Source organism: Empidonax traillii, unplaced genomic scaffold (genome assembly GCF_003031625.1).
Source record: "Empidonax traillii isolate 1590-97213 ecotype Southwest subspecies unplaced genomic scaffold, ASM303162v1 scaffold536:size430271, whole genome shotgun sequence".
NCBI classification, from domain to species: domain Eukaryota; kingdom Metazoa; phylum Chordata; class Aves; order Passeriformes; family Tyrannidae; genus Empidonax; species Empidonax traillii.
In genome coordinates this window covers 369,090-430,271 of record NW_020955729.1, presented here as the reverse complement: position 1 = coordinate 430,271, position 61,182 = coordinate 369,090, and the positions used below count along the sequence as shown (strand labels likewise).

At 38.1% G+C, this 61,182-nt stretch overlaps 1 long non-coding RNA gene across 1 annotated transcript; it reads right to left on the bottom strand.

Annotated features, from left to right (window-relative positions):
- Window positions 1-651: 651 nt before the first annotated feature.
- On the bottom strand, window positions 652-12,537 carry LOC114064359. Its single transcript, XR_003572741.1, has 3 exons — window positions 12,398-12,537; window positions 8,959-8,962; window positions 652-662 (listed from the first exon to the last, which is right to left on the bottom strand). It is a non-coding gene; the product is annotated as an uncharacterized LOC114064359 (long non-coding RNA).
- Window positions 12,538-61,182: the final 48,645 nt, after the last annotated feature.

Sequence of the window (61,182 nt, the reverse complement as noted above, 5' to 3'; positions counted from 1 at the left end):
TCACACACGAGATAATAATTATGTTTTATAAAATGCAATCAAGAGGAAGAAAGAAGCTTTTCAGTATAGATACGCTATGCGTTTAAAAAAACCCTCTGCCTAGAAAACAACATGAGTCATTAAGCAGCTTTAATTATCATTTCTTTCAAACAAGTCATCATATAAGTAAACATTAAGGTATGTCAACAATTGAAGTGATTTTTTCCTCTTCCCAAACTGCTATGATTTTTTGCTTCTCTCACCACAAACTACTAGTATAAACTATTTTCAAATCTATTTGGATTTTAAAGGCAGTGCAATGAAACCACAGTTATCACTTCACATGAGGTATTTTAGTCAGCAGATCTCATAATTACAGGGAAGGGAGGTATGGGATCTTCATTTATGCTTTCACTCTTCTTTACAGGAAACAGTATTTAAAAATAGACCAACCAATTTAATACACTTAACAACTACAGATTATTACAGGTATAATAGGGAATATGCAAAAAACCCTGTATCATGTATGGATTGTTGAGCAAACATTGCTATCCTTCCAAACCTTGTATCAGATAGAAAAGGCTCAAGGAACTGTCACTTGACAGTTCACCACCTCTGACTTTGGGTTTATTAGGTGGCCCCAGACATGAAACATAAGAGAGAAAACAGCTGCTTTGTGCCACCTAAATTCCCATCTGGCAGGAATCTCAGTACCTCAGAGAAGCGTGATGAAAAATAGATGTTGGCAAAAAACAGTGACAGAGGGGGAGAGACAAGGGACAGATGATACCAAAAAAATTAATATACTTCCTAAAAGGAAAAGAAGGCAAGATAAAACAATGGCAATGATATGCATCCTCTTCACACCAGAGAACTTCACATGTAGGACACGCACAATCAAAGTCTCTGCTTTGGTTCCAAGATGAAAATCCTGAAAAAACTAAACTAACACTCCAACACCAACCTCCCTTTAAGGGGTCTTGCTCTTCTACACAGAGAACAGCAGGGTCCCACAGAAACTCATTTTTTGTGTTTGAAGTTAGTCTTTGGAAATGCACTTCCAAAGCAGCACTCAGAAACTGTCCAGGGACTTGGTGTCTTGTGGGAAATGATTTGATCTGGAAAACAGCAATGACTGTTCCTACCCAGTGAGGCAACAGTATTAGTAGTTCAGAGTCCCTGACCCCAGCCTTGGAAAAAAGATCCCTGTCTGTCCAGGTGTGGTCCCAAGCACCTCTCCAGGAACATGCTGCATCCTGAACATGACATTTCTCACATACAGATCATTAATGTCAATACATAACTGTATTTCCCCAAGTTGTTCCACATTCTGCTGCCAAACAATATACATTTTCCAAACTCCGATGACTGAAATAAACCCACTTTTTAAAATTTGACCACAACTACTTATTCAAGCTCAATTAAAACACAAGACAAAAAGAGAGATGATGAGACAGAAGTCATTTGGCCACTTAAAACCTACAGCACAAACAGCCACTTTGCAGCTGCCTGAAGAGCTCTCTGCTTTGGAAAGAAATAGTCAAAGGGAAATTTATCTAGAAAATCAGAATATTTATGTCAGTTTCAATAACTACTTGAGCTACTACAGATTCTTCAAATGCAAATCAAAATAAAATACAGCACCACAGAAGTTAGTGCAGCTTGATATTAAAAGTTATTTTGGTGTTTTTCTGTGTGTTTTTTTTTTAATTTATTTAAAGAGCCAGAACATTAAAGAAAGAGTACTTCAAAATTCCTAATCTTACAGCCACAAAAAAGCACAACATAGTTTATACTTTGCAGCTTTCTTAGTTGCTGATCAGAATCAAAAGAAAATGTATGACAGACAACAATAGAGCTTTGGACAGTATTTCTTCCCTGTTTCTCCTGCCCAGTCTCACATTTGATTTCAGAAGATTCCAAGGCTGCTCTAGGACAAACAGTCTTAGTCATCATTACATCACTAGGGATCACTGAGCTACAGTTTCTTACAGCCCCCATCCTAACATCATGGTATTTATCATATCTCAACACAGAATGTCTGCATTTAGCCAATTTTTTCCCATAAAGAGTACTGCTGAGGTTAAGAGAATGAAATCACAAGAAGTGCATTTCTGCTCAAGTATAAAGACTATAATAAGTCCCATTAAATAAATAAAAGTTAGTATAAGCACTGATGGAACAATTTCTAAATAGAGATGCCTCTTTGAATTACCTTATATCTAATTTCAAGCAATACTGCTTAATCTGCATTTGGGATTAATCTGAAAATAATAAATGGTGTATCAGATTTAGTTATTGTGATACAGTTTCAATGCAAGAATTTTTCACTTCATCACTGTCAGTAAAATCAAAAGGTCCCAAACAAATTGGATTCTTAGAATTAAAGGTTCGTGGACTATTTAATTTACAATTTAAAGTAATATAGCATTGAAAGAACGATACTGATCAATTAAAATATGTAAGTAATTTATAGCCCTTATAGTTCATTAATTATAAAACAGTCATGAATGACCCCTGAATTAATCACATGTTCGGGTACTTAGTAAAAGATAGGCTGTCCCCTATCAGTGGAATTCATTCATATGAATAAAGATATCCTCAGTAATGAAGAACAATCAATTCTGGCAGAAAAGACCAGACATCCTACCACGCACAGTGTAAATACATACTATTCTGAAGCTCATCACATCTTTCAGGAAGACATCTTATACCTGGGGTTTAATTCCTACATTTAACATACTACAAATGTTTACTTCAGTCATCCAGCACCTACGGACTTATGTAAAATATCAAAAAATTGCCAACCATCTACTACTCTTTATCGATCATTGCCACCGTGTATATCCTGTGAAAGGGTGACTGGTTGGGTAAATATCAGAGTGAACATTAAAAATTTCTAGTGAAAAGAAGAAAACGTCTAGTGAAAAGAAGAAGAATCTGAAGAAAATATCAAAATTCCTCCCATTTGCACCATTCCAGGAGACATTGTATGAAAGGACCAGATATAAGGACATGCAAGACTTAATATGCACCAAGAAAAAAAAAAAAAGAAAAAATTATTGAGTGACTTGAGGCAAAGAAGTCACTTAAGCTTTCCACATTCCATCTTTCTAGTTGCAATAATGATTCTGCCCCTATCACAAGCAGAAACTGAGAGAACTAATTAAGTTTGTAAAGCACTTGGGCTTTTTTAAGTGAAATGTTATGAAGATATAGATTATAATTTGTAGACCCAAAGCCTGCTGGAAGGTAGTGCAACAATCTCATTGTTACAGAGAATAAGACTTAGCACTTGCATTTGGCTGAGAGATGTACGAAGAAAAAAACATATACAGTCAAGTGACTACTGATTCAACAGCTGAACTGCTGAGAGTGCAAGCCTGTTGTTAATTTTCACTGGAAAAATCCTATCTCGATATGAGGTTTTATTACCATTTATAAGCATGTTATTTTCTATCATGCTTTGGTACCATGGCAATTGAGAACTACACAAGTCATCTGCAGATTCTGGCATCCCTGGAATTTGACATTTGCTACTTATAAGATACAGTTTGGGAATGGTCTGGAGTACTACAAGCAGCTTTGTTCAAAATAAAAATGCAGCTATCTGGAGATTCATTTTCTTTGCAGAACAAAGCGGTAGGGAGGCTCTTTCTTGTTGCAAACACAGGTCTTGCCTGCTTCTTCTTGGCCCAGTTGGTAGCACTCTCTGTCATCCCCAGGGCAGGGTCACCCTGCTTCACCCACAGGCAGAAAAATGAACAGGTTGAGGAGAGAGCTCAGTTGGTGAGAAAGCTACAATGCAGGAAAAGATCTATGAAGAAAAAGAGATGAGATAAGGGAGCAAATAAAATTGTGAGAGGGGAAGTAGAGCATGTAATGCTACACGACATCATCAGCCAGCTCATACCAGAGCTACCAGTGCAATCAGACCCAAATTTGAAAGAGGTCCTTGAACACACTCACCCTTCCCTGTAATCACCTACACCAGCCCTTTGGTTGAATATTTGACGGGCACAGCCAAAACAAGCAGGAAGAGAACTTGAGTAAGATAGGGGGGAAAAAAAAGAGGGGATGAAAGGAAGAAGCAAGGAAAGAAAAGGTTGTACAATAAGACATTTCTTTTCCTATCCTGATGGCCCATCGTTTCTCTCTGGTAACCTCCAGTGGTAACAGGCTCAACTGTGCCCCAGAACTATAATTCATATTCTCACATAATATTTAACTTTATTTGGATGAAGAGATTGCTAGCAATGCTAGTTATGAAGTAGCAAATGTAACTGAAAACAGAGCTCAGAGACTGAAAATGGTGTCCAGGGATATGGTATGCTCTTTGCTGTACCTAGCACAAACTTACTCATACATCTCCCACAGCCCATCTCAAAGGCACGCTCCCAAAATGGCCATTTTATTTCTGAAGCCGAAGCTGATGTTAAACCAACTGCCTTTGTCATGTGGAAGAAGGCAAATATAAAAAGGTCACTGAAGTGCCAGATGGAAGAATTTTTGAACTAGAAGCTCTGACATTAATTCTGTGTGTTTGTCTGAAACACTGAACTCAATGAGCAGATTAAACGTCTGTGCTGAATTGTCAAATGAGAAACAACTCACTCTCACAGAAAGGCCAACTGATCAGGCCTGTGGTAGGAATCACAAGATCATACAAATCTAAAATGAAGTTCAAACACTTGAAAAAAGTTTTATACTAGAAGTTATTATGTGCAATGTTTACACAGCTCTTTCCTGTCACCACCACTAACCCACCAAGAGCTGCAATACAGCACATATTTATTCTGTTAACTTGATACCTAAATATTAGCATAATTACTGAATCAAGCACAATCCTGAGGTTAGAAATTATTGTACATGATTTTATGTCCCTTCAACACGGTAAAGTAGAGCTGACCACTTCTAAAACTTGTTTTTTTCCTGTTCATAGCACAGCCTAACTCCAGAAACATGAGTTTTCAGTCCATTAAAGCTGATATTCCTCTCCTCACAGGGAAAAAAGGTCCGATTTTGAAGAGAACCTGGATTAGATTTTAGGTCTATAAAAGCCTACTTATGTCCTCAAACCAAAACCCTGTTCGGTGACAACAGACGTCAGGAGGAGTCACCTAAGGACAGGGTCTGAGAAAAAGGTCACACCGAGGTCCTGACAGCCTGTAATGTTCATGAAAAGAGACAGAAATTCAACGGAGCTGATCTAAAGGGGCGTTTTGCTCTATTTCTGTACTGATGCCCCAAAAGGCAATAACTGTGTTAGAATAAAGCCTGGCAAATAAATTCTTTCTTTTACTTGAGCGATGCTCACATTTGCTACAGTGACATGTAATGTAATATGCTATGCAAGCTTTTCCTGAAATTGCAACCAGGCTGCTGCTTCCATTAAACTGGTTCCAGACTCGCTATGTTCAAAAGCAGGAGGGTCACTCGTCCAGTAAACCAAACAGGAGGGCACAGTAGGAGATCAGCAGAGGTGTCAGCGTGGGAGAGGCAACTTCCAGTGCCAGGCAAGAGCCAAGGATGCCTTGGTAACCAGCAGAGCGGTGAAGAAAGTGTCTGAATATAAACATTCCCCCATGAAATTGTGACAGGTGGTTTCTATACTCTTTTACTTAGTTACCCATTTGTAGTTGTTGTCTATCCTCCTCTGTAACCATATGAACAGCATTTAAAAATAAAGATTAAAAAAATATTTCAGTCCCTTTTCCATATCAGCCTCCTGCTCCGACAGATGGCTACATGTGCCAGTGCAAGTTTATACAGTTTTCTTTCCATAAGTGCAGTATTAGTACTTTTTTGCAAACAGTATATTAAGTCTTTCTGAGTTTACAGGTTTATAATTTTATTCTATCACTCCCCCGATCATGAAGTTATCGAAGTTGTATCCATAAATGCAGTAAGTCTTCCCACTGCCACGTTAAGTGTGAGAAATCTTGAGAGACTTGACAACAAAATGCCTATTCTTGCTAGATTCTGAGGCTGTCAGCAAGGTTTTTAAGAAAATAAATCGTAAACAATTCCATGCCTTGAAAATCAGTTCTACCTAGTTGTTTTAGACTCCTTTACCTATCCCTAGAAAGCCTCTTTGTTCTTCCACAATTATTGCCAAATACTTCTGATTCAAATTAAAACAAAAATTGTCCTCTAACAAGCAGGGAACAAAAATACTGCTGTTGGTCAGATCTGGTCATGGAACTGACAGTATAAGACTTGAGCTTAACTACTCAAGGTCTTTCACAGTACACTCTTCAAGTATATGCTGAAGAGTACTTTTCTAATACAAAGAAAGGAGGAAGGAGACAGATCATGTAATCATTTCTGTGAAATATATTCATTTGCTGATGGAGAGGTTTTACAACCATCTTCTGTCTGGTGTGATGACAACCCTCATTGCACTGAAGCAGCATGCTCTATGGTCCTTTACAAATCAACGGCAGACTCACATATCTTCAGCAGATGCTCTGAAAGTGCATTGCAAGAAATAATTCAACTAGAATGGTAAATTAGTTTGGCTCTTCTTCCTTCAGACCATTTCCTTCATTTAAAAAAAAATACACAAAAATCTACTTACTTCATTCCCTTTCCTGTTTTCTACATTTTTCTTCTTTCCTTGCTTTTTGGTTTTGTTTTTTTTTTTTTATTATCTTGAGAAAAAGCCAGAGGAAAAACTAGGTAATGAAAGTTGTTTGTTTCATTCTGCTAATGCATTTCAAAGTTTCATTCTAGCACCAAGAAAGAAATCTCTCCTGCTCTCAGGTGCTTCATCCCTGAGGTTAACAACCCTACAGCTTCAGAAATGCAGCTTCCAATGCAGATCAATGTCACAAGGAAAGACAAGCTCTCTTAAGTGTTTCTAGATCTGCTCCCCTACATATCACCTTCCAAACCACTGAATTTGACAAAGTATCCTCTGTCAAATCAGCACAGTGTAAAGGAGTAGGCAGAAAAATAGCTTCAAGTTTTCATTATTCACTTGTGCAAGTAATCTCCAGAGATGTGAATAATCCATATTCCAATGCAGTCTCCCAGAAATTTTAATAACAGTCATCCATGACTCTTCTTCCATTGCTTTCTTCCATGGAAGTCTGAGAGTTCAGAAGAGGATGACAAGCCCAGTTTCACAAACAATTAAATGAAAAGTCCTCCTCTGTATTTGGATCTCATGCACATCTGACTTTTTTTTTTTTTAAACTTGTTCTTTCTCTTTTTTTCCCCCTTCAGATAAATGACCTGGTTACAGAATTCTATAAAACTTGAATGAAAAGTCTCAAAGGAATTTTCTAGCAGCTCCTGCAAGTTTGTCAGACTTGCAGAAGCACAATCACTTTCAAAGCAAAAAGGTGTATAGAAGCATAATGACACTTGTTTCTCAGTGCATATGTGCTATGCTCAGAAACATACCATGTCCCACAATTCAGAATTGAATCAGCTGGCATAATGAAAATTACAGCATCTAAAGTTATTCAGAATATGAGGAACACTCCAGTATATCTTTTCGTACAATGACATCTAAAACTTAGAATGGAGACGTTTCAAACTGATAGTAAGAAGAGCTCATCATAAGAAGGACTGCAATTTTATAAGAAGAATTCTATGAATAGCACAGAGATAATGCTCAATTTTTTAAAAAACTACCTATTTCAACAGTGAAAATCACCGCTGCTGCTTTGATGTGTTCAAGCCAAAACATGTGCTGGAGTAGACTTATGACTATGCTCAATTCTAAAGTAAAAGCTGTAACAGTACAAAGCAGCCAAGTCTTCTGCAGTTGATGGCAATTTGCACCTCCAAGCTGTGAGTTCATCATGAATCACTTTCAACAAGCAACAAATCCTAAGAATCAAATTGGTCAAAAATCACAGCCATCATTAGAACATCAGTGAGAAGTCCTCCATCCTTACAGTACATTAGGCTTCTCATGAAAAAACTTTCACAAAACTCAGTCAGACTGCAGACATTTTGCCTGGCTTTGCCTGCATAGCTGCCTACCAGCAGTATAATCACATTTTATGATTATATAATTTTATGTATATGGACTGCTTTGCCAGATACAGGGAATTCCTTGCCAACTTGAAAGTTAGGGGGGTGGTTCCACCACTTTCTCAGGCAGCAGCAAAACCAACCACTCCATCATTAAACTGCAGAACTTTTCAAGACAACCCTTCTGTATGACATTAATATAACATTTCTATAGCCAACATTTATCAACAGAACCAATTTGTTCATTAAAATTCCCACTATTTACAGGGAAGTTTGGGCCAACATATTTTACATGTATTCTCTAATGGTTTAAATACATTTTCTTTGCACTTACACGAAGATTTAATAAAATGGAAGAGGACATATTCAAATGCACTAAACCTGTAGACTGAAAAGTATCAGAAATGAATTAAGTGAAGCTGAGCTTTCACAATGTATAAATAGACATTATGCCTTTTTCTAGTGGTTTCATTTCCTCACTGCTCTCTTGGCAACATTCAGTATCTTCCTTTTCAGGTAAGTTGTATACAATTTAATATAAATTACAAACATCAAACAGAGCAAAACTGAAATATAACTGACATAAATTCTATTCAATTTGCAGGACAGAATGATAAAGACTGGGTCAAAAGCTTGCTGATATGATGTTTGGTACAAGCTTAGATTATTTTATATTTATTTATTGTCTAGTTGAAGTTTATCAAGTTATTTTTCAGTCAGAAGCTGCAACAGATCTTCCAGTTGGCAGGATAAGATAGCAAGTTCTACTCTAACATTAACTTACTCAAATTCCAACAATAAATTCTAAATATTTTTGCAAAATAAAACAAGAATCTCCACCCAAACTTTTCACACCATTTCTGACTAGCACATCAACACAGAGTAAGACAATTAACTGATAAAACTGTGTGCCTCCACATCCTCTGCAGGCCAGTCCAGAACTGATACAGGAACTTCAGAGAAGTCCATCCACCCAGGAATATGATAAACATATCTCTTACCAGCAATAAAGAGAAAACTTGGAAGTTACTTCTACAGAGGCAAAATTATGTGTTTATGGGGTTGATTCAAAAATCTTATACTGCAAAATCACCGCCCTGAATTCAACAATCAGTACTACGTTAAATTACTTTTTCATTAGTTGCTTTTTGCTGAACTATTAAATCCAGAAACCAAGAAAAATAAATGCCTTAAGGTTCTATTTCTTAACTAACCATCAGTACATTCAAGTATCTTCCAAAGTACTACAAGAAAAATCTAATCAGAGATCACAGAAGCCAGTATGGACCTACCTAAGTGAACTCAAGTTCAGAAAATAGTAATTAATTTGTTCTTCCCAAGCTAAGAACACCAGTTACATTTTTCTCTAGTTCAGAAATAGGCATTGGAGAACTGGTATAGTACAGACTCTGTTGTTTCAGTTAATATTTGCTAGGATACTCCTCTTCATTTCAACAGGGTTTGTAAGCTGTAATTATCATTTTATCAGTACCTGAAACACTCAGGAACATTTTACCACTAGTATTATCCAAAACCCAATTCACAAACTGTGTATAGCACTGCCTCACAGCTGGCTATTTTTGCCTTGCTGGGACTTTAAAGACAAATAACGCCACAGAGTTGTCTGGATCTGCTCAGCAGCTCCTTTGACCCTTAAAGGGGTACGTCTACACTCACATTTATACAGGAGTCACTGAACATGACAGCCCAAAACCTCACCTGCCCCAGGCTGAGCGCTCCCACACATTCTCACCCCAGCAAACTTCTGCTGACCCCAAAGACCTGTCCAGGATAGCTACTGAAACCTGCAGGGGCAAATGCCCAGTGGCAGCAGGCACTGTGCAAGGATCTAACTCAAAGAACAAGTAATCCTTTATCCCTTCCCTCTGCAGCTGGAGCCCAGCAGAGCTGCCCATGCCAGCTACCTCGTAGGACTAGCCAGGCACACTTACTCTGCAGCCTGATCACAGTCACCTCCAATGGCTCTATCCATGTTCTCATCCGTGATGGCTCTGGAAGAAACAAGAACTGCTTACCCAAGACAGACAGAGCACCTGCTCAGAGGCCAGCTCTATAAACTGCCCACTTATGCTTACAGTGTGAGGGGAAAATGTCAAAAACTGCAGGGGCAGGTTTGGTTTTAGAGATTTCAGGGATATGGTTTATTTAAGATTTGCACAACAAAATAGCTAAAATAAAAAAGATAGTTAGATGATCCTTTTTGCTATAGGACTTCAATGGCTGGCCAACCTCCTTGCACTAAGATGCAACATTGATGATTTTTAGCCTGCTCAGCTACAACTTCTTGAAGTTCTTTCTGTCCAAACTCAGGGACATGAAGGAGACTATGGCAAACACTCATTCCTCAGATAAGCCCTTATCTCCTGCTGTGACAGACCCCAGCCTCACTAGAAAACTGATCCACACAAAGAAGATCTTCATCTTCATAGAGCACTTGGCACTAACCACCTATTAAACCATATATTTTTTTCCCTTTCCCATCTGTGTTCTTAACTTTTGGACACATTTTCCACACTATAAGTTAATTTCCACCCCCTAGTTAACTTGGGATCTGTGTTTAGCTAAATATTACCACAGGGAATATTATTTATCAATAAAATATGTTCAAAACATTACTCATTTCTTAAGATCAGAAAACTAAAATGGGAGAACTCTAGAGACTGTAGTAACACAGCAAACTGAAATGATGGCTTTAGATTTGGGGAGAAAAAACACTTGGAGGAAGAAAGCTGATGGAAGCAACAAATTTAACATATGAAGTAGATGAAAACATTACACTAGGAGAAAAATGTAATTTAAAATTGGCTTTAAAAAAATTCCACATGCCTGGGTTTTCATTCCTTCTATAACACGGGAGCAAACACAAGTGGTTGAATTACTTCTATGATTTAAACAATGGTTTACAATTTATTAATAGACATGACAGTATAAGTAAAGGAAAACTTCCATAAAAACAATAGAAGAAATAATACAATTGAAATAATTATTGTAATAAAAACATTCCAGGTAATTCTTGAAAAACAAAAAAAAAAGGCAACTCTACTTTCTGAGACAAAACTATGTAAATTAGGTTTGTATACAGTGTGAAAGAGATCACCTCACATCACTTGTATTGCAGTACATACAGTGTTTTTTAAAGAAGGAACTCCAGCAAAATAATAATGAAACCTTCAGAAAATAATTACTATAACACTGAATCTTCACTCTTTAATCATATTCTGTGACAGAGAAGAAAAACTCTTTAATTGGCAAGTACAGAAAAAACAAACATGAATCGCTGTCAAACTAGTTATTTGATCCCACACTGATATACAACTGATCTCTTCCTGGAGTATAATTCACATGCTGCATAATGATAAGCATACTCCCCTAGAAAAGAGTCCCTCTGCTTTTACTCTTAACTAGTAATAGCAAAAACCTTATCTCTTCACTCTACCATTACTACCACAGTTCAATTCCTTTAAATACTAGAACACATGGTGAAATATATTTTTTTGTTCAGTCCACTGGATTTCTGTTGAGAGTAATCTAGGACTTGATCTACAACCGAAACACACTAGCTGTCAGTTCAGTCATCAAAAATAATTCAAATAATTTCATACTATGGCCACATTTTAATCTGTCTTGTACTAAGTGCTGCTCTTTTTCTCCTCTCTTTCCCTGAACATGCTGCTGCTCTAAGCTTTAATACATTGAAATATTCCACCTAAGATCCAAACCTCTGTCAACACACTGCTATATAAGCATTCAAGAATGACTACTTAAAAAGACTACTTCACGTTTTGTTATATTAAATAAAGACAAGAGAAATAAAATCATGGCAGGGGTTAACAAGGCAAAAAGATATTCTGGCGTCCATGATATAGCATGTATTTATAAAGGATCATTTTAATTTTATCTTCCACCACCAAGCAAATCTGTAACTGTTAAAAACATTTATTCAGATCTAGCAAGATGCAAAGACTTGTTAGCAGAGATGAAAAAGTGGCTGATCACGTCCTTCACTCACTCGTCCCAGAGGGCGTTCAGCCAAGCATGTATCGGAAAAAACTGCCCATACTACCCTCTTAATACAATTATAAATTAAGCTGCCAGAGAGAAATACAAAGCTGATCCAAGAAAAGCATCACTTTTAAGCCTTTCCCTACCTTTTCCCTGGTATTTACAAACCGCAGGCAGTACTGCTGGGGAATCTCACCAGGGTGGCTGCCGAGAGGTCTCATGTGGCGTTCCCAGCTTCCCACCGCCTCCCTCTGCCTGGATGTTAAGCATTCCCGAGAAAACCCACCCTGACATGCACAGAATGAATCCTGCTCAAGTTGGAAGCATGTGATAACTAGGCTTCAGATTGAAACAGGAAACCCCAGTATCCAATTAGTCCCAGAGATTTAAACAAGCCCCATCTTACCGTTTTGCTGTTGCCCGGATCAGGTCAGATTCACCTGCAACTCTTTGGCATCTCTCTAGCAATGTTAGTGTTTGCAGTCAGTCTGGGCTCATTCAGCAACTGAATTCACAACATCTTTCTGCACTAGCAAGCTGAAATGGTACGGCTGTACTACAGCTAAGAAAGGGGGAAATCTAAAGCAGCAAACAAAGAAATCCCTCAAGACAGGGTAATCCCTGTGGAGTAAAATATTAAAGGTACAGATGAGCACTGAGGGTACAATATTTCTCTGTCTAAATTTCATCAGCAATACTATGCTCTTTCTAAAAAGATTTTTTTTTTTTTTTTAATATGATGGACTTGCCTGTGGAGTTCCCAGAAAGGCAGAGTATCCAGGCTCTGCAGCAGCATTGCAGCCAAAGTAACCATGCATATGCTATCTAGGCAATTTACAGCAGTCTTTTTGAAAAGATATTGATTTACAATGTAACACTGCCTCAACCCAACACAGAACTGTAGTCAAAATAGCTAATGGTGATTGCACAGGAATTAAGGGAAAAAACTCAACATTCAATCAAAAGGATGCAACTAATCATTCCCAATTCAATTCCACCCCAGTCCTGAAAAAAATCAGCAAGTTCTTGAGTAAAAAATAGTAATACTATAGCAATAATTTATGGGCATCTGGAAACAATCACTATTAGTATCATCATCCACTTTTACAGAAACAATAAATACTAAAAATAATTAAAAATTTATTGAGTCAAAATATCAACTCCGAAGTTAGTTTCAGCATTGTAAGGATGAAACTTAGTATTTAATTTATGAACATACAAAATACACAAAGCTGTGAGTAAGCAACAGACACCTACTCCGTGCTGGGAATCCACTACTGAGCCCAAGTGAGCTTGGGTGCGGTAGGAGGGAAAAGAGAGCAGCAGGACCAAACCCTCAGGGAGGGCTTCTACAAAAGGGATGCAGTGAATCTTCTCCATCTCCTACTCCTACAGCAACCCCTGCTGGCCTGTGCTTCAGATGACTCCTGGCTCCCCAGAAACCTCCCAGGGTTAGGGGAGCACTGGGCAGACTATACTAGGGAAGGGAACAGTAATGTACACATAAGCAAAACCTTCAGGAGGGAAAGCACACAGCTCAGCTTACATGACATCCTCAACACCCTGAAATGTTTTTTCATTTTCATGTAATGAAGAGGTGCAGTGAACTAGCAGGCAAAGTACAGCCCTGGCTCATGCCCCAGGTAGCTCCAGTGAGCCTCATCACAAAACCATTGGAAATGGGTTCCCCTATAGAGTCTCACTTTGAAGAAAGCAGAGTGAGCGTAAACTCACCACATTTGCTCGTCTCACCACAGTCAACAAGACTTACACACATGCTGAAATACTTCTCAACTCCAGGCTGACAGCCAAACCTAGCACCAGTGGCTTCCATGACAATAAATCTTGAATAGCATGAGCAAATTCCCTAAGATGCTCCCAAAATTACATAGTACTTTTCCCCTCTCTATTTCACAACCTTAGTCCCAGAGGTATATTCCAGAAGACTTCTCAGTTTCTCTACTTGGTTTCTAAGCAGATAGAAGGCTTCACATCTCCTGAAAAAAAAAAAAATGACCTCCCCTCTCTAGGGCGAAATTTTCTTCTAGGGGGTCTCAAGTGCGGGTCTCAAAAGAAAACATGAAAAAAAGAGCTCCCAGCTGAAATTATGAGAAAATACATTTGAAACATTTACATTTCTTGACCTTATTCTATCAACATCAAATTTGTCTGAGGCTGAGGGAGAATAGGACAGAAGGATGCTCAGGAGAAAAAAGCACATGCAGAGACCAGTATGTATCAAAAGATGGGCACCATGTTAAGGGAAAAGTAATGGACAGCCATGGGAAAAGAAAATAAAAAAGGCAAGCCAGAGAAACATGGAACTGCATTCCAGAAGCAGGCAAAGAGTTGGGCCAAGGCACAGAGACATAAAGCAAGTCAAACAGCCTACAAAGTCATAGAACCATAGAATATTCTGAGTTTGAAGGGACTCATCTGGATCATCAAGTCCAACTCCCGTCCCTACACAAGACCGTCCCAAGAACCTGACAGTGTTGTTCAAACACTTCTTGAACTCAGACAGGCTTGGTGCTGTGTTCACTTCCCTGGGCAGGCTGTTCCAGTGCCCAGCTACCTCTGGGTGAAAAACCTTTTCCTAATATCCAATCCAAATCTCCCCTGACATAGCTACATGCCATTCCCTCAGGTCATGCCATTGGTTACCAGAGACAAAAAAACCATGACTGCCCTTCCACTTCCCTTTGTGAGGAAGCTGTAAACTGTAATGAGGTCTCCCTTCTGTCTCCTCTTCTCCAGGCTGAACAAACCAAGTGATCTCAGCTGCACCTTGTACGGCTTTCCCTCTAGACCCTTCACCATCTCTGTTGCCCTCCGCTGGACACTCTCTATATCTTTCCTGTATTGTGGTGCTCAAAAGTGCCACAATATTCAAGGTGAGGCTGCTCCAGCACAGAGCAGAGCGGGACAATCCCCTCCCTCGACCAGCTGGCGATGCTTTGCCTGATGCCCCCCAGGACAGGGTTGGCCCTCCTGGCTGCCAGGGCACTGCTGACTCATATTCAACTTGCCATCAGCCAGGACACCCAGGTACCTTTTTGCAGTGCTATTGTCCAGCCTCTCATTCCCCAGTCTGTATGTACACCCAGGGTTGCCTTGTTCTAGGTGCAAAATCTCGCACTCAACCTTAATAAGTTTCATAGGGCTTATGATTGTCCAGCCCTCTGATATGTCCAGGTCTCTCTGCAGGACTTCTCTGTAATGGGATATAACTCAAAGAAGGCAAACCCTTCCATATTTTAAAGTTAATTATTTTTACCGTATTGAAAAAAATTCTGCATTTATGACATTAATGCCCTTCTCGTTGCCTTTGACACCCCTCAAAAGATTCAATTCCAGCTGGGCTTTAGCTTTTGTAGCAGCATTTCTGCATACTTGGAAGATGTCTCTGTATTCCTTCCCGGTTACTTGTTCCTGCTTCCACTTTCTGCATAATTACTTTCTACGTTTGAGCCTTGTTAGGAAGTCTTTGTTCATTCATGCAGGTTTCCCAACATTTTTGCTTGACTCCCTATTGTTCTTATCTCCCTTCTTCTCCTGTGCTAGCCCATCCCTTCCCTTAATCCCAAACCCGTTTGCAGACTGTGGTTGAAAATAACGTGGCTGGAACACAAATATCTGATCTGTTGCTGCCCATGGAACCACAGAGAGGATTGGGAAACCTGGTTGAAAGGCTAAGGTCATCTAGAATTACCAGTGGAATTTATGGACCACACAAAGACCCCTGTAGCATGATATTAGTTTGTTTACAAAGGGGGTGGGAGAATAATTAACCAAAAAGTTTTAATAAAATAATATTTTAAAAATTATTTACCTATGGGTTTTGATTTTAAAGCTCTGCATGGAAGTCAGCTCCAAATACAAGTTTCACATGATCAATGCTTTAAGTCTTGCTTTCATCTCAGAGCAGGCTCCAGAATACTCTGTGGCACTTGAGAACAGTTTCTCACATGTAAGGAGGCATCTTTGGAGCTTTCAAGATAATAGTTATACAGTCATCTGCAAATTGCTACACTTCAAACAGAGAGATTAAACAACGGCACAGCTCTGATGGTCAATCAACTAAACATGTAAACCATCATTTATTAATATGCCATAGTGAAAAACTGCCAGTAATTACCCTGTGTTCTGTGTGGTAATATTACATACCTTTAAAATGGAATTTGTAATTAATGTCCTATTTTCATTACTCTACATTGAATCACCCAAGAGAGATGAGAGGAGATAGGGCACAAGGAAGAAAGGCAGCTAACAGTTCACTCATTTCCAAGAAGTAATACCCAAATGCAGTAATTAGTACAAGTTTCATACATCCATAAGCCCATTTTCTTCTCACAGAAGAAACTGCGTGACTAAGAGTCACTGATCCTCAGCACAAACCCTTCCATTTTGACAACTGCAGACTGAATATAAAAGGGAAAAGTGAACACATTTTACACTTTTGAAAATTTACTCACTTGTGAAAGTCATTTAGACATCTAACCAGCCACTTCGTAAGCCACTGATAATATTTCACAAGAAAATTATTTACAAGCTGTGTTCAGAAACAGAGGGCTGGATGGGAAACTACCTGTCCAAGTCCAGTTCAAGCCCTTGCTATCACAGGGGACAATACAATATGACCCCTTTTTTAAATTGCTATGTTTGAATTTAGTCTGAAGTTTAGTACAGAAAACACGACCTTAATAAAACAATTCAGCAGTGACGCAAATGTATTGAATGCAAAGAAAATCATTTGTATCTTAAGATAGCAAGGGAAGCAGTGGATAATATTGCACAATAGAATGCATGACAAATTATTCCAAGTACAACATGCTGTGAAATTTGCTTCGTAATACCAATATTTGAAATATGCCATCTGCATTATCTGGTGTCATGGAACGTCACTTAAAAAGTCACTCTCTAAAATAAAATGCAATGCCACATAGTGCCCATTACTTTTGCAGCTTCTAAGACCAAAAGATTTGGTGGGTTTAGGGATTGGTTCCATCTACAGTTTGAATTACAAAAATGTTTAAACTGCAAACAGAACAACAGCAACACAGAGAACACTGTGCAATGACTTTACACATCTGAAACACTCAAATCAGTCCAGATGCATTTTCAGCTCCGTGTTTGCACATGAAGGATTAACCGAATGACTTCATACAATTATACTCTTTCTGTGCAATAGGGAAATCTAACTCCAACATTCTCAACATGGCCACATCTTGCTGTGAATACTAATACAGTTGCACAGAGACTGTTTTATTTGTTGTTGATACTTCTGCGTTCTTTGCTATGGTGGCAAAGATCTCATAAAAAAAAATAATTCAGACTACATCACATTGGTGCAGTGTATCTATGATAAGAACTTACATTTGGTCTTTTACCTTGATTTAGGGTTTACTTTTAGGGAAATCAAATACTATTTTCCAGGCCTCACTTTTTTCTCCTTTTTTTAAGTTAATGGTGTTGTACAACTGCTATTCTAAAGAATTAAGTTAGCCTCTGATTATTAGCCAAAGAGAAGACGTGCAAAGGCCAGAAGCATTCATATCTGCAGTGAGATCAGTAGTTAGTGTATAAGATACCAAGTACAGAGCTTGGTCAAAGAATGGAATTCTGTGATTATTCTACTTTTAAGAAAGCAGATCCGTGGGCTTTCCACTGGCTGGTGGGCATCTAGCTAAATGCAAAATTGGACTCCAGCATATCTCAGCCGGTAATAATAAAGCATGCCTTGCTATATAAAAACAAATAAATAGTCTTCTCCCAGCCCTGTCTCTCTCATGCTTGCAAAAACAATCATAACTATTACACAGAGACAGAATTCTATCTCAGCCAGTGCTGTGTTCATGACCTTGTAATACATTAAAATTACACTGCAAAAAAAAAAAATGCCTATTTGGAAAGAATATGAAACCTATACCAAGTGTCAGGGAAAATAACCTGCATCTTGTTTGCCTAAATTCCTCATCCCCAATTTGCAGGAGACTAAGTGATAGCAGAGTCACTCATCTTCAGCATCATAAAGTTACATGTGCTAACAACAGGAGTAACATTTTACTACAGAGATGAAGGTATCTTTGTAATAAATAAATAAAATGCCAGACAAAATATGCACCATAATTCCCATGTCTTATGATGTACCGGTATACATACATAACCTAAGTCCTAATATTATTAATACATTGTGTAAAAAGTATCACAACCTCACATGCTCAGGGAAAAAAAAAAAAGACATTTAAAACAACATCTTAGTCAAACATTGTTCAAAAACACCACAAAGAACTCGAGCAGTACAAAATTAGCTTTAATTAAACTAATCTATCTACTATGACACGGAATTCCTAATACCACATAGCTGACAATTCTCATATTTACAAGTAAAAAAAAAAAAAAAGAGTAATCAGGAAAGCATATTAATATTTCTATGACACAAAGTTTAACGATGAATACTAGAGACGGAGTTTACAAAGTTTTTCTTTAGGGAGAGTTATAAAGAATTAACAACAGATTTTTAATATCTACTAGTATAGACTCCAGGGAAGAATCCCTGAAAATGTTTCACTTTCAAGTTATATATATTGCTACAGCTCATCTTGTACTCGGACAAAGCACAGTGATATCCCATTCCAAAGTTATCCACAAAGTTATCCACAGTATTATAGTTAGAAGAAAAAAGCTTTCTATAAATTAATTAAAACAACCCAAAATTATGGATTCATCTTCATCTCCTTCTCAAGTTTAAATATGTCACACCCTGAAATTCTTGTCTTCTTTGAAAGCACTGGATTTTAGCCTCCTTTCATTTCTACTCTGAGATGCTCACATAAAAGGCTTTGTTGTTGGGTCCATATTGGGACAAGAGTTATTAAATATCTTCATTCATGACAGAGATGAAGGGAACGAATGTACCCTCAGGAAATTTGCTGATGACATCAAGCTGAGTGATGTGGTTGACACAGCTGAAGCTCTCTGGATGCTATCCAGAGAGATCTGGACAAGCTTGAGAAATGGGCCCATGGGAATCTCATGAGGTTTAATAAGACCAAGTGCAAGGTGCTGCACCTGACACAGGGCAATCCCCAGTATCAAATACAGCATGGGGGATGATCAAGAGCAGTGTTGTGGAGAAGGACTTGGGGGTGTTGGTGGATGAGAGGCTGGATGTGAGCCAGCAATGTGCCCTGGCAGCCAGAAAGCCAAACATGTCCTGGGCTGCATCACCAGCAGTGTGGCCAGCACGGCAAGGGAGGTGATTCTGCCCCTCTACTCCACTCTCATGATATCCCACCTGGAGTGCTGCATCCAGCTTTATGGTCCCCAGCACATGAAGGAGATGGACTGTGTAAATTTTGTTTTATGAATGTTAATATTTAATATCTTTATAAAAAAAGGATTTCTGCAACATAATGGCAGGTTTGGTTTTGTTCTCCTTTCTTTACCTATTTGTTTCTGAAGGTTTACTTGCTTTTTAGACTACTGTTAAACACCAGTCACTATCTTCACGCTCTTATCCAATGACCATATCATTCTTACCCAGAATAATGTAATTTGTTTAGACTTACCATTACACATGCATAACTGCAGTTAAGGTCTTCGTATGCATCCATTTGTACATATGGGCATGAAATAACATTATCGTTTTATCATCCAGATAGTCTATACTGAAAAAATCCTTGGGCAACTTTCGGCAGTTCGACTAAATAGCTTTTTTTAATGCATCAATTTTTCATCCCTCCTCCATGTCTTGTGTCTCCTACATGGAAGCTTAGTTGCCATTCCCCTCTAAAACTCAAAAATGGGTATATTGCTGGTTCCCTATGGCATACATGACACATGGCAAATGTATAAGCACCACACAGATCACAATGACTGGAAAAGCTGCTGCTGCTGAAAGCTAAACAGTAGGTCAGATGGTGGCATGGTATGAAGTTAAAGAAGTCACTGATGAGCTGAATAGAAACACTCAAGTAATATCTGATGTAGGAATATTGTTGGTTCTCATGATAAAACATGAGGAGCAGCTGTGAGAATCATCTCCCCTCCTTACAGCTATATTTGTCTAGAAAGCTGCACTAAATGGAGTCATCCACACCTTTGTTCTTTACTAATTAAATTGACATAGAATGATGATCAGCAAAAAGGAATGCCAAAGCTCAAGCTGGTGCAATGCTGAGTCAAATGCTCACAGGAAACAGGCACCAGAACTGCAGGTATTGCACTAATATTTATCTGTTCTTTGGTTAAATATAAAGGGCTGATTTTGACCTAAAAAGTCCTTTACCGTCTGGGTCACTAGCCCCTTGCAGACTGCTTTTCTTGTCCTGTTTTATCTCAGTAATTCAGACAAGAGGGTTGCATTCACCTGGGCATTCTCACTGAAGGGCACTTCAGTCCAGAATTTGATAAAGCTTTAATGCATGTTGAGCAGCTTATCTATTTTCCCAGGACTTCTTAGGCAAGAAATAGAAAGCATCTCAGGAGGAGTGAGCTGCTGAAGACAGAAAACTTCAGAAAGGACAAGAGAAAAAAGCCTCTTTCTCATGCTATAAAAAATACCTCTACAGAATGCAAGTAGTGGTAGCACAGCTACTGCAGCTTACATGTTCACAGAGCAGCCATTCTCACAGAAAATTCTACCTAAGCACTTTTATTTTCCTCCTCAGACCACCTCTTTCTGTATCTCTAGAGTTGAACCCCATCACAATACGTTGCTAAATAGACTATTGCCCTGTCATCTCATGAAGTAGAAGAACATGGATTTTCATGTGATGGAGCACACAGTGGCTACAGAGGGCTAGAATACATTTATAAATCAACAGACTTATTTGAGAGTAAATATATGGCCTATAAAAAAAAAATTAGAGAAGCCTCAAAAGTTCTAATAATTGTAAAAGGAGCAAAATACCGATTTCAGAGGTGGGAAAGAATTTCCCTTACCTTGTTTCAGATATTCAGTAATTTCTTAAAGTTTTATAAGAAATTTTAAAGGAAACATATTGTTTTAGTATAATAAATTCAAATTCAATGAAACTTCTCTTGGTTAAATGACATGGGGAAAATATACTCATTAATATCGCTAGCCTTTATCTATCTCTCTTGTATTAAGTTGAAGACTCCCTACTACATAAGGAAAGAGAAGAAATTAAGGTTTATAATAAAACAGGTGAATGATTCCATAGAACTGACAGGTTTAAGGTTGAATGGACATCTTCTTCCACTTAAATTACCCCTACAGGATTTACAGCACAATGTTGCAAACCAGAGAGACAATAAAATACTCAACATTTCATTTTGCATGACAGCTCTCTGTAGTATTGGGGGGTGGGGGGAGGTGTGCTTCCAAACACCAAGATTAAAAAATAACTTGTACTAGGTAGTCATCGTATATCAAAATCACCATACAGTGCTTTATAACTTCACTATTTTTGTTTTGGCCATTCCAGAAGGTATCTGAAATATGCATAAATGCAGCCGTGCATCTCTCCTGAATCATGGTTGCCTTGATGCTCAGGCACTTACTTCTCCAGAACTCTCACAAGACAGAATCACAGAGTCACAGAATGATTCAGGTTGGAAGGAATCACAGTGGGTCATCTGGTTCAACCTCCCTGCTCACGCAGGGTCATCCTAGAGCACGTTGCACAGAATTGCATCCAGAAGTTTTTTTAACATCTCCAATGAGGGAGGCTCCACAGTCTCTCTGGAGAATCTGTTCGAGCACACAGCCACCCACACTGTAAAGAAGTTCTTTCTCATATTTAGATGGAACTTCCTGGCCATCAGTTTCTGCCCTTTGCCTCTAGTTTTATTGTTTGGCACCACTGAGAAGAGCCTGGCTCCATCCTCTTGACACCCTCCCTTCAATTACTTTTAGACATTGATGAGGTCCCCTCTCAAGTCTGAACAGGCCAAGTTCCCTCAGTCTTTCCTCATAAGAGAAATGCTCCTGTTCCTTAATCATCTTTGTAGCCCTCTTCTTGACCCACTTTAGGAGCTCCGTGTCTCTCTTGTCTTGAGGAGCCCAGAACTGCACACAGTACTCCAGGTGAGACCTCTCTAGGGTCAAGTATAGGGCAGGATAACCTCCCTCAACCTGTAGACAATGCTTTTACTAATGCACCCCAAGATATCATTGGCCTTCTTTGCCACCAAAGCACACTGCTGGTTCATAGGCAGTTTGTTGTCCACCAGGACCCCCAGGGCCTTCTCCACAGAGCTGCTTTCCAGTAAGTCAGTCCCCAGCCTGCCCTGGTACCTGGGGTTATTCTTTCCCAGGTGCAGGTTTCAGACATTTCCTCCTTGTCCCTGTGCCCAGTTGCTGATGTCCTTCTGAAGAGTAGCACAGCCCTCTGCGGTATCAGCCGCTCCTCTCATCTTTGTGTTGTCAGGGAACTTGCTGAAGAGGCATCCGTCCCTTCATACCTGTAATTCATGAACAAGTTAACAATACTGGGCCCAGTGTTGGACCTTGGGGGACACCATGAATGATGGGCCTTCAATTAGACCCTGGGTCACTGATGACAATTTTCTGAGATCTGCCATTCAGCCATTTCTCAGTCCACTTCACGGTCCACCCATCCAGTCCACAATTCCAGAGTTTGCCTAAGAGGATGTTGCGAGAGACAGTGTCAAAAGCCTTGCTAAGTCAAGGTAGACAATATCCGCTGCTCTCCTCTCATCCATCCAGGTTTCATCATAGAAGGTGATCAAGTTGGTCAAGCATGATCTACCTTTAGCAAATCCATGCTGACTACTCCAGATCACTTTGTTGTCATATGTGTGGATAGAGATGCCTCCAAAATGAGGTGCTCCATGACCTTTCCAGGGACTAGGCAAGGCTGTCTGGTGGTTAGCGCCATAGGTCCTCCTTCCTTCCCTTTTTGAAAACCTGGGTGACATTTGCTTTCTTCCAAACCTCAGGCACCTCTCCTGATCATCACAACCTTTCAAAGATGATCATGAATGGCTTTCTATGGTGTCCACCAGCTGTCTTAGCACTCATGGATGCACTAAACCTATTTGCAAAATCTTCTGTGGGAAAAAAAGTAAACCTGGTACTATATTTAATTTCTGACAGATTTAGTAGAAGACTACTATGAAAAGAATTCTTACTTTACCATAAAATAATGCCAAAATCCCTTAAAGCAGTCATTCTCACAATCTAAGATGTCCCTTGACCATCTACATACAGTTAAAATGATAATAACATACTCTTTCTCAAAAAAAGGAACATAATGAGCTATACAGCTCATGAACAAAATTATGCAGCAGTGAACACAATTTCTTAGAAACTTCTTGTAAGAAGTAGAATCACTCATACTTGATTATTCTGTTGCTCTTCCAATCAGTAAGATGTCTTCTTAACTGATACTTGAAAATAAAATAAGTATTACCCTAGCAGTTTAGTCATTAAAATAGGTCTCCACTACTAGACTCTTTACAGACAGAGAATCAAGATGAGTGTTCTTGGCTAAACCAGCTACTTGTTCCAAGGGAAGATGGAGGGAACTCCACCCTGCCTTGCCTTCTGTTTCAGTGAGGGGTTCCAGAAGCAGAACAGTTGAGAGGTAAGAGGAGAATCGATTAAGAAAACCAGTGACAGTATCTATTAAAAAGAAAAAGGAAGGAAACTTCTTGTAGCAAGATGTATTTGTCATTTTTGTGTATGTAACATACCTTGTCCTTCTGTAAAACTTAGTTTGCAATCTGAACAATGTATTTGCTGTAAATGGTTGTTTCTCTCATGTTGTCTAATCTGATGTTCAAATAAAGCATTTCATCTTCAGCCAGGTTGTGCCTGCCTCAGATAATACCAATGAGTAACAATATGACTCCCACATCATTAGGCAAGCTTTACTCAGATTTTAAAGTGCTGCCCAAATTAAAAACAACCCAAACTACAATATGTACAGCGATAAGACACAAGAAAATGGCATGAAGCTTCACCAGTGGAAGTTCAAATTGGACATTAAGAAAAGGGTGTTCATTGAGAGGGTCGTTGGTCACTGGAACAGGCTCCTCAGGGAAGTGGTCATGGCAACAAGCCTGTCAGAGCTCAAAGAGTGTACAGACAACACTCTTAGTCATATGGTTTAGTTTTAGGTACTCCTGAGAGAAGCAGGAAGTTGGACTCGATAATCCTTATGTGTCTCTTCCACTCTGAGATATTCTATGATTTTATGTGTATATCCCCATTTTATTGGATAAAACTCTCTGTTTACAAAATCTCCTACAGGATCAGGAGCAAAACAAGAGTTTTACCCTAAAAACCAATACTACACTTAATTATGAATGGTAAGTGGATAAGGAGGTCTAGGACAAGACAGTCAGCAAAACATATAAATTATGATTCCCCTAGAGCATTTCAAGGACAAACTGCAACTTTAACTGAGCAAAGGTTTAAAGGTCTCAGAAATGTAAATGCTGCAGAACATCTCTTTTGAGGTAGGATTCCCAACAGAACTGGGAAAGCCTTTATGAATAAGGTACTCCAGCATAACATTATGGCTGCTACCTGACAAAATTTTGACAAAAATGACCAAAAAGAATCCTGCAATGCTTTTAGAGCTTATCATATTGAGGGCTTATACAGAATAGAATCTATCTGTCCTCAGAAAATGTTGTGGAAATAATTTAAAATGTAAAAAGACTGAGTATTAATAGATACAATTACTAAGGCAATAAAAATTCAGACAAGAATAATTCCAACTAAGATTCCACTGAAGCCACAGTGATATAAAAAAGCCACACATAAAATTCCTGAGAAAGGTCTTATGGCTGCCTCCAGATTTCACATGCCAAACACAGATCCGACACCTTCAAAATAAACAGTTCCTATTTGAAATGTTACAATAAAAATACACATCTCATATTCCACACTTATATCTGAGATGTTCACATTCCTGTAGAGTCTCATTAACCTCAGTGCAACCAGTATGTTGAGAGATAAACACACAAAAGACTGGTTGTTCCTTTAACTGCCCATGACAGCACGAACCTCCAATTACAATACATGCACAGATGGCTAATTGGTTTTATCACAGTTTTCACAGCTCTGGGAAGGGGGACACCACCTTTCCCAATTTCTCTGAAGGCTAGTACCAGCAGCAGAAAACCAATTCTTGTGTCAAGGCCCCTTGGGTCCTGTTGTCCTACTCAGTCAAAGAGAAAAAAATGTTCTATAGTAGTTTACATTATATGCTCAACATCCCCAGTGCAATTTAAAGTAGGTTTTCAGTACACTCATTGGTTTTATCTCTCGGTTACTTTTGAAATGCTAAGAAGATTGTCACATTAATGCCAAATCCTAAACATCTCAGAACAAGAACAAAGTTTATGAGACTTGCAATTAAGTTGTCAGAAATGACAATACTGAAAACCCCAGTACAAAAGATGAGTAAAATAAGTGTAAGAAACAGTGTTCACAGCTAAAGCTAAATTTTAACAGGGCATTTTGGTTCAAATCCATTGCATGTAACATTCCTCCTTCCTCTAAAATACCTGATAATAGAGATCTCTCTCATGAAGATTAATCTGTAGCTGTATTGTTAACAGGAAGACTAGATCACAGACTTCTGTAATTAAGTTCAAACAATGCCAGCAGTAATAGTTATCATCTCAAAATGGATCATCCGTGTTTAAGTTTTGCTTATCAGTGAATTTCATATCTACTCGCTGAAACAGAATGGGGAAACTGAGGACTCCACAGAAAGATCTGAATTTCCAAAAGAACCACCAAATATTAGAGATAATCTTCCCCCACACCCCAAAACTCTTATCCATTCTCCCTAAAAACTGCTTCTGATACTGCCTTTGCTCCTAGCCCTCCATACCCACTCTTTTGCCTTTATCCTCATAAAGGTGTTATATTATTACCCTCGTATGGGTATTATACATACCCATACACACCTGAACCCTTCCTAAACCCTCCAAATTTCTTGTTAGGCTCCTTTTCCTGCATATATTAGAAGCACTGAATATACTCAGGGAACAACAGCATCCTTGTTCTCTAGGCACCTCAGGCTATCACCCAGATCCTGAGGGGATACGTTGCGGAAGGAGTCTGACTCCGTCTCTTATCAGAGCGGTGTCGCTACTTATGCTTCAGCATATGCACAGGTAGTTTAGCACAGGTCCTATAAGGAATTGCAGCATGCTTTTACAATAGGAAATCCTAAAAAGTTTAGCTGTGCTTAAACAAGTCTTTAATAGGCATTAATTAAGACTGTTTTCAGAGTGCCAAATTAAGGAAATCTGGATGAAATTATAAAAGCAGAAGAAAACTCCTTTTTGGAATAAAGGCTAACCCTTGTCAAACTCTAAGTGTCTGACACAATAAGGATGTTTAACTTCTAAAATTACCCATCACTCTTACACCTCCTTACCTTTCCTGAAAATTGGCATCTGCAAAGTGAAGCAGCTAACAGCCTGGCTTGCAAAATGCACGTGCTGTCAAGTAAGGAGAACAACAGCTCTTCCTCCCTCAACGTGGAATCTCAGTGACTCCGTGACTCTGCCCCTTTACTCCTTCATGAATGCGGACAGAAAACATGTAGAATAATTTGGAATTTTTTTCAGCGTAACGAATAATGGGTGCCCTTCACCTCATCCTCCAAAGGCAACTCATTTCTAGGCTGATGTATTTCTGCTTCAAACAAGCCCTGAAACTGACTCGATTTTTTGATAGGCCCACTTACTGACCACGTATTTTTTAAAAAAGCTAATTGGTGGTCAAGCAATTCAAATCTGTCTTTGAAAAGTATAGCTTAATAATGTTGGCTCACTGAGGACAGTTTAATATGATGACTGCCAGCAAAGGCAGCCAGTACTACTTACAGACATCTGAAAAAAGTTCTTGTCCCATGCCTGAATAATTACATTATTCTTTTCCTATCCTTATTCTTTCCTGCTAGTAGCAGGTATCTATCAGAAAACAAATGAAACAGCCTTTGCAGACACATCATTCCAAGGATCATGCCAGGCCTGAGAGCTGCCATTTCCCAAGTTATTCGAATGCAAATGAAAGTTACAGAAGACAGAGAGTAGGAGAGTTTAGCAGGTGAGAGCACGTACCAGCCTATGTGCTACTCTGGGAAAGGCCATACAGGTTTCCTTCCAAGTTGGTGCAACGTTTGATATGATCTCAAAATTCAAGGGGCTTTGGTTTGAGATTTCCTTGCACTAAATTAATTCTCTAGCCTTTATTCTTACTCTACCAACTGCATTCCCCTAAAGCTCAACTTTTGAGAAGGCAGGGGGCAAGCTATCATGGAAAATTAAACTGCATAATACGGCTCCATTGTATAAACAGTAGCAACAACATAGATCAAGTGCATCCCTGGGGTCACTTTCCAGAAATATCCATTTACATTTTTTAATTGCTGCTTTTCATTTCAAACCCAGGTAATATAAACAACATTAAGCCTGCCCTTATCAAACAGCTGTTCTTTAATCAAAATCTCAAGTCAAAGTAATAAAAATGAATAACAATTAAAGGTATGAAGCTATTTCCATATGATGCACCAGGAAGTCTGCATATCAGCACTAGAACAAAACACCTGGCAGCAGGTTTCTAAACATGCAAGTAAAAAAAGACACAAAATAAAAAAACACACTTTATTATGTAAGCATAAAGTAAAAATCCACAAACTTGGGTATTCCTTTAGCAAAGGCCAAGGCAACAGAACCATTAAAACACACATAAAAAAAACCTGGACCACCACCGCCCAAAGAAGCCAAATACCAAAAAATCCAAAACCCACACATAAGAATTTATATCTGAAGTGCTATAAGCATTTCCTGAATTACACATTACACATAAATGGGTACTTTAGTTCATGTAAATCCTTTCTGAATAAGCCAAGATGTTAATTTAAGCTTGGCATAAGTCCAATTAACATATTAATATGAAAAAATATGAATACACCCCTTTTTCATATAGTAAACAACTACAATGGCTTCCTCTTATTTTTCACAGGTATGACGGAAAAGATACAGTGATGAACAGTTACTTATTAATTTCCACTGCAAAATGTGGGTTTACCATAATAAAATATCTTTAGAGTAGAACCAAGTTAGCTATTTTCTAGTAGAAAAAGATATTTTCTTTAGACTGTTGCATGAAGGCCCTTGCACTTAAAGCATCAGAAATAAAGTGCTCTTTCATGAGAAGGTGCCAAACTTCAGTCTTGGTAAAGGTTGATTTCATTGTTTTTGACCAAAAGGCTAAAAAAACCACCCCAATCCAAGAAACACATTAAACAGCATAAAATTTCTTTGTGTTATGGTGGCAAAGGAGAGTAATACTGAACAACTTTTGTCTGACTTCATCTTTGTATTTCCATGGCCATCTACCCTAATACTGTAACATCTGAATATCTTCAAGATGTGCTAAGAAATCTATCTTCAAAATCCACTGAGAAAGATAATAATTTCTTTCTCCCTGAGATGGAATATTAATGCTCAGATATTTAATAACTTGCCAAAAGCATCACAGCACTTTCTCTGCCAGAAGAAAAGAAATGGTTTTTGAATGCAGCTTGGTTCTGAGGTTGTAAGTACTGTGAAATCTAATGCATTCATTTAATCCTGGCCTTTTATACTAATTTTATTCTGCTATCAGGTTGGCAAACTCCAATAACAGCATTTCCTTCAGTCTTGCTGTAATGTCTTGACTCAATAGAACAACCTTAGGGTTTTAAAGTTTGCCATTAAACTATTACTTTGGCTTAACACCAGCATCAATAATTAGTATTAAAGACATGAAATAAAATCATATTTGAGGCCTTATGCACTGTATCATAAACATGTCATCCTTACTCCCTCCTTTCATGACTTCCTTCCAAAAACATTTCTTTCCCTCACTGTAATCTATTAAGATATGCCTCTATCATAACATTCCCTTTAAAAAAGAAATTATGTTTCTTAGTAAGTGCTGAACTGCAACTGATTGCAAAGCAGCCATGACAACAGAACTATTACAATACTTTAAAAGGCCTAGAATTCACTCATGCTGCAACTAGAGCACACATTTCAGACAAAACATGCTGTAATTCACTCAATGTGAAAAGTAATCACATTATGGAAATGCTTGGTCATTGTACTGTAGGTAGCACGGGGTCAGCAGTGCTTCATCTCCATCACCTCTTGTAGGCATTTTTAAAATGCATTTTATATAGTGGATTTTTCTCATTTGTACCAGATAATTTCACAGTTGTGATTTTGAACAAAAACAGATATCGGTTTCTGAAACTTAACTCAGCCTGTGAGCTTACTGGATTACTGTGCTTGTACACACTTACATTGGCAAACCCCCACACACCCAGCCCGCTCAGAGTCTGCGCTACTCCGGTTCCACACAACCTTACCCTCTGTGTCACCTGTGCTCACTGACCCAACCATAGATCGTTCAAAAATGTTTGAGCACACTGTGCACTGTCAGTGTGTTACCGAAATGCTTTTGAAGCAGTTTTAGGGTAGGTAGCTCTGAAGTACGACCTGCTAAGCTTACACATTATAAATCTACTCCAATCACTCAAATTTAAATCATTCAACCTTAACTCCTAGCCTTTATCATGTTGCGTATTAAACATACTGTGAAAAAAACCCTTCTATATCCTCTCAGACGAACTTACACTGCCCTTTCTCCCAAAATTTTCATTAGAACATGAACGCTGCCTGACTTTAAGTCACCAAAAATCAGCCAAGACCTCATGAGAAGGAACTGCAAATAGAAGGCCCCAAACAATGCACTGACAAATTCAGATATAAGTAATATCTTCATGGTTACTAATGACAGTCAGAAATCAGCAGAAATATATTGCATTGAGCTCCCAAGAATTAGCATTAGGGAATCAGCATTAATACAGGCAATAGATTTGCAAAGTGTAATGAGGTTTCAGAAGACAAATAGGAAAGTCATTGCACATGACTCCAGGCTTTGTTTAACCTCCCTCACAATTGTAAAAGTCATGACTTTACTTACCAGTGTACATTTTATATAACCTGCATGGTAGACTCAGTTCTTAGGGGGAGGGGTTGGGTTGTGCTTTACTTTTTTTTTAATTGCTTTGATTCATGTAGGATTTCTTGTTTTCACACAAACAGAAACATAGATCACACACAGTTACATAAGAGGAAAAGGTCATCATGGGAAAACTTTTTGCGGTAAGTACATGACTTTGTTGAGAAATTATAGCATTGAATGAATACAACTTAAACTGTTTTCTTTACTTTGCACTCTAGAAAGAAAATTACCCCCAAATGAAAATTTGGTGACCTGTTTCTCAGACACATCAGCTGTTGGCTTCTTTGAAGAGCTGAGTCCTCAACTACACAGAATTTACAGAACAATGTTAGATTTCAGATTTAACCACAGTCTCTATGTCTGGATCTTTTAAGAACCCCTAATGACAGGGCTTTTTGCCTTCAAGAATAAAAACCACTGACAGATATAGAAATTTGTCCTACTTACTTCCATTGAAAAGAAATTTTAATCACCCCTTCTAATCAAGTTGAATAATATATTTTAGAACTTGTTATAAGTTTGTACCAAAGCATTTTCCTTACATGGTTACATATTATCAGTTGATAATAAAAGAGCTGTTTTCAACTAACTGGAAGTGCTATATTAAGTTTGTAATTTCTTCCAAGCAAGAAATACGCAATGATGAGCTTCAGCAATTATGTATGTATTCACATTTTCAATTTACATTTTAGCATTAAGAAACAAGTAGTTTAGGTCTAATAAATAAAAATTATTTCCAGATAATTTTTCTTAAGCATTACTTAAAAGGAAACTGCAATTAAAATACATTAATACTACGATTTAAAATCTTTGAGTAAATAAAGCCATTGTAGACAAGAAAAAACACAAAAATAAGTTTCATCTTTTAGCAAGTACGTTATTGTCTGCAGTTACTAGAAATCAGAAGGGTTTCTCATTGCTATTTTTTTTGTCATTGAAGAAGCGGTACATGTCATCGCTCCAGGCTCATTTTTGCAGATACAGTGAAGATGAGAACAAAGCATCCTGATTTGCAGCTTCCAACTAGCTTCCAGTCTCTGAATAAACTAGTTATTGAATTAAGAAAACATTTGTTAAATATTTTAATTCTGCAGAAATAACTACTGCTGTCAAATACTGATTCAGCATTCAAGAGGTTAGCAGTCTGGCTTGAAACTTCAGTAGAAGGATATTTCTTCCCCCCATACAATTAAACTTTGCAACTTTTTTTTTCCCAGTCAAAACTATTTTAAATTATAGTGCTTTAAAGGTTGTAATGATAAAAAATGTAACATTTAGATTTTTTTTCCACTCACTTGTCTTTAAGATACTTTTCTAACATCCTGTCTATTTGCATAATGATTAGTTTAGTTGTCTAAGAGGATACACAAAATGCTTTGCAATGGCATGTCTCGATGACACTCCCATCTCCCACCACCAAAAATACAGAGGAAATCCTGTTCTGCTCCACTGATTTCACTGCAGTCCCAAGTAAGCTACATTCTGCATGAGTCTATTTGTCATATCAGAGCTTACAGCTAAAACATTAGCTCCATTTTTCATAATCAGTTAATAATGGAAGTATAGAAATACTTCCTCTAATCCTTTCAGCTAGACAACTGTTTATACTGCGATCTGACTCTGAAGCCCCTCTGTCACTGCTCAGTGCTGCCAACTGCTCTCCGGCAGCGCTCCAGCTGCTTCCCCATCACACAGCTGGCGCAGTCAAAACCCTCTGCTTACATTTTACCCACTCAAATGGCTGGCATCCCAGTGGATTAAGCTGTTCCCGTGCACAGAGCTGATATGAATTTTTCAAAGACCTGACACTCACCTTCCAAGTCACTGATTGAAGTCGCTAATCAAGTCTTCTGCTCAGAAACACATGACCAAGACCCACAGCTTGATAGAGTGTGCCACAGGCAAACCATAACAAACTGGGAATGTTTATTTATTTAAATGGACTAACATATGAAAAGGGCAGTCTGCACTACTCTAACATGGGGAAAGGGATCACAGTAAAACTAGCAAAAAAAGCAGGGTAGATTAAATAGGGTTGAGGCAATTTTAGCAGATGTTTACTGAAGGAAAGTTCAAGGCACACAAGCAGTGAAGGTAAAAATGCCAAAAAAAAAAAAAAAAAGGAAAAAAAAAAAAGATAGGCAACAATTTGGCAAGGAGAGCACAAATAGATGGATGCAATCAGGTTCTGTAGACCTCTGAAGCTAAGACTTTGGGGTTTAAAGTAAAGCAGGAATAAAAAAGGCTTTCTCCTAAAACATACCCAACACCAATCTCTTTGTCTCACTTGGAGAAAGATGCTGCAGTATTGTATCAGATAAGTCAAAGCTCACCACCATATGTATGAATCCCCTTTATCTGCAAGACTTAAAAGACTTCAAAATAGCCTAACTCACATACAGGTGACATTAACAGCCATCAGACAAAAGCCAGCCTGCTAAAGGCATTCAAACTGCTAGGGGAAAAAAAAAAAATCATCAGCTGCCACAGGAAAGTACCTTGTAAGGAAATTTCACCTTTAGGTTAGAAATTGTGGACACTTGGTTTTTTGTTATTTTTCTGAAAAAGAAAAAGAATAGAAAACCCAGGAATATTAAGCTTTCTTCCTTCCCATACATATTTAAAAATCATTCTTCAATGAACAATTTGAAATACAACATTCTGTAGCTTTACAGAATTCATTTTAAGTGGATTCAGCAAGCACAAGGGCCTTGCTGTGGATGCCAAAGAGGTTTTAACCCCATGAACTACATGAAAATAAGCCAGAAAGTGACTACAGCCACAAAATACAAGCAGAAAAGAAACTGCTCATATAAAAGGCCCAGAGATTTTCCAAATTCATACAGCAAAGTTAACACATTTAACCATTCCCTGTTAGTTAAAAGCTAACAAACCACAGATGCTTCAACAAAAGGCATTCTAAACACTTTCATAATTTCCATCATATAACTGAGAACTGAGGAAGAAAAATATGCTTTTTATGACATGTAGCCTTTAAAGAAATCAGGCTTTTGCTAAATAAATTTTGACAAATAAAATAACACGCACAAGGCAAAATATTTGTCTGATTAGGATTAATACAACCTATATATACATAGGCAATAGAAAAAAGATACCTTTCTTCTAAATTTCTCCAATTTTCTCCACAGACCTTTCCTGAAATAGTTTCTATAGGATATATTATTATGTAACAACTTTAATTTTTTCAACATCACTGCAGGCAGTATTTTAGGACTGTCCAACAAAAAACTTACTTAATCACCTAATTTCCAACTGCATTCCTATGCTACATTATTTATCTCAGTGTAAATCAGTATTACTGAACAATCCATAATAATTTATTTATTCTGTAAGTAAACTCAGGAAAACAATTTATGAATCTAATGCATTATTAGCTTAATATCTTTATATAGGGCCCTACATACACATCCCTGAGTGTCAGTGTTTCTATCTGTATTGCATATTAATCACATAATTTCTTTGGTTGCAATACAATACTAGTTGGTAGATGGAAGGGAACAGTTTGTGTGCTCACCACAAAATAGGGCAACATAAAGATAAGGCTACATGTTTAATAGCCTGCACACCCAAGTATCATTTATGATTACGTGTTTGCTTCTCAGAATAATGAAAACATTGTTGCTGAAGTCCCACCACATCATTTTTAGTGCTAATAAATATGAAATAGCACAGTGTATTCCCAGCTGTTTATAACAAACAAGACAGTCTAGATTTCATACTTTTATTCCACACATAAGTGACTATTCATGCTACATATCAGATGCACAAAAAGGTGGTTCTGAGCATGAAGTCCTCAAGAGTGGGTTGGGGTGAGCAGGCAGAGACAAAGAGAGCCCATATCTCCTTGAGTGGCACTGCTTCTCCCTACCACCGCCACGAGACTCACCTGCACCGTCAGTGCAGCTGATCATCACATCAGTCAGACCAGAAAAGTCACAGGCAAATGGCAATAGAGACACCCTTCCCAGGCAAAGCTGAGATGTGAATGACTTGTGCAATGACAAATCCATGTGTCTTGCATACTCCTTACCTAAAATGCCAGTGATTAAGTTTTGTATATATTCAATAATATTCAAAGAGCCTTTTGTGGAATACCTGAAGGCCACTGCTCATATTAGTCAAAACAGAGATTAAAATCTCCAAAATATTTGCTCAGGCATTCCAGAATCCTTCCCAGAGTACACTAAGAGCAAAATGGTCAGTGAGTCAAGTGTTCAGCCAAATGAGTAATGCTTGGAGTCAAGAAAACAGCCAGGCAGACGCAGACGCTATGTAGGTTGCTGTTTTAGACAAACAAAACTTTAGGGCTCTGATTCACACTTTGCAATAAGCTCTGTCAGAACACTAACTACCGGTGTTGAAGATCCAGGTGATTCTAGAGAGAGATCAGACAGTAATGAACTGTTTTCAAAGGTACTTGCACCTTTGATATTACTTATGTAACATCTCCGTGCCAAAAATAAAGCCACCACCATTTTTCCCAGAATCTTAGCCAACCACCTCTCCAAGGATGAGAACAGGGCATGCTGTCAAACACTGAACCCCACAATTTTCCTTGGCACTGTGATCCTGCATTAGCACTTGGCATCCTCATCTAAAGAGGTCATGGCAACCACAGCACCTCTGACAAAATCTGGCTATAGAAAAAAGACTGAGGTGTGCTACAGAACAATTTCTGAAGTTTTTAGGTGGTTAGATGAGTGAGCCTTGTTACAAATGTGGAAATGCCTTCACTGTATTTGAAAACACCCATAATAACTGTAAACTTCAATTTCTATAGAGAACAGAGTACTGGGGGGAAAAAACCCACACCTGAAAGAATCTATTTTAATTTCTAGAAAAAGAATAGTGAAAGGATATTTTTTTTGTCTTTTAAGCATTTTCAGACAGCCTGAAGTAAGAATTCAGGCTTGTGAAGCAGACAGCTAAATATCGACATCTTCCTGAAGCAGAATTCAGGTGACATGAAAATCCCTTAGGAATGGAGATTGGACTAAAAGGACAATCAGGCAACTACAAAATAGTCACCTTCACTTAAATCCTTGGGAAAATTGTGGAGCAAGTCCTCTTGGAGCACATTTCCAGGATGTAAAAGAGGCAGTGACTGGGAACAGCTGGCATGAATTTAGCAAGGGTTTGGCTGCCTGACCAATCAAATTTCCTTCTCTGATACAATGACTGGATTTCTGGATAACGTGAGAATGATGAACAAAAGACTTCTTTAGGTCCCTTCTGACCTGAATTAACTTAAAGTTCTATAGAATTCTTTCTACTGCTGAAAGAAAACATCTCTGCAGTAAAGTGTTTCCTGTTTGATTGAGAAGTTGACACAGTACTGAGTAAGATGGTAATGCTAACTGGACTACTCAGTCCAACTTGTCTACTCATACTTGAAAGATTTCCAGATGAGATTTGGAATCTAGCAGGAAAAAAATCCACATTATTTCTTAGTGACTTTAATGAATACATTTGTCTTGCTTAGAAAATCACCGAGCAACTCAAGTAATCCCTGCTTAGTTAAAACATGATGCAAAACTTTTTACTTCGTAAATTGAAAGTATTTGTGAGTCTGGTCTCTTTCCTACATGAGGAACTGGCTCTTTGGCCAGTTCCCAAATGGCCTCACTGCAGAGGCCAATCAGGGGAAATAAATGCAAGAGAAAGGAAGGTCCCTTCCTTTCTGAGTGGAAGTACTGATTCAGGGATGCTCAACATTCCACATTTCAAAAGAAATGTAATATTTGCCTGTTCAAGCTGTGAAAATATTTTCTAAAAGAAGTCCATTTAATTTTGGAAGGAAACTTCCCAGCCTATTCAACTCACCACAATGAAATGTATGTTACACAACTACATGCAGGTTCATGAGAAAGTTTTCATTTCACAGTAAACAAATTAGCCAGCTACCACCCTTCCTAGAAGAAAAAGAAACATATAACCTTTGGCCTACACTCCTAATGCTAGGCAATTTTCATTCCCCAATTAGGGTGTTTGGTTTTTTTTTTTAATTTTCCCCAAGGAAAAATCAAGGTGATGTTGTGGCAGCTTTTTATGCAGCAATTCGGCAGCTGAACATTTGCATTAATTGAGTGTGATACTGGTGATGATTCTCTTCTGCCATCACTGGATATGGTCTGTTTCTCCTCCAGATGGTCTTCTCCCAAGTCCACTAAATTGTCTGGGAAGCTGATATCCTTTTATAAATTGACAGTTATCCTAATAGTGACCATGACTTCCTGGCATTTTCAGAATATGTAACAAAATACTGGGATCCAGTTGTTTTCATTGTGTATTTTGGCACTTTATTTTGGATTGAGTTCTCTTCATTGTTTGGGGGGTTTTTTTCAGTACATCATCAGAATCAGGCTAATGAAATTACTAGAGATTTAAAGAAAAAGAAAGAAAGAAAAACAACAACAACAACAAAAAAAACCCAAACCAAAACAAAACAAAACAAAAAAAAACCAGAGGAATTATGTCCCAGGTATCTATCTGGGCCTACCATGTGCAGATGCCTTTTGGGGAGTGAGGAATGAAATTTCACATTCCCTACACATTCCCTACTCTGCAGCAGAAGTAGACATCCATCCGCTGGAGAAAATCCCCCACTGTGACATGGGAGGTCGACAGTCTGTTAAGAGTTAACATTAACCCCAAAATTACTACTGAGAAATCTGACCAGAAACAAAGATGAGGTTACAGAAATTGTTCAAAAGCTCGTCTGCATTTAGCTGCCTTTCCCCTTCTATTTTATCAATTTGTTGGCTTTTTTCCACCTCACCTATGTAATGCAGAAAATAGCTGATTTAAAAGCAATAGCTGGTCCCACCAAGGGTTATGTTTTCACTGTCGGTCAAAGCCTAGAGTTAGCTTTATAAACACTGAGTAATTGACCTGTGAGGTTCAATAGCTCAGAACATATTGAACAAAGAGCTTAGCAATATTCAAGAAGGGACTGAACATAATGATTAATAGCCTCTGTAACGAAACTAAAAATTGCAAGAACCTCAGTCTTCATGCTCCAGGGCACAGACTTATAACCAGCTGAGATCAGGCATAAATTTCTGCCCACTACATTACTGTGTAGTTATGTGCCCTGGGAATAGTTTACAGCCCTGGAGACTTGAAAGACCTTCAGTTTCTTCCATTGGTTGGAAAGCATCTACATTGGTCCTTAAACTTCTTGGAAAGCAAGACATTCCCAGGGAAAAACTGCTTAAATTGAAACAATTTCTAACAAGTGTTCATCTCAACGGGTTTTTAAACTTTTTTTAACATGGTGAATGTTCCACAACATCCTTAGAAAACTGACTCTGAAACTTCACTACTCTTCCTTGGTGATTGGGAAAAGAAGTCATACCACAACCTCAGCCAACATCCCTCCATCCCCAAATCCACACACATACACACACACACATTAAAACACACATTTCAGTTAAATCTTTTTTTAATGACAAACGGTTGCAGAGAGTTTTTCTACATTGTTCTATTCTTATGAAAAAGAGGTTGATTTTAGTAGAAAATAGTTAAGAACGTTAAAGCCTTTCTATTTTCCACTTAAAAAATATTTCTATTTACACAGGAAAATGTTGTGTTCCACTCACTTTTTTTTTTTCTCTCCCCATGTCATACTTCCATGGGCTGTATTTCTTATGTGAATTACACTTTCTACCACAACTCTATATGGCACAGATATCCCAACAATGTATTTTCCCATTGCAAGGCATTGTGTTGGAGTTACAAGTGGACTTGGCAGCCCAGGAAATAGGTGCACAGGGCACTAATCCCTATCCAGCAACTGCCCGTTAAGTTGGGGTTAATGCTGCCCTGGCACTTCCAAACCAAATGATTTGGGAAAATAGTATTTTTGATTCAGATTGTCTAAATAGGTAAGAATTCTCCCAGTTGCAGCATTTACCTTGACTTTTTGGTTCTTTTGATTTTTAACTTTAAACACTTAAATATTTATTACTATTTTGAACAGTCACCCTTCCATATCCATACCAATGCAGTCAAATTACCATAGGTTTTTGCAGTCCCAGCAATATTTAATTCTTAACTACTGGTCTCCAAAATCCTTCTTGCTTACTAAAATCTTCTATGCACTAAAGGAGACTGCAACAGAATGACTAATAATAGCAATTTTTCTACTAACATAAACAAATGGTATACGGATTTCTTGATTTTATGATTTGAATGAAGATCATGTTCTCAAACAAGAAATATACTCCTCTTGTGCAATAAATAAAAATATGTGCATAAAACACACCAAATATATGAATATCATGAGGTAAAAAATAGAATTAAATGAATCAAAAAAAAGAAAAGTGGACAGAAAGAAATTTTGTTGCCATTAACATCTGGAAAACAGAAATGCCACCATATAACAAACGAAATTCTGCTTGTGGCAATAAGGATACAACAAAAGCAGAGTAAGAATGTGTTTTTTTCATGCAGTCAGAGACAAGGGCAAGCTTTCCATCGCTCTCAGATGGGAAATCTGGACAAGAACCTTGTTGATGAAGGCCAAGACTATATCAGTAACAAGATATTTTAATACTCCGTTATAAAAAAGAAGCCACAAAGCCTGAAGCCTGGGATATAGCACTTAAAAATGTAAAGGGAAAATTAGGCAGAATTTTTGCATTCTTACACAAATTCAGTACAGGTGAGCCAAAATATGGAAAACATAGAAATCAAACAGCATCTGTTACCATGCAGCAGAGCACTAGGAGGAAAGGAAGACAAGAGAACGAGAGCTACTAGAAGTTTAAGGAGAAATATCTAACAACTGGATTTTCAGTTACTTACAGTCACACAGCCTCCTAAGGCATCTGCAACACTCCTTTGTACGGGTGAGGATGATACAATATCCCCACTTAAGTGTGGTGGAAACCAAAGTCTTAATGGGGAAACTGGAACTATTTTGACAAAAAAATAATCAAAACCAATAAGAGCTGTAGCAAGAACCTCACAAGGTTGAAGTACACTTAACTGGAAGACAGACTGATACACTGGGCTCTGCAACTTTACTGTGCATCAGAAGTCAGAAATTCAGCTGAATGCATCTCATTCTCACTGTACTTCTATGAAAGTTTCAGTCAAAAGCCATAATATCCATTCCCTTGATGGTGCTATGGGCATAGTTAACTCTCAGGGGGAAAAAAATAAACATTAATTTTTTTTTTAATTACCCTGATTCAGAAAGGTTTAGCTCAATTTGGATGCAAATGTGAAAGCAAGGTACTTCATAAAGCAGCAGTGACAGAATCTATACAGCAGAAACAGCAAAATGGAAGTGAAAAATGTTTTTTCCTTCCCCCGTGTTTACTACATTTCAACAATTTCAGAATGGGATTCAAGAAATACACTAGGTTCTTTTATTTGCTGTAGGATCACTCAATGAGTTTTCATTATTTATTCATTTATCTTTATGAGAGAATTTCTCCCAAGAGACCAAGGCAACCCTCTCAAAGCTGCTCTAGTATAATACAAGATGAATAAATTAACAAAATTGCTTCAACGGTTTTCAAAGCAGATCCACGTTCTGCCCACGTATATTCATGTTCAATTCTCAGTACCTTCAGCAAGCACTGACTACAGATGCCAATCACAAGACTCTGCAAATCTGAAAAGTGAATGAATCCTAGCTCATGAGTAACAAAAAGTACATCAAGTGCAAGCGCACACACCTTAAGAGCACACAAACTGCAGCCACCAGACACTGGAATGGAAGATTAAAGTATTGCCCTCCCTCCAAGAGAGAAGGTAAAATGAAAATAAATCACTATAATGTAGGGGATTTTGGAAGGTCAAAATCACTACATGAAGCAAGGTGGTCTATAGGATGCATATGGAGTTAACAGAATTATGTTTGTTTTAAACACAAAATTAGAACAAGACTGTCTTTTCCAGTGGCCAGGAAAACAAGGCATGAAAGCACAGCGGGTACCAGTTCCTATTCTGGCTCAGGATAATTACTAAGAAGAAGTTGGAATGTTTTATCTGGAATTTCTTCTGAACAGCACAACTGGCCACAAAAATTTTGGTCTTACTATGGCTCTGATGCTCCAGTGTCATAACTTATTTTAAAACCCCCACACATTAAAAACTACTTTCTCAAGTGATAAAGCTGTTCAGCATTAAAACTAGTGGCCAGTGCTTTGCTGATCATATACAAATATATTAATTTCATATGCAATGCAAAGTCATATATATGTGCACACTGCATCCATGCAATCTAACTACATTCAGTGCTGCACATTTGCCTGCCAATTAATTTATAAATGGAAAAAAAACAGCCAAGATCACCTAAATCAGTCTTACATCAGACTTACAAATTTACAGAAGAGGAAGAAATTTTTCTGCCATGTGTCAGTGATTTCTTGAATAACTTCTCTGTATTTCTTGAACTACTCAAGACCAAAGCTTGGACTATTTTTTTTTTTTTTGGAAGCTAGAAACCAGCTCAGAGGAAGAAAGTCTGTGAAAGCAGACAAAATGTTCTGTAGTTTATTAGCTGTCATGAAGTGCATCTCTGGTCCTTACCATTTTGTACTATTACAGGCTAGGACAGCAATGTATCATTATGCTCACACACGCACATAGATGATAAAGTTAAACTACACATTTAATTCTCAATGACATTTACATGCAGAAGCCTCGTTGTTTCAAATATCTGTAGGCATGTTCTATAGCTTCACTTTAATTCAGGATTGCATTTGAAATGCAAACAGAACAAGTCCATGAAACCAGAGACGGGATTGGAATTCATTTAGAATTTTTCTTTTAAAAGCTTTCAGTCTGACCCAGTGCAATTGCACAAGTCACTACAGCTTTTATTTTTATATTTTGGACTGCATAAATTTCTAAAATACCATTAAATTTACAGAAAAAATAAAGAGCAGTTCTAGTTTTAGAGCAATGGAGCTGTGCACAGTTACTTCTCCCAGCTCTCACCACTGTGTCTGCTACCAACTCACTCTTTTCCTAAGAGACTGGGAATTTATTTCCCCTCTTTCTTCCTGCTGAAAGACTCAGTTTTACTGTATGCCACTTGAACATAGAGGCAGTAGAGACTTCACACTTGCAAGCCCTTGCCAACCACTCATAGGTGTTTTCTTTGCTCATTTCCAAGTGGAAATGGCTGTTACAATTACTAGCACACAGACAGATGTTACAGTCACTTTGGCTAAGTATGAACGATATTATTAACACCTACTTCTCAGCAGAAAAATGTCACTTGCACTGCAATAGCCTCTCCTCCAAAGAAACCATCTATCTCTGTGGAGCAGTTAATAGGTTTTTGGTTGCAGAGCCCCTCTGGTCATGACAGGCCAGCAGCAGAGATCAGAGCAGATCTAACAAGCAAGAGCTCCAGCAGCTACGCTGCCGCAAGTGCAAAGCAAAGCTTCTCTCTGAGAACCATCCATTTGGTGCATGGGCTTGGCCATCCCTTTCCAGTGAAGATTCCACCCCATGGATGAGCCTTTTTCTAAATGACTTGCAAATTATATATCCATGGAGTGCCAGCTGGTATTGTTTCTTTGTAGTTCTCCTTTCGTTTCCCTCTTTCTCCCCTCCCAATTAATACAACAATATTCATGCCCTGTCATGCCTTACTGCTTAATTATGTACTTTGCAGTACAAAGCTTTAAAAATGAGACTATCAAGCTGGAGGGGGGAAGGGGAAGAGCAGGGCAACCAGATGTGGAGAGAGAGAGAAGGAAACAAAGGGCCTTTTGAAAAGGGAGTGAGAGAATTAGGAATTGTGGATGAAAGGATGAGGAGACAAAAACAGAACAAGAAGATGCACTTAAGACATACTGGTTTAGTCACTTTAAGTTATATGTAAAAAAATATATGCTGTATCAAATAATGAATCTGTAGTTATCAAAAATTACTTAATAAATAGTTGGAGCTGTTTATTATGAGATCTCAACCCATTTCCACTTCACAAAGCAATAAATACACACTTCCTGGCGGCAGAAAAACAATGTTGCATTTTTATTAAAAAACAGGAAAAAAAACAAAGCAGCTGAAAATATACTGGCAAACCTTGTGTTAGAAGGTATATTTTACTTGAGTGAAACAATTTAGACTGAAAGATATTACAAAGATCTGCTGCACCAATATTTGACTCAGTCAGAGTAATCAAGACAGTTTTTCACATATCCATTTTATCTGAACTTTCTTTACTTATCAAGTGTACTGTTAAAATCTACTTTGCACAGACAGTCAATGGAAGGTACTTATGTAATGAAACAGTGGCTGTTTTAGCTTCTCTTATAACTTGAATGTTGTGCATATTGTGGCAAAACACACACTAGGGTCTCCTAGAGCATAGTTTTGGAACCAGTTTTGGGTGGGACACAGCTATTGGAAATTAAGTCTTTCCAAAAGCATTCAGGCACACTGGACTCCTAAAATATTCTTGAAAAAATAATTACTAACAGTAGCAAATATGTTATATTTTGCCATGGCAAAAAAGTTTAGAAAAATTGAGAGTAGGAAAGGACAAGCAGAGCCCTTCTGATCCCCACTAATCACAATTTTACAGCACTGCCCTTGTGCCCAGAGTGACCATTAGGGGAAATTAAGATTTTCTAGTTTTCCAATTTGTACAGAAACATTTAGGCTCCAGCTGCTGCCTCCTACCAGCACCAAGGGAGTCTGGGGGCAAGGGGAGGTTTGCTGAGCATGAGTTACTGTGTCATTTGCTTACTCTCAGATGGTAACATAACAGTTTAGTGTAGGACATCTTTCTACTTCCCAATATATCATGGGAAAAGAAATAATTTTGAGAGTCCCAGCTGCCTTTATAATTTTGAAAATCCTTTATTCAGATGAGCTAACCTCAAGGTTTTAAGGGTGATCTGGTAGATAAACTAGCCATATATATATACATATCTATAGATAGATAGATTGATAGATACACAGATAGATAGATGCATAAAACTAATGTAATGCTGATGATCATAACACAATTGGTTCTCAGAATTACTGTGTAGGCAACAAGGTCTCACTGTTCCTGTATGGAAAATAAGTTATTCCATATCCACTTCAATTCTATTTGTAGAAATATTTTGTAGGAAACAGCTTGCTCAGTATTGATCTATCTCTTCTGGTTTCACACACCATATACAATGGTTTTCAAATACTTGCTGAACTTGAGTCTCCTGTATTGAACACAGACAGAGAAAGATGCATTTTCCTTTAGCCTCTTGCTGGTACTAAACACCGAAGGAACAGCTTTACAAATGAAATTGAAGACTTAAAGGCAATTTGTAAAACAGAAGCTAACGTTCTCTTTGGAAAACAGAGTTAACAGAAGCATAGATTTTAAGCAGTGATGTGCTTTGAAGTAAAGCAGTGAAGGCCTCTGTATTTCATAGCAGGAGCCTTCAATATAAAAAACCAAAGCTCAAAGAGAACTCATTTACTGGCCAAAATTTTAATGGAATATCCTCCAACTTGAAGTCATTTAACTTCTCCCACAACAGATTATTCCACTGCCCTAAAGAAGCCCAACACAAATGAAAGTTGGTCCATCAAAAGAACTGTTTCAGCTTGTTTTAAGTCATATTAAGAATTAAACAGCCCTTTAAATTTTCTTCTGACTTATTTACTCTATTTTTATTACATAGTGAATTTTAATGCATTAAAACACATAATGTAACAGAGTAAGAATAGAGGTTGTGAGAATCAAATTTAATGCAAAGGAGCCCTTTCAAAAAAAGGGGATACTCAACATTTAAGTTCCCAGTATAGAAAACTGAGTAAGCTTGCTAAATCTTCACTGCAAAAATTAGGATACAGATTCATCAAATTATAGAATCATTTGGTTGGATAAGAACTTTAAGATCATCAACTCCAACCATTAACCTAAGACTGCCAAGTCCACCACTAAACCATATCCCCAAGCACCACATCTACACTTTTAAGTCTTTTTTTGTGTCTTTTTTATTACATTTACTTTTCTTACATCTTTTAAGTACCTCCAAGGATGGTGACTCAGCCATTTCCCCCGGCCGCCTGTTCCAATGCTTGACAAGTCTTTCAAGTGAAAATTTTTTTCCTAATATCCAATCTAAACCTCCCCTGGTACAAGATGAGGTAATTTCCTCTTGTTCTGCTGCTTATTACCTGGGAGAAGAGACTGACCTCCACCTCACTACAATGTCCTTTCAGATAGCTGTTGAGAGTGATGAGATCTCCCCTCAGCCTTCTCTTCTACAGGCTAAACAAACTCAGTTCCCTCAGCTGCTCCTCATAAGACTTGTGCTCCAGACCCTTCATTAGCTTTGTTGCCCTTCTCTGGACTCACTCTGGCACCTCAATGTCTTTTTTGTACTGAGGGGCCCAAAACTGAATCAATTATTTGAGATGCAGCCTCACTACTGTTGAGTACAGAGAGACAATCACTGCCCTAGTCCTGCTGGCCACACTATTGCTGATATAGGCCAAAGTGCCATTGGCTTTCTAGGCCACCTGGGCACGCTGCTGGCTCATGTTCAGCCATCTGCCAAACAGCACACCCAGGTCGTTTTTCACCAGGCAGATTTCCAGCCACTCTGCCCCCAGCCTGTAGCACTGCCTGGGGTTGTTGAGATCCAAGGCAGGTCCCCACACTTCACCTTCTTGAACCTCATACCACAGCCCTTGGCCCATTGATATAGCCTGTCCAGATCCCTCTGCAGAGCCTTCCAAGGCTCCACCAGATCAAAAGTCTCACCTAACTTGGTGTTGTCTTTCACTCTGACTAAGGGTGCCTTTGATCCCCTCGTCTAGATCATTGATAAAGATATTAAACAGGACTGGTCCCAGTAATGAGCTTTGGGAAACCCCACTGGACATCAACTGGAGGTAGCATCATTCACCACATGCTCTGGGCTCAGCCATCCAGCTAGTTTTTAATGCATCAAGGGGTATGACATCCAATACATAAGCAATCAGTTTCTCTAGGATAATGCTTTGGGAAATGATGTCATAAATCCAGAAATCCTCAGCACTAGGAAGCTTGCAGAATCCAAAGTCATGTGTATTGGATCTGGCTGAGATGGAGCTCATTTTGCCCATAGCAGCCCTCATAGTGCTGTGCTTTATATCAATAGCTAGAGAGGTGTTGATAACACACTCGTATTTTGGGAACTGCTGAGCAGTGCTTGCACAACATCAGAGCTGTCTCCACAACATTCTCAGCCCCTCTACCACTAAACTGGAGCTGGGCAAGATCTTGGGAGGGGACAAAGCAGGGACAGCCGACCCCAACTGACCAAAGGGATATTCCATAACATAAGACATCTGCTCAGCTAAAAGAAAGGAGGAGGAAGGGGGGACATTCATCATTATGACATTTGCTTTTCAGAGCAGCCACTAGGTGCACTAAAGCCCTGCTTCCTAGGAAGTGACTGGACATCCCCTGCTGATGGGAAGTAGAGAATAAAGTCCTTTGTTTTCCTTTGCTTCCATGTGTGTGACCTTTGCTCTATTAAACTGCCTTTATCTTGACCTGCATGTTTTTTTCCATCTTATTTTCTCTCTCCTCCATCCTGCTGAGGAGGGGAGTGATAGAGCGGATGGTGGGCAACTGGAGTCCAGCCAAGGTCAACCCACCACACTGTACAATGTTGATGTCCTTCTCAAACAGGCTTGGCTGAAACACCACGACTAATCAAAAGTCTGGTAATCAAATGCCATATGACTAATCCTGCCAAAGCCAGCTTAATCAAATAGGTTGTCAAATGCTTTAACTCATGCTGCACCTCATATTCTTCAAGAACTAGTGGTCTTTTTTTTTTGCTTAGAGAGTATTGCACAATCAAGAACAGAGCATACAAAAAAAATACCCTACAGAAACAGAATGGCCCTTTTGCCTACAAATTACTGCCATGACAACATTTTAAATCCAAAGGGGATATAAGCAGGAAGAAAAAAAACTGCTCCAGAGACTACAAGTATTTTATAAGGCAGAAACGAAAGCATTAATTTTCAACAGGAGATTTCTATGGCTAATTCTTCTGGTTTTAAAGGCAGTTCCCACAGTATAATATACCCCAGTGCCTGTCAAACTTTCAAACATCAAAAGGCCATAGTTAAGTAATTAAATCACTGTATGTTGGACACAAATAAACATTTTCCAGCTTTCTTAATCACAGTGTAAGTTTTAATTCACATTGAACTCACACCCAGTCAGTTAAATACAGGCATGACACCTATTTTCAGGGCTCTACTATGTCAATAAGAAAAATAATGTTATAATAAAGAAAATGTCACCCTCATGTAAAATTTGTCTTACCACGCTTTGGTAATGCATCGAATGACAAATCACTGACTCCTGGCAATAGCTACTATACAACGAATACCATTCCAGTTTATTTAAACAGCCTTTACTTAAAACAGATAACTTAATATGTTTTCCTTACTAAAGTTTTTTAAATATACTGATTTGTTAAACTGTGTGCTTGATACATTTTTAAAATTCATTCACTCTTCCCCAAAAAAGTAACTGCTAGAAAAATTCTAAAGGTATTTATATAGTAAAAAAGTTGCTGTAGTAAACCAGAAAGCAAACTAAACACTCTTGCCCACACAAGAAACAAAAATATTAAGTTATGGAAGTTAGATGCAACAACTCAAAACCTGACTTCCAGAGCTAGAAGTCTCTAATTTGTTGGGCTAAAAAACTTCCTCAAAGAATATGTGACACACAAGAACCGTTAGACATAGAGTCATTGCTTAACTTTTACCAGTCAGTTCCAATATAACAGACTTTAGCCTTAACTATCTGTAGAGAAAAAAAAAAAAAGACCAGAGATGTGAGCAGATTGGTGGGATTTCATTTTGCCTCCTTGAGGCTTTAAATATATGCTTGTAATTAGTACATTTCATGCTCTCTGAAGCCATTAGCCAAATATATTCATAACCGAATAACCAGATGCAGTCAAGTAGTTGTGACACCCAAGATATCCAAGGCACTCCTAAACTCCTCAGCCTTGGAGACATCCCACAAGACTGGGGAATCCAGTTTCTAGAAGTAGCAAACATCAAGAGTAATTGTGTCAAAAACCTCCAGGTGCTGTTATTGGGATCAGCTCCTTCCCAAGCTGGCTGAGCTCTCAGCCCCCAGGCTTCACCAGCTTCTCACTTTGGTATGACCTTTGTGCCCTGGGATGGTGGCAACATAGGCCTGTGGTGGTATAGTTATTTTCAAGTCTGATCTCAAAAGAAGTATTACAGGGCATGAACTTATAGAAAATTAAGCTTATTATTCCCATAACTTTTCCTTAAGTCAAAAACTTTCCAGGCTTCTTAATTCCTTTGCTTTTTATTCTTTTCCTGGTGATGAGGTAGTTTCCCCTCAACTTACAAACATAAAGTTCATAAAAACTTCCACTCCTTTTATTTGCATTCTCACATACCCTTTATCCCTATTTCAAAAAAATAGTGTTTCATTATGAAAATTAAAATGCAATTTTTTTTTTTTATCAGGTACTGCTTATTAAATATGAGTAACTTTTTCAAAACAGATTTGCACATTTTCTCCTTGGAAGCTGTGTATCCTGCTCCCCAAAATTGAAGCATTCATTTGTACAGAACACAGGTAGCTACACATTTGTGTTACTGGGCCTTAAACCAGGACAACATGATATCTACATTAATGTATGCTAATTTTTTTTAAAGCAGTTTGCTGTGCCAGTGGTGGTAGCCTAGGTATTTACAAGTATTGTACATCTATACCATAATAAGTTTTACTATATGTGGATATATATATGTTTATTTATTTATTCTCATCTAGATCTCCAATCTAATAGTCAAAAGATACGTATGAAAGATGTACACATCAGCTGTAAATACATTTTGAACTTCCACACCACTATAGGATAGACTTTCCATTAAGAAATATTGTATACTGAGCTACCGCTGTGCAAAGATGCTCAAGGGTAATCATTTTGTCAAAAAAATATAGAGAATTTAAGAGTCCACTAAAAATGTTTAAGTGTTCAAACATGCAGGTAACGTTAGTTTCTTTGATTCCTCATTCCCAGTGATCTCTTAAGAACAGCTGTAATGAAATTTTATCAGTTTCTTCAAACTACCACTACTTTAAAAGTATTTTAATAAGTATAAAAGCATCAAAAAGTTCAAATAAATACCACTCAAAACAAACAATTTTGAAGAATTCTCTGAGGGGATGACATATAGCACCAAAATGATACTCTGAGATTGTATACAAAAAATGTGATTTCTTTTTTTCATTTCTATGAAGACTTTACAAACACAACTGGCTTTTTCAACCTCCTGCCCCAGCTACAGAAAAGGCACTCACCAGTGCTGCTCCACTCCCAGCAGCAGCCAAAAGGCACTCAGTCATCCTAAGGATTACTTTTTATGCTAAGTGCCAGTGCAAACAAAACAACCAAATAAATCTAACTAAATACATAGGGGACAAGCACAGAGGGAAACAAACTGCAGAAATGGAAGACCCTTTCTAACACCACTGCACCATCACCCCAGGTTATAATGCAGGAATCAGTAAAAAATAACAGCTTTTGTAATCACAGTTTTGTGCTTCCCACTGCCACTTTCTGCTTTCAGTATTAGAATGACATGAGGGATCTCAGCCAATTTTTTTTTTTATCATCTGGATCTTAATGAAGTTTATGTCCCTACTTGCTGTTAAATTACACAGATTAGTAACACATGAGTAAAATAAATACAATCCTTCACATGATTAAATTTGAAATTACCACATCTGAGAGTGAAAACACAAACAAGATGCACTTGGCATGTACAGAACGTTTGTTGCCCAGGTTTGAAGGCAGGACTTCTGTCCAAAAGCCTTTACCTCTTCAGCCAAAGAAATAATTTATTCAGATGGCTGCTATTCTCAATGCTACTTTCCAACGGGAGAATGGACTTTCTAACACTGTATGAATACCGTGGCAGTGAAACACAAGAACAAAGAATTATCTGGACTTACTGTTATTCAAATGCTTCTGAACCTGTGGCAACAGCAAACACTGCATAGATTCACATAAACTAAGGATGCAAAGGTATGCACATGCATAGACTGTAACCCTCCACAGTGACATTTAGACTCTGCCAAACAGGTATCTTAAAGGATCTTAAATCTTGCAGTTCCGACCACAAGCTTATCCAATGCCTATGAATGTGACTCATCTGTGAAGTTATGAGAAAAGGGATACTCCACTTAACCTCATTAGGAGCATATCCTGTTCGTCTCAGCCCTGCTTAGGTCAGACACCAGTCTGCAGCTGCATACATTTGTAATGTGTTCCTATCAGGTGCTTAATATATATCCAAATCCTACTGCTAACACCATTTTAGTAGTTAATCAATCAAGTCTAAATGTTCCCAAGTTCAAAACCAGCAGCTGCTGAGGGTTGACACAGATCCAGCAATGAGCAGTTTGTTTAGGATTATGTGCTCGATTCACCTCCACATCTAAAGATGCTCATGGTGCTATGCGGCAAGGGTCTCAGCACCATTTTTCTCCACCAATTAATTAGCTTATCAACTGAAGACAGCTCAGGGAGCATGGGATTGGAAATCTACCATCAACATAAACTACTTTTCCTAGTAATCACTGGTAGAGACAATAAACGGCCTTGCCAAAACACAGTGTGCATCTCAGTGGTACTTGAATACATTACGCTCCAAATAGGAAAGAGAAGTAGATCATTTGATTAACTTGATCTAGAGGGGGGAACACTGCATACAACCCTGAAACCTACGACCCACACCACAGACTTGGACAGCCATCAAAAACTGGTTTTTTTAGGAAAGATAGCTGTTTTGATTCTATGTCCCTTAATAACATAGTATCAATATTTCTTTGGTCTTCAAAAGAAGGCACTGATTTGATACATTATTTGCTTGAAAGACGCACAACAGAATCACAAGAACACCTTTTTCGGAGTAACTTCTTTTCATAAAGCAATACCAGCTCATTTTGCTCAGTCCTTGCAAGCAATTCAGAGGCAATTGCTTTGGACAGCACAACTGCAACCTCTGGCATGGCTCCCACCAGCTGCCTCCATTCACATGTAAACCACAAAAGGTTGGAGGATATTTTTCCTCACAGACTTCTCCATGAGTGATATGACACGATACAGAAAGGAAAAACCCAAAGAGATGTTATTAAAAGCCTCTCTACACATTCCCAACTAGTAACTCAACTTCCAAGTCTTTCCTTGTGTTCTCTATCATCCTCCCTCACAATTCTCTTACTCTGGTAATACTGCCAGGCTAGACACCTTTGTTTGTTTGTGTTTTTTTTTTTTTGTTCCTCTCATTCCACTTTCTTCCTTCTGTGCTGGAAATGAGGCTTTGTCCTATTTGATTTCTAACATGCTGAGCACAGCTATAGGAGAATCTGCTTATTGCCTAAAGTATTGCTCACTGATGGGTGAAATAAATGATAGTGTCTTGCTCCGCCTCTTTCCCACATGTTATTCCTTAGCAACACCAAACAGACCCTTTACATCGAAAAATAAAGCATTCCTTCATCTCAGAGAGGTCTTGGTAATGCTACAAAACTGAAGGAAGTGAGTGTAAATGTCCTCAATCTTAGATTTTCTCTGGCATCCTTCTGCCACATAGTTTATTTGTACAGTCTGCAGAACTACTTTGGCAAATGTTTTACTTTTTGAGCATGCAGAGTTCACTTCAGCTGGCTGACATTCCCCAGAAGAGCCAGGGAAGAAAGAAAAAGAAACATCTTGGGACTCCAACTTCCTCTCAGTAAGGCTCTGTCCCAGCCCTACTGCCCTCAGAAATATGTAACCACTATATTCTGTGTACTTTCCAGGGATAGAAAAGTGCTCCAATCAGGCTCCTCAGTTTAAAAAAAAAATAAGTATTTCTGCTCAAAGGGGAAGAAGGAGAGAAGGCAAGCAGAAATTTTTGAAAAATAAAGCAGCACTCTTAAAATCTTTGTTTTGTAACTATTTAGTTCCTTTCCTTCCCACTACTTGCTTTCTACATACAAATGCTATTGGTGGAAGTCAAACAGAAAATTACACCCCTCTGCATGAAGCACTTTAAGATAAAAAGATTTTAGAAACCCAAATTAACTATCTTCCCTCATCAGACCTACTAGAAACAAGCTCTCAGGGCCACAACTAGTAGGAAATTACACTGGTGACATATTCTTACTCTCTTTTGACTGAATCTCACCTCCTAAAATACAATGAAAGCACTTTCAAATTATATTGACAAAATGATCTGCTAAAAAAACACAGTATTAATGATCAAACTGTTGATGTAATTTATAACTTGTGTTCATATACTAATTTACCCATAATAAGTTATTAAGCTACTTCATTACATCACATTTTGAAAATTAATAAAATTTTCTAGCTTTTTGTCTATGAAGACCTTTATCTCTAATACTGGTCACTGAAACTGTTTGGAAGCCACTAGCATGTGCCCTTCTCAACTTTTGTTTTGATCTTGAAAGGGATCAGCTTTTCCTGCCTATTAGAAAGCTTCACATGGGTTCAGATTTAATTTCTAAGAGCCAAGATGTCTTTTTTCCCCTCAGTATCCTTTTGACCCTAACACTAATTCATTTAGATACCTACTCACACCTGTACTATCTATACACTAATGAATAAAGATGACAATGAATCTGTAGAAACAGCCCTGCTACAGTGGTTTTTGTGCAGCTTTAACAAATGGATTTCTGATTAGTCATGCATATTTTAAAATTTGTTTAAATTTCCTTCTGGGCAGAGGTCCTTCAAATACAGTCAAGATTTCTTTCTCATTAATTAATGAGAGCTATTATTTACTTCAATATTATTTGAATAGCAAATGTTGAAGTGCATATGAAATGAGATGCTATACAAAGACACAGGAATTCCTGCTCTTCTTCCTAATGCACTGAACAGAAATTTGCCTCTTGTCAACTGCAGCTTCCAAACAAGAAGGCTCCCAAAGTCAAAATAATTGAAGGAGGAAATCACCCTAGCAGATGGGAGCGTTGATGTTGTTATGCCACATTCAGAGCTTTATGTCAGAAACCCAATTCCTAGATCAAGTGACATTTCTGAAGTACTTAATTGCTTTTCATAATGATTTTTTCTTATGTGCACTCACAGAACTCTTTCTAACTTCCTCTCCTTTTCCCACTTTTTACCTGGGGGGTGATAAAATACTGGTTCACTTGAAAGCCTTCTTTTCAAGAAACAGATGGTATTTCAGTGGACTACCTCAAATCTAGGTTCTGTTTGAATTACTTCATCTCCTTGTATTTCAGATAATTGTCTGAAGAGGAGGCAGTCCATCCTTCCAAAAGACTCTCCAAGTTTCTCTTTGCCGGTTTGACCATCTAGTTGACCCCTCTAAGCCAACTTGCAAGTATCCTGATCCTTCAACAGGTAACTGAAGCCATCTGTTGCCTTCTCCATCGTCTCCCCAACACTGACACAAGATGGGGTATACCCACTTCCTTTCTTCCTTCCTTCCTCCTTCCTCCCTTCCTTCTACATCTCTGACAGAAGTCTCTAAACAATACACTTTTGTTTCCCCTTTACAGCAGTCTCCATATCAATGGCTGTGTGCAAGACTCCATGTTCTCTAACCGGTCCCTCTCGAATGCAAGTCATTCGGGACAGTAGAATCTGCTGGGAAAACCGGCAAATAGGAGAGTAGAGACATGAGATGCAATTATGCCGGAAGGCATGAATGGGTCAACTGTTTCTCTTGATCTGTAAACAACTAGAGGGGTCCTGGACAATGTGGCTTTGCTAGACAAATGAAAGGAAACTAGGATGCTGCTCCTGATGATTTATTTCCGTACACTGCAACCTTTCCTCTAGACTGCCCTCTACCAGCAAGGAAGTCCCACAGTGATTTAGAGTAAGATACCAGATACCACTCTCAGCAACAAAGAAAGGTACACAAAGATAATGTCCAACAAACTTCATCCAAGTCACACCACGAAATTGCCTATAGAAGTGTGATCAGGATACAAAAATTCATTCACACAACTGTCATAACATTAGTAAAGTTATATGCCTTTAAGTTTAATATTAAATGCATTAAGAAATGGCAGTTACTACCAGAAGTTTTCAGGTGCCACCAGACAGTTAACAAAATTTGGTATCATTATTTACTTGACAGTAACAGCAGAAAACATTTCTTTCATAAAACCCAGCTCTTCTGGGAAATGTGGTGCCCTTGGAGCTGTCAGAGCAGGAACTCCAGCCTCCAGAGTACTGCATGGTCAAGGTTAATGTCCTCCTAAAGCATTTAAGTACTGCTGTTTGTAGCAACATAAACTGAAAAACAAGGTAAGGCCTGCTGCCCCTGCCTGGCTGGCATTAATTTTCTTCATGGCAGCCCATCTGGTGCTGTTTGCATTTATGACCAAAACTGTAGGTAACACAGTAATGTTTCTGCTGCTGCCAAGTGGTGTGTGCATGGCTTCAATACCTTCTCTCCTTCTCACACTGCCTACACGATGATTAGGCAGAGGGTGGTCAAGAGCTTTGGAGGGGACACAGCTAGGACAGCTGAGCCCAACTGACCAAACGGATATTCTGGGACGCGTAATATGATGATCAGCAATAAAAACTGGGTATTTGAAGTTTCCAAGGTAGCTGCTGCTCAGAAACTGTCTGGGCATCACTCTACCTGCAGGAGGTGGTGAGTGATTGCCTTTGCATCACTTGGGGTTCTTTTTTCTTCCCTTCACTTATTAAAATGTCTTTACCTCAACCCACAAATTTTTCTTTTGCAATTCTGTCTCCCACCACACTGCAAGCAGAGGGAGGGAATGCTAGGTGTTTGGTTGCTGGCGGGGGTAAACCCACCACATAAGGTCTTCACTAAAAAGCTCTAGTATAAATACATGTGCAGTGTAAAGTTATCACACTGTTTAAAATATATCTCTGTTACATACTTAAGCACTCATAGTTTGCTGAAATGAAACAGCAGAAGTACCATGTTTCAAACTCCATATATGAAAATAAATTATTTAACACAACTGCAAGATAATGTGGGCATTTTTAAGAATAAAAAGAGATTCTGTATTTTAAAGTACTTTCAGAATCCCATCTTTTAGGGTTCAGAACCCTGGATTACCAACAAATATATCTCTGTGAATGGAAACTGCAGAGCACCTTTAGCAGGTGCTGGAAGTTCTTTGAATAAATTTTAGTAATTAAACAACCAGAGACAAGACAGAACAAGTCTAGTATTTCTTCCCAGTAATATTGCAACTACAGTTTCTGTTCCAGTGTTATGCAAATATGGGTTACTACCATAAATCATAACATTTTTGGGGAAAGAGGCTGCATGCCAACAGAAATGCACATCCTACTCTTTTTTTCTTTTACCTTTATTTTTGGGAAGAAAAAAAATGTTCTTATAAAGTAAATATTTGCCTGTATTTTTGGATCAGGGGTTGAACTTGATGATCTTGGAGGTCTTTTCCAACCCAATCTATTCTATGATTCTATGATTCTATTTTGGGCTTATATATTTCTTTAAATTCAGAGCAGAATTAAAACCCCTCCAGCCTCCCTTGTTTTCTAAGTATTTTCTATAGGATTATTTTCCCAAATATTCAAATGGGAGACTAGACAAAATGACCTAGTGAGGTTTCTTCCAACCTTATTTTTTCCTTTCAGTTGAAATTTTGGTATGCCACTTTTAAACACAGAAGTATTTTATTGCATTCTTATGAACCCGTGGAAATGGTGAAATTAGTGGCAGGGCTGTCAGATCCGAAACAACGGAAGTGCAAATTGCACCAACACTGCAAAAATTCTACAGAGTAAAGGTAAAAACCAATACTCCCCTTTGGAAAAAAAAAATGTTAATTTGAGACAAGCAGTACTCTGAAGCATAAGAACCAAATGTAAAGAGAAGAGGAAATGAAAATGATTCCACAAAAGTAGACATACAAAAGTTGACATACACAATAGCCTGTGGTATATTACTATAAGAGCTACAAGCAAGATAACTGAACTTCTGTACACAAAAGATTTTGAAATACAGATGACAATAAGCACATCTTTAAGAAATATGTCAAAAGTTACACATGATCTTTATTAAATATAAAGCACTATACTATCATGTATTGTGTCAAAATAGAAAAATACAAAATATTGGGCTGGGCGAGAATTTACCATTTTTTTGCTGGAACATAATGATTTCAGGAAAGCTGCCATTAAGAAAGGATTTTTCAGAACCAAAATTGGACCTAGATCTGTCTCCTCATCTCTGTAAAACAGAATATTATCTGGCGATCACAAAACTCAGCTGGGAAGTAAGATACACATGCTGAAACACTATCAGCTTTTTCACAGCGGGCTGGATCTTCTTTAGTAAGAGGATAAAGGAGGTTTCTCATCCTGCTACAGACAAAAAAAGGGATCTGAAATCTCAGTACTTTGAAGGATAGATAAAATGTTTATTTCCCAGTTCAAAGATTAGGGCATACTACACTTCTGCAGCAAAGGAGCCTTTACTCACAACTCTCCCCTGTTGTTCAACAAGAGAGCACATGCACACATACACAAGAAAATGCCCACAGATATATCCAAGCTTGAAGGAAACAAAATACAAACAAATTAAAGCAACAAGTCCCTGTGGTCCCATTTAGAAATACTGCACAGGAAATCCAAGTTGTAAGGTGAAACTATTCTGACTAGGAATGCAAACAGAAACTAGATGTTAAAAGGAACCAGAAGAAAACAGTTTAGTTGTAAGTTATTATAAAATATTTAAGAATTTTCAAGGAAGCAAAAAGAAGACAACTTCATAGTAAAACACTTGCTTTTCATTAACATTTTTGTGAAGTTTGTACATCCTCTAGAGAATGAAGTCACATTTTGAATACTATGTAAGTATTAAGACATCTTCCCCTCCCTGAAAAATACCCAGATGCTTCCAGTATAGTCCAGTTTTTCTTCATTGTTCTTCTCTTCATCGTCTCTAGGCTATTCCACGATGGATTTGTCAAAAGCTCTAGTGATTAGCTGGACTTCTAAGAGACATTTTATTTCAGCAAAATGATATATTTTCTCCTCTTTATTTATGCCAGGCATCTGAGTAAGATAAATCAGGAACTGTGAAAGATGAACCAAAACAAAGCCAAAACTAAACCTAGAGTTTCACCAGTAAAAGTAATACTGTTTAACAAAATACCCCTAAGAAACATTACCATGTCACTGTGATTTTTATGTGCCCTTAGCTCCAAACATAAGGATGCCGATGCTGGATGAAGCCAGTACGCTTTCTCTGTCACTCAGTAGATAATCTCTGTGGTTTCTGTTGAGGGAGTGCACATACCCTTCCAGTGAGAGGAACTTCCAGATGTTTTTTATTTGTCCCCTCCTCCAACATCTGCTCTGTTGCCCAGACATGCTTCACTGTCCCAAATCTTGGGGGAAAAGAAATCACCCCCACTCCAAGACATGAGAACGCTTTTGCCTTCAGAACCAGCCCTGGAGCACCTGTACTGCAGGAAGGCAGAGTCAGCAACACGACGCAATGAGATCAATTCAGTTGAGCTCTCCACAGAAAAATTCCCTCCAATTAACAGCAATTAATTTATTCTGTACTTGCATTCATATTTAGATACAACCACTTTGAATAGCCTTAGAATCAATACCAAATTTTTCCTTATATTTGAAAGCAGATTTGTGTTTCTTTTATTACCTTAAAAGATTGAAAATCACTATGAATATTTCTAGCATCCTTTGCTACTTCTTAAATATACACTTCCTTAAAACAATTTTTTAATGTTGCATGTAGCCAAAGACAAATGCAAAATGAGTTAGAAAACTCATTTTCTGAGAAGAAAAGCAGAACTCATCTTTTCATATTGAAGCATAACATAGCAGGATTTAGGAGTGAGGAAGGAAGGGGATGCAGGAGGTGCCTATGCATGCATCAAAACATCACTTAAATAGTATAAAAGAATTAGGTATCAGTTAGGCTGAAGCAGCATTACACAGTGACTTCATAAGGAAAACTTAACTACAGAAGAATTTTCATTTTCTTTCCCAAGTTTTTGGTAACACACTTTTTTTCTTCCAAAAAAACCTATAAGCCTGAAAGTTCAGTTTATATGCCTACTACAGCTGCAAGGGAAGAAAATTATGACATGATTTGTACATTGTCACATTAATCACTTCTACACCTCTTGTCGGCAATCAATCAATTCTGCTAACATTTACCTGAGCAGTAACCATTGTTTTCAAAAAGAAAAATTACTACCTTGTGCCCGTTTTTCTTATTAAGTATCATTTTACAAATTAAGGCCTTGATTCTATGAGTACACACATTTTTGGCATGTTCTTGTATTTCCCTGGAAGCCACTGAGAGTCTCAGCACTCAAAGCACAGTGCATTTCATGCTCTGCAAAAACTTTACAAAGAATTTAGGAACCAGATACTAGAATCTACTTCAGTTACCAATAATACGAATGCAAAGGAGAAGTACACAGGAACCTGTTTATGAAAAGGTACACTAACTACTGACCCCATCTCGGTTACCAGTAGGTTTTTGAAAGGTATTTTTCTGATCAAATTAAAGAGATCTATCAGTCTATCTGAAAAGGGAGAAAAACAACAGACGCAACAGAAGATTGAAGAGTGATAACAGAAAATGTAGGGAAGGATCAATTTGAGGACTCTAATATTTAGGCCCTGCCTAGATCTTCCCTAACAATAAAAAACAAAACAGTAGTTGATATTCATTTTTGAATCAGTACAGAGTAAACAATAGTTTTATAGCCCACATTAATTCTGGTGAGAGCTTTATGATATTTTTACTGGCACAGCACATTAATTAGACATGTCAAAATGCACCTCAACATTGGTGTTTTGTTTTGCATTTGTCTTTGTTGTTAACTTAAACCATTAAGACAAAATAAAAAAAAAAAAAAAAGATATTTAAAAAATCTTTTTTAATGACCACAATTCACTAACCCATAGCTGATTTTTCATTATGTGTTTTGGGATTAATTTTTTAGTATTTTACACACTAATTAGCTAGTTTTGGAGCAAACCCTCTCCAGGGGACCATTAATTAATTACAGACGTGTTGTTTATTAATGCATATTTTTCATTTCCAAAACTATGCAGCAAGAGCGAATATAATTTAGTCCCTTCTCTTAAAACCATAAATTAACAATAATTCTGTTTTACTGCACAATTAATTATGGGCCAGTTTTAAAGCATCCCCTACCTTGATCAAGCAGGAGCCTAAGGGTAGCATTTATTAGCATAATAAGCACAATCTTTCAAACTATTCTACTGAAGAAGTTTGGGGCTCAGCACAGAGCTTCATAAATGAATTTGCAAGATGCATGTCATCCTGCTATTATGAAATGGCAGCAATTCCACAGAAATGCAAGCTAATATAAGGCAGTTTACCTCTTAAAGGGTAAACTTTCCATAAAAAAAAAAAAAAAGAGAGGTAAAATATGTGATCATGTGTCAATCTTAAGCAGAAAAATGAAATAAAAGTATGCCACACTTTCAAAAATAGAGGTCATTCAGCTGTGCTTCCTTGATGCTGACAGCAGCTTTATGCATAAGCAGACAAGTTACAGGTACAATATGGCCTTTTCAAGTTAGGAATACAGCCCTATTACCATCATCAGCTCACAGACCTTGTCCTGGAAATCAAGCCTCAGACTCCGAAGTGTTAAAGCCAGAATTATGACCAGGAGTCCCATTGACAGCTGGTAAGATTAAATGAGTAATTTTGGTTAGACTCTGGTTCCCCAGCTATTTTTTCCACAGGATATTTCTTAATGCTAATGCCAGTTCCAGAACTGGAAACATTTCAGGCATAAGTCCATAAGCAGAGCAATTCACCATGAGAAGCACTTAAAGGCCACACTTCAGATTAAGAATTGAGAAGTTTCAACTAACTCGGACTTGCTCCACACAAGTCCACACTGTGTATTTACGAAGAGATTGAAACATATCTAAAGAATAAATAAATTTGAAAGCCAAGGAAAAAAAATGCACACAGCAATACTAAGTGTGATGGGATACTCCCCCTTCCCCTAGATGAAAGAAGAATGACGTATTAAAAAAAGTATCTGCCCTCTAACTCTACTGCCTAAAACCACCACTAATCAGATACAAAAAAAGAAGAAAATTCTTCACTCTTTTCCAATGCTGTCCCTCCCCCACTTTACTAAAGTCCTTTACAAAGGGAAAACTGAAGACATAGTGCAGAATTCCTTTTATTAGACTAAGCTTATTTTTGCTCCCATGCTTTTGGCAGTAAATATTTCCTCTTTCCAGATAAATCAATCTGGAGCCCCAAAATGACTGCACACTTGCTATGAAGGAATAATTCCAGGCAAAAGATGCTTTATTTCTGTTTGAAGTATGTGGTCCTTTTAAAGGTTCATAAATACAGGTGGTTTCTATCTATAGGTTACTCACTCCGAGCCTCCCACTTTGAAACTAACCTCATGGAAGAGCAGGGAAAGGATAAGCTTAAATACACATATTATGTGGAAATATATGTATAAATATGTGTATGTATGTGTGTATGTATATATAAACAAACAGTACAAGAGCCACCCCCCCCTTTTTTTTTTAATTCCTCAAGGAAATAAGAGATAAGAGGCAAAGTTATGTATTCCTGTAAGAGGAAAAAATTCAAACCACATCAGTAAGCTCTGTGTTGCTTGCTCTGGAATACAAAGTGTTGAGATTTGAGGTGGGAAAGAAACAGAAGGACTTTTCCAGAGGTGTCTCCAGCAGATGAACAGTGGATAGGAATTAGCTTCTAAACATGAACTTTTTATTACAGATGTTTCTGGAGAATCTTCACACTGACATTTGTTCTAAGCTTTTATAAACAAGTGGTTTGAAACAGTACCTCGTACAGTCGTATAGAACTCGGGCAACAAATATTTGCAATGTGCCATAGGGAATCACACATGAAGCAAATCACGCCTCTTTAGAGAAACACTTAGAATATCATAGGTGATCACACATGACAAAACTATCAATAAGTCAATTTTTTGTGACAAGCAATGCATAAAGCTTCAAACGATTGCAGAAAGAAAGTAGCCTGTAATAAAGTTCATGAATCACAGATTGGTGGAGATTGGAAGGCTCCTCTGCAAGTCATCTGATCCAACCTATCCGTGCAAGTAGTGCCACCTAAATCACATTGCACACGATGGGCAGGTTGTCCAGATGGTTTCTCCACAGATGGTGACTCTACAGTCTTAATGGGCAACTTCTGTTAATGCTTGGTCGCCCTCACAGAAAAAACATGTTTCCTGATGTTCAGAGGTTTTCAGCTCCCTGTGTTTCAATTTTCGCCCACTGCCTTTGGTTCTGTCACAGGGCACCAAGAAGAGCCTTTATCCTCTGTACATCCTCTCTTCAGGCATTTATAGACACTGGTAAGATCACCCAATGAGCCTTTTCTTCTCCAGGATGAACAGTCCCAGTTCTCTCGGTCTTTCCTCATAGGAGAGATGCTCCAGTCTCTTAATCACCTTAGTGGGTCTTCTCTATGTCTGCCCTGTACTGAGGATCCAGAACTCAACTGTGCTGCAGGTGTGGCCTCATCAGTGCTGAGTGAAAGGGATGGATCACTTCCCTTCCCCTGCTGGCAACATTTCTCCTGATGCACCCCAAGATACCATTGCCTTTGCAACAAGGACACATTTCTGGCTCACATTGAACTTCATGTCCACCAGGATCCCCAGGTTCCATTCTGCAAAGCTGGTCAGTCCCCAGCATAATAAGTATTAGGAAACAGTGTTGTCTGAACTTGGAGACTGAGTCTCTTTTTTTTACTCCAGGCAAAATTTCTTCTTGTACCTAGTTAAAGGCTTTGGTGGATGATACTGGTTTATTCTGGATGTTGTCTCTCAGAGTAGCTCAGACCATTACTGACATACCATGAGTGCAAGTTATGTGGTCCTGTAGTAACACAGTGAGGTTGTGAATCATGACAATTCAGTCTAACTTCTTCCTGATTTAATATCTACATTGGAAATGTTGAAGAAGGCTAAGAAGCAAACTCAGAGGATAATTAAAATATTCCCACTGAATATCTCCAATTCCATCTACGTTCTTTGGCTAAAGAAAAAAGAATTATCTTTTCCATTT